This window comes from Rhinolophus hipposideros (assembly GCF_964194185.1).
Source record: "Rhinolophus hipposideros genome assembly, chromosome: 19".
NCBI lineage: Eukaryota > Metazoa > Chordata > Mammalia > Chiroptera > Rhinolophidae > Rhinolophus > Rhinolophus hipposideros.
In genome coordinates, this window is record NC_138065.1 from 36996624 (window position 1) to 37068712 (window position 72089).

The 72089-nt window shown below is 45.2% G+C and overlaps 2 protein-coding genes and 1 pseudogene across 3 annotated transcripts; 2 read left to right on the plus strand and 1 right to left on the minus strand.

Annotated features, from left to right (window-relative positions):
• Nucleotides 1-2721: 2721 nt before the first annotated feature.
• Nucleotides 2722-4440, plus strand: GARIN4 (golgi associated RAB2 interactor family member 4; the record flags this gene model as incomplete). Its single annotated transcript, XM_081026199.1, has 1 exon — nucleotides 2722-4440. One exon carries the CDS (start codon nucleotides 2722-2724, stop codon nucleotides 4438-4440), a length of 1719 nt encoding a protein of 572 aa, XP_080882325.1.
• A 29166-nt stretch (nucleotides 4441-33606) lies between these two features.
• On the plus strand, nucleotides 33607-34030 carry LOC308487448 (proteasome maturation protein-like; annotated as a pseudogene). The gene has a single exon. The product of its transcript is annotated as a proteasome maturation protein-like (transcript).
• Nucleotides 34031-41783: 7753 nt separating this feature from the next.
• On the minus strand, nucleotides 41784-53682 carry BATF3 (basic leucine zipper ATF-like transcription factor 3). The gene is made up of 3 exons (XM_081025932.1): nucleotides 53561-53682; nucleotides 50839-50943; nucleotides 41784-42250 (listed from the first exon to the last, which is right to left on the minus strand). The coding sequence occupies exons 1-3, from the start codon at nucleotides 53636-53638 to the stop codon at nucleotides 42065-42067; spliced, it is 369 nt and encodes a 122-aa protein (XP_080882058.1). The 5' UTR covers nucleotides 53639-53682; the 3' UTR covers nucleotides 41784-42064.
• Between the last annotated feature and the right edge of the window lie 18407 nt (nucleotides 53683-72089).

Consider the following 72089-nt stretch of genomic DNA (forward strand, 5'->3'; position numbering starts at 1 on the left):
TATGTCACACTGATGGGATGGGAAGCTGTCCTCCCTGCTGTCCTCATCCTGTCCCCATTGCCTTTCCCTGAGACCTGGCCTGATACCTGTTTCAGAGTAAAGAGCTTCAAAGGGTTCTGGCCCAGGACAGGGGTTCTGGAACTGAAACCTTTCTGCCAAAAGCTAAAATGCTATTTTCCATTAAATCCTAATTTCTCCCTATGGGCTTTGAACAAACCCAAAACCAAACCAAGCTTTCTCCTCTCTTCCCCATCCCATGCCATACTGTGTTTCCCCGAAAATAAGACCTAACCGGAAAATAAACCCTAGCATGATTTTTCAGGATGACATCTCCTGACAATAAGCCCTAATGTGTCTTTGGGAGCAAAAATTAATAAAAACCCAGTCTTATTTTCAGGGAAACAGTACTATTTGGTTGTATTCAAGCAGTTTCTTGAATACAACCGAACAGTGTTTTCGTGGATCTGCCAGAGGGGAAAGCTTAGAAGAGGCCAGATGTGCCCATTGATAATCCTTCTGTCTTCTCTAACCCCAGAAGATTCTCTCTGTCTTATCAAAAACTGCTCTCAGGAAGGAATTCACATCACAACTTAAAGGGCCAGTTGAGGACTTATGCTTATAAGAGGAACATTTACCGAGACAATATGCTCAACACTTTATATGCATTATCTTATTTAATCTAGCAACTGTTATTATCCCCATTTTACAGATGACGAAGTAGAGAGCTGAGTAGCTTGCTCGAGGTCACAAAACTGACTTTTCTAAAGACGAAACCAATGATTTTTAACTAAAAGAGTTCTGAGCAGGAGTATGTGTGGGGGGGAGGGGTGATTAATATATGCATAACATAATATTTGCCATTGTAACCATTTTAGACAATTTGGTGGCATTCAGTACATTCACAATACTATGTAATCGTCACCACTAGTTCCAGAATTTTTCATTACCCCAAAAGGAAATCCTGTACCTAATAAACAATCACAACCCGTTCTCCCCTCTCTCCAGTCCTAGGCATCCAATAATCTGTCTGTCTCTGTGGATTTGCCTCTTCTGGATATTTTATATAAATGGATCGTGCAATACGTGGTCTTTCATATCTGGCTTCTTTCACTTAGCATGTTGTCAAGGTTCATTCGTGTTATAGTATGTAGTCCTCATTCCTTTTCATGGCTGAATAATATTCCACTGTATGGATAAACCAAATTTTGTTTATCCGTTCATTTACTGATAGACAGATGTGTGTATTTTAACTGAAAGATAGCCTTTATCCTCAAGGAACAAATTTCCAAGGTTGGATTTCAGGTATAACTTCAAAGTTGCAGATTAGAGGGTTGGAAACAGGGGGTCTTCCTCCGAACTTTCAAGTGATCATTTAGAAATCACTTATCCTGTGGCCTGGCCCTGTGGGAGAGGTAGCAAGGCAGGAGGTACAATGGTACATGCTCCCCACAGGGGTCGGTGCTTCCAACCACTTCTGCATGGCAGGGAATTTCCACAGCAAGGCCTTGGGCGGATGCCTGGCATTGAAGCTTACGTCTCAGGTTACCCACCACCACCTCACGGGGTCTTAAGAGAGAGGACTAGGTTTCCACACACAAACTGTTTGCACAAGCATAACGGGGGAGGAGAACTGAGGTCAGCCCCTAGGTAAGTTAATTCCCAACTCAGGCCAGCCACTCTCTTGGGTTCTCTGCATAACATACACACTCGTAGAATGCATGATGCTACTTCTAATAATGCACAGAATGGATCTTCTTCAGGAAGGTCGTTAAATCCATCCCACTTGAAAACAGTCGGTTGGCCCGAGCATTCTTTGTGAGGCCAAGCACTGCAGTGGTTCAGAACAAAGCCTTTAGAATCAGAGAGATCTGCCTTCAGATACTGCCTGCACTGCCGCTGCTTGTGTGAGTTTAGGAAAATGAAGTTTTACTGTACCAAACTCAATGGAGTCTTACGGTCCTGTGTGAAGAACATAGCACAGTGCCTAGAGGAAGCGATTTTTAATGTTATTATCAAAGGTCACCATGCCAACATTTACTGAGATTTTATACAAGGACGGGCTAGGGAGCAAGACTGCCAACTCTGGATTATTCAATAAACGTAAACCATAAGCTCAAATGGTTCAAATGTACCTTATCATCTTCTGTTCCTATCGATTTTGTCCAGTTTTTACTGTGGTACCCACCTGAGCCCCTGGCAGGATGGGTCTGTCCTCTGTGGAGGCAATGGGGGTGTTTCAGGGGATGATGGTGGCCCTACACTGCGGGGGCAGCTGGGGGGTGAGAAACAAAGGAGTGTGTGACAGTAACAGGTCACAAAGGGCAGCAGAGGATAAATATGGCTGCGCAGGGGGTTTAGGCTGAGTGAGAGGAGTTCACAGCCTCTCAGGGAAATAAAAAATCAGAGGCGGAGGTGAGGTGAGGCCGAAGGGGAGCCCACTCTACAATCTCTACATCCTTGAAGAGGTTCAGTCTGAGGCCCAGGCTCCCTCCAGCACCCCTACAACAATCATCTGTGCCCCCACCTCCACCCCTGCTTCTGGGACACTGTGAGGCAAAGGGGTTGCTGGCGGGCTGGGGTGGGGTGGAGGGACCTGCCACAGAGTCAGCCCATCAGTGTGACACAGGAGCACCGCTGCTCCCTCTTCTGACAACGAGACCAAGAAAGAGAAGACCCAGGGACCCGCCTTGCCAGCCCAGCTTGTCATGAGAAAACGCAGCCATGAACAAGAAAGAGTCTCTGTTACCGTATTACACGTCCCAGAGTAGCTCTGGTGGGGGCATGTTCAACACCACCATGGGGAAACTACAGCGACAGCTGTACAAGGGAGAGTACGACATCTTCAAGTACGCACCGATATTTGAGAGCGACTTTATCCAGATCACCAGAAGGGGAGAGGTGATCGATGTGCACAACCGTGCCGGCATGGTGACCGTGGGCGTCGCCTCCACCAGTCCCATCCTCCCGCTACCAGACGTCATGCTGCTGGCCCGACAGTTGACCAGCGGTGAAAAGCAAGCTGGGCGCAGCCAGGTCACCAAGAGGAAAAGCCGCAAGGCTGCAAAAACCTTAGAACTCACCAGGCTCCTTCCCTTGAAGTTTGTACGGATCTCCATTCACGACCGTGAGAAGCAACAGCTACGTCTGAAGTTTGCCACGGGCCGTTCCTGCTACCTACAGCTGTGTCCCCTTCTGGATACCCAGGAAGACCTCTTTGCCTATTGGGAAAAGGTCATTTACCTTCTGCGACCACCACGGGACATTAACAGTGGCACCCCTGCCACTCCTGCCGAGGACACAACATGCATGCCTGTGTTTGAGGAAGGTGACAGGAGTTGCCCAGCAGCGGTCACTTTCCAGGGGGAAGGGGAGCAGGACCAGGTCAGCACCAAAAGCCTCCACGTGACCTTGGAGGTGGCTGGGGCCACCTCTGCAGCTTTTGCTGGGGGAGAGGAGACCCTATATGACTTCCACAAACCCACTGCCATGCCCAATGCAGCCACCCCACACACAAAACCTACAGAGCTGGACCAAGTGTCAGCAGCAGGGCTGACAGCAGGCGCTTTGAGCATGGCAGTAACCGAGTCTGCTGCCCCTGAACAGCTAAGCATGGCCATAGCAGGGGCAGCTACCAAGGGTCCCGGAGGAAGTAAAACCAGCGTAGCCATTGCGGGCGCCGCCAACATGCCCTCGAAGAGCATTAAAATGGCCTTGGCAGGTGCTGCAAACAAGTCCTCAGAGTGTCCTTCCAACACTAGCCTCTCTCCAGAAGCCAGCACGATCACTGCAATTGCAAAAGCAGAACCTACCAGCAAGACTGTTGGAGAAACAGCTGATGATGCAGCCACAGGACCTCTCATCTCAACCTTGCCCAGGGAAGGTCGCCTGAGTGAACAGGTTAGAAGGCTGCAGCGAGTGTCCCCGGGCAGGGCTGAAATCCGCAAGAGCAGAAGGGAGAGGAGGGAGCGAAAGGAAAAGGAGAGAGCTCTCAGGGGTTCCCATCACCGCAGGACTACTGAAAGGCAACACAAGGCCGAGGGGGACAAGATATTCCAAAAACCATCTGGCCGGTCCTTAGCCAGACAGAGAGATGACAAAATGGAGAAAGACCACAGCAGCCCAGGGGGCGGCAGGCATGCCCCCATCACCAAGGAGTCGAGGACCTCTCACAAACTGGGGAGGAGCTCTACAACAAGTTCATGTTCCACAACCAAGAAACTCAACAGGATCAGCTTTTTCTTGAGGAACATCAGAGCCAATCTTACTACAAAGACAGTATCCTCACCACGCGGTAAGGATGTGGACATCTTGACTGAGACGTCAGAGAAGAACCGCATGGACGTCATCGAAGAGACAGCACTGGGTGGCCAGGGGCTGAAAATGGCTGATAGTGTGACATCTGAGACCACGGAGATGGTGACCTCTGAAGCCCATTACTAGGACCCAGAGCTGGAAGCTGCAAAAGGGACCAGGGCTCAGGGAAGCATCTCTGGAGAGCCTATTCCAGCTTTCCTTCCTGCAGTTTAAATAAAGAACGGTACCACCTGAGAATGTCATGCTGCATTCTGTCTGAATTTCTATGCCCTGGAGCCCAGTAGTGACCTCACAGTGGATTCTGTGATGTTAATTGTGCTGCAGCCTGAGACTCCAATGTCCAGGCACGGGCAGCCCAACCTCCCCGTGCCCAGCAGAGCCAAAAGGAGGGATCCATCTTGCCTCAACTCCTGACTTTGTTCCCCAGGTCCAAAGCTGAAAGTCAGACTGACCTGGGAAGCTCCACCTCCACCATCTCCCCGTCCTTTATAAACAATTCTTCTCCCTGATGTTCCATAGACAAAGCAAAAACAGGACTCACATCCCCTCAGGCTATTCAGGGAAGGGCGGGGGTGTGGCAGCATTTGTTGGCAATCAGAAGGGAGGACTTTCTTTTAGCCCTAGCAGTTCCATGCTTAAGTATACCCAAGTTTCCTTGGGGAAACAAGTCTAGGAGTCGGCTATGAGAGTGTTTCTAGCAAAAATAACTGAATAGCAAAACACTAGAAACAGCCCAAATTTCTAACAACAGAATTGATAATACAGTAGGATATGAATAGAGTGGGATATTCAATTGTGAAAAATGAATGGCAGCTACACACATTAGCACAGATACACTTCTCATAACATCTTTAAAAACGAGTCAGAATAGGGGACCATTCCACCCAGAGAACAGCTCAAAAACAAGATCAAACAATTCGCTGCATAGGATACATGTTTGCTAAATGTAGACAAAAACAGCACAGTAAACACACAAAATTCAACACAAGAGTTTTCTCTAGGGTGGAAAGTTAAGAGATCAAGTTGGTGAGTACAAGCTTTTCCCTGCTGTTGGTAATTGTTCTATTTCGTAAGCAAGGTGGTGGGTATTTTTTCCCCACATTTTGATATCTCTGAAATCAGAGGTACAATCACCATGGCAGTTGTAATGAAGTTATTGCCTCAGAGATATCTTAGCCAATGTCTTCCCCTATATATTCACTCTGATGTATGCACATTCCAAAACTCTACAGAGATGAGCACCAAATTTACTGGATTGAGGGGAGGGAGAGGTGTGGTTGCTGGGGAGCCACTGTGAGTTCGTTTGTGAACTCCAGCGAGCTCACAGCCCTTAGCTGGCCTTATCTCAAGAGCGTCCAGACCACCCTTGAGCTGTGTCTGGCTCCCAGGCTTCCGTCCCCAGCTCTGAGATGACCTACCCTGCAGTCGTAAACAGACCTCCAGCCTGGAATTCCAGGGCCCACTCCTGACTGGGGCTGCTTCTCTCCGCAGCCCAATTCTCCTCCCCCAGCCACTAATTAAACTTTTGAAAGCCAGGCTCAGAATGGTTTTTCTATACCAAATCTTCAAGAACTTCCTTCTTCTGGAGTTCCAAAAACAAATCCTTAAACCTCACATGAAGGAGGTTATGAATTAGGTCACAGCATCCTCGTTGCTTGGACCTTCACAGTTGGTGACTTTCACAGACCCTGGGGGTGGGGAGAGGTCTCTCCCGTTGGTAAAGGGCATGGTGGGCACGGGGAGGGGCACTGCTGAGGCCAACACACGTCCACTGTTTCCTCTGGCAAAGCAAGTTCCTGACCCCAGGGTAGGGGATTATTGGAGTGAGTCAAGTTATTCTTAAGAAAGAAGGGAACATGCCAGAGATTAGATACGAATGGGCCCTGCGAAGAAAACAACCCCGGAATCATTAACCCAGAGCTTCAGAGAAGACTGGGGACCGCAGGGAGACAGAACTAATGGTTTACTCTTGACCAGCTTTTCCCTGGACTCAAGGTGGGGAAATTACAAAAAGATCACATCACATTCCTTTCATCTTATGATTTCCACAGAGGCAAGTGCAGGTAAACACTAGGCTGGAAGGAAAACATGCAATAAAAACATGTGCGTAGCACTTAGCCGTTTGAACAACTTAATGCCTGTGACCCTTCTGATTCACATCTCTCTCCATTTTGCAGATCAGCAAACGGGAGTTCAGAGAGTTTAAAGGACTTGCTTAAGGCAGGAGGTGATGGTGCAGAGAGAGAACAACCCCACTACAACCCCTTTCACGCAGCATCTGCTGCGTGCCGGCCCAGGTCCTGCTTGGAGGGACAGAGCCAGTGGAAGAAACAGGACAGGCGAGAGTAATTATCACAACTCTGAGTGACAGATATGAGGAGAGACTCATGTTCGGGGAACAGGATCCTTTCAGAGGAAGGGCTCTGGGGCAAGGGAAGCAGTTGTGGGTGAGGGAAGGCTTCACAGAGGAATTGGCAGCATTAAGGATGAATAGGGCTCTGCCAGGTGGAGGAAGTATGGGGACCAAGGAGAAAGGTGGGGGTGGTGGCAGGAGGGGCGGGGAGAGCATTTGGCCATGGAAAAGAATGTGTGCAAAGTACAAAGGCTTGAAACATCACAGTGTGTTGAGCAACTGCAAGTATTTCAGTGTTGTTGGTTGGAGGACAAGGGGAGACGAGGCCCATGAGGCTGGAATCAGGCAGCTGGATGCTGAGGTTCCTGGGTGCTGTGTGAATGTCCAGGACCCTGAAGGGCCAGCACCTAATGGGAGGACGATCGCTCTAGTTGCGGGGTGGGGAATTGATGGGCAGGGGGCTGTCTGGAGATAGGGGACCCCCCAGGAAGCCATTGCATTAATCCTGGCCAGTGAAAGGGAGCCACAAACCTGGACGGCAGTGGGGGCAGAGTCAGCAGAGGTTGAGGCTTATGGTTTAGGCTCAGCACTCATCTAAAGAAGGAGGAATTGACAAAAGTACAGGTGTCTTCTCCCTGTGGTGACTTGGTCAGTAATGGGAGTGGTCAGAAGAGAGGCTCATGGGAAAGCAAGGATGAATGTGTTAAGATATAAAACAGTATTTTCTAGATGGATAAGGCGTAAAACATCAGGAGAAGCCCCCAACGGGTGCTGTCAGGCTTCAGCACTTGGAGATCTCTGAAAGGAGAGACCCCTTGAGCCATTCCTTATTCATTCAGGCAGGCCTGTTCCCACACATCCCTCCTCCGCTGGGCAGTCGCCAGGTGGAGCCCCTTGTGGTCAAGTGCTGGTCCTGCAGGTTGGTGCTTGAATAAGGGAAGCCAGAACTGAGGCCAGGGGGCAGCCACATTTTCCCTTCGTCCCACCACAGTTAGTCTAATGCTAATCCCAGCGGTGTGAACTGGGCATCTGGGTGAGGAGAACATGTCTCATCCGGGCCGAATGGCCCACAAGACAGGTCCCCTAGGAGCTGGAAAATTCAGACTCAAAGACATAATGAGTGACCAGCAAGAATCGGGCTGGGGGTGGAGTCAGTGTCAGGGTCCCTCTGTGGTCTAGAAGTCATTCGAGAAACAATTGTTGAGCACCTACTACGAGCAAGATAGGAAATCAGGGATGAGGAAATGTACACACACACACACACACACACACACACACACACACACACACACACACCAGTAATACAAATCTAAACGTGATGGTGGCCTCAGGCAGTGCTCAAAGGGGAAGGGAGGTCTGAGCAGAGCGATAGCAGGCCAAGTATGCCTGGCAGAGGGAACAGCCTGACGGAGAGAAAAAGGGCTTGGGGGGTTTGGGGCTTGGGAGGTGTTCATGGACAGCAGACAAGTGCAGTGTGCCCAGTGTGTCACCTGGGGGAGAGAGCGGGGTATGGGAAGTGGGGAGGGGGGCAGGGAAAGGCGGGAAGAGGAGGGGAAGCCACAACATAGAGGAGAGACCTGGAATGCTGCATCCCTCCGCTGAACCCCACAATCTTCATTACTGCAAGGGGGCCAGTAATCCAAGACTGGCTGAGGGGTGTTCAGAGCTCAGCTCTCCAGGAGCAGAAGGGCAAGTTGAGAGAACCTGAAATGTATAGTAGAGGCCCAGCTTCCCACACACTCGCCGAGTAGATGTGTTCCCACAGGTGTGCCAAAATATTGCTACCCCTCATCCTGGGGGGCACACAGAGGACGGGGCTTGTCGGCTTTGGCTGTCAGGAGCCCATCTGGTACCCAGTGTGCCATCCCAATGTTGTCATTTTCTATGAGTGCCACGGTCTGCAAAAGGTCGGGAAGCATCTTCCTAGACGCACACATGCATGCACACGACAGTTTGTGTGGGAACTATGAGTGCAGCAGCATCCAGGAGCTGCTGAGAACCGGCTCCACACGGCTCCGAGTTGATGCTGACCATGTCACCCCGAATGTCCCAATTCTTCTGCTCCTCGTCGTAGCTTTTCCCACTGACATTTTCACAGTCCCAGGATCCTGCCATTATGCAATTTACATTGGTCCAAGGAGAAATGAGAGAACTAAAAACAGATGTAGATTTTTCATAAGACTAGATCAGTTTTTATAGACCTCTCCTTTGCTTTGAGATCATGTCCTGCCTCTGCTTTTTTTAACGTTTTTGTTTTGAAGTAGTACATACATACAGAAAAGTGCACAAGTCGTTAATATACAGCTCGATGCCATTTCACAAAATGAGCAATCCCATATAACTCGCATCCGGGAAAGAATCGGAACTTCACCCTACCCCCAAAAGGCCCCCTCCCATTCTCTTTCAGTCACTACCCCCAAAGTAACCACTATCCTAACTTCTAACACCAGAGATTCATTTTTCAACTTTATATGAATGGATTCACATAGTATGTACTCTTTGACTCTGGTTTCTTTTCCTTGACATATTTATGAGATTTGTCCATGATTTTTCTGGCAATAATTTGCTACAGTTACAATAATTCAATGTGGCGATAATTCAATACATTATACAGTATTCCATTGTGTGAATATACTACAATTTATTTATTCATTCTGCTGTTGATGGACATTTGGGTTATTTCCAATTTGGGCCTCTTAGGAAGATGTTCATACCATGAAAATGTTCATACCATGTTTTCCCGAAAATAAGACCTAGCCCACTGGACAATCAGCTCTAATCGTCTTTTGGAGTAAAAATTAATATAGTAAAATAGTAAAGTACGTAAAATAAGACTGGGTCTTATATAACATAATATAAGATTGGGTCTAATATAATGTAATATAATACCAGGTCTTATATTAATTTTTGCTCCAAAAGATGCATTAGAGCTCATTGTCGGGCTAGGTCTTCTTTTTGGGGAAATATGGTATGAACATTTTTCCCCCCTTTCTTCCGCCCCCCGCCCCCACACTCGGGTTTAAGCCATTGTTTCTCAGTCTAGTTGTGTAGGACACAGCTCCCTGGCCCACGCTGGTGTTATGAGCCTTGCGCTGCCCCCCCCCCCCAAGGCAGTCGGCCACCAGTCATCGGTCAGCTGCTCACAGCAGCTCATGGCAGCTCACACTGGCTGCTGGCCGCTCCTGGCAACACAGCCTGCGGCAGCACATGCCGACCTCTGGCTGCTCACCGCAGCCCAGCTCCAGGAAGAGCCATTTTTCACAATCTTAGCTGTAGAGGGTGCAGCTCACTGGCCCATATGGGAATCGAACCGGAGAACTTAGCGTTAGGAGTATGGTGCTCCAACCACCTGAGTCACCCGGCCGGCTCCCGCTATGAGTATTTATATAGAGATCTTTCGGTAAAAATATACATAAACTTCTGTTGGACATATACTCAGGAATGGAATTGAATATGTGCATGTGCTAAGCTTTAGTTGATACTGCCTAGCTATTTTCCAAAATAGCTGTGCTGTGTCACACTCCCACCCAGAATCTGCAAGTGTTCTGGTGTTCCACACCCTTGCCAACATTTGATATTGTTCATCTCTTTCATTTTAGCCATTCTAATAGGATGGACTGCCTTTTCACCCCCTTTTCGTGACAAAATATGGTTTTAAAAAATATAACATGGTGACCTACAGAAAATGATGGTTTTCTAGTAATGTCCTTAATAGGCAAAATTAAAAGTTGGCTTTCAAATTAGTTTTGAAATCTCAAACATCTTTGAAATTTCAAAAGTCTTATTTATACTTTGTAAAGGGTTTTTCATTGCTAGGGGGCTTATATTTTTAAACCTCTCATACCATCTTGTTCCAGGACCTTTTGCTTTATAACAAAGGAATTTTAAAAATTCAATGTCTATCAAAGGAGGTTGTTTCCATGTCTTGGCCACTGTAAATAAAGCTGCGGTGAACATCAGAGACTGGATAAAGAAGATGTGGATGGAAAATGGAATTCTCCTCTGCCATAAGGAAAGATGAAATAGTGCCATTTGTGACAACATGGATGGATCTTGAGATTATTATGCTGAGCGAAATAAATCAGACAGAAAATGTTGAGAACCATATGACCTCACTGATATGTGGGATATAAAACTGAAAGCAACAAAGGAACAAGACAAACAAATATAGAAACAAAAACTCATAGACACAGACAATAATTCAGTGGTTCCCAGAGGGTAACGGGGGAGAGGCAATAGTAGAAGAGGGTAAAGGGGTCAAATATATGGTGATGGAAGGAGAACTGACTCTGGGAAGTGAACACACAATGTGACATATAGATGATGTATTACAGAATTGTACACTTGAAACCTATGTAACTTTATTAACCGTTGTCACCCCAATAAACTTTAATTAAAAAAAAAACAACTTTGTGACTTAACACAATGATCATTTTCATTATAGCTCAAATACTTCTGTGTCAGGAATTTGGGCAGGGCTCAGCTGGGCAGTTCTCCTGCTCTTTGTGGTATCAAGTGAGGTTGATGAGTACTCTGGTCTGGAGAGTGAAAGTCAGTGTCATTCACATGCCCGGTGTCCTGAGAGAAGTGGCCCGAAAATGAGGCTCAGCTGGGAGTATCAACAGAAACACCTATCTATGTATGACATCTCCAGCATGAAGGTCTTAGGTAGTCAGATTGGCTCCCCTCAGAGCAAGTGTCCCAAGATAACCAAGTGGAAAATGCTTCTGACTGAGCCTTAGAAGTCACCCAGCATAACTTCTCCCACATCCTATTGATTACAAGCAAGTCATAAGGCCAGCCCAGATTTAAAGGAAGAGGAACTAGACTCCACCTTTTTGCAGGAAAATGGCAAGATCTTATTGTCAAATAGCATGGGGGTTGGTGGCAATAATATCGTGGCCCTCTTTGGGAAATGCAATTTGCCACCTCCAGTCCCCCTCCCACCCTAACAAGGTAAACCTGACCAGGGTGCACCTGAGGAGCCCTGAGGTATTTGTGGTGGCCACCTCTGTCTTTCATATTTTCCCTCTTTTATCTCACTCTCTTACGCTCTTCCCTCTTTTCACTTTATTTTTGTACTCCCTTCTCTCCTCCCCACTTTCAGTCAACTAAACTCACAAGGATTCCCATTAGACACGTCTTAGTTCCTTCCTTCCCATCTCTCCCCACATATCTTCAAGCTCTTTGACCCCTGTGTGATAGATGACTAGGACACCTAGAACCCTAGCACGTCAGGCCCGGAAGGGTCTTGACTAATCCCAGAAGCACTTTACATATGAGGAAGTTGAGGCCTGGAGAGGAGAGGGACTTTCCCAAGGTCCTACTTCAAGTAAGTAGCCAAGTTCTGGCTAGTACAGCACAAAACATAGCCTACCGTGGGTCTCAAAGAATGAAACACTTGCTTTCCATTTCTGATTTCCTGAAACTAAAGCCACTTGTTTCTGTTTCACGTTCATTGCTTCAATATTACAATGTCCTTTTGGCCCCTTGGTCAAGGAGTAAAACCAATACTGGTGCCCAGAAGCCTGTCCCAGCCCTGGCCCAGGTCCCAGCCTTCAGAGATGGATGGAGCAATTTGAGATCAGTGCACCCAGCTCCCCTCCAATCATTTCATTGCACCCCAGACACAAATATGTCCTTTCTGATCCTAAAGTCCAAGAATTCTCTGAACTCAAGCATTAGCTAGCAGCCAGTTTTGAGATTTTCTGGACATCCAGGGATGGTGAATTTAATTTAGGCTGATAATGACTAATGTCAGGCTGAGGATAAATCGGAGGTGATGTGGGGCAAGAAGAGAACTCTATGGCCAGGCCCACGAGACAACAACTCTGTTATATTGAAGTCTGTTTCAATATAAGACTTTGAAGTCTGTTTCAATATAAGTTTTGATAACTCCAGACAGGAGGAGGTGAGGGCCCACAGTGGGGATCCCAGGCTGGACCAGCAGACATCCCGTAGCATCAGGGGTTGGATATTGAGGGAGGAGCGAGGGCTGGAGAATACACAGGGGGATGGCACATTGCTCTGGGACCTGAATAGTAATGAGGTGGACCCTCAATAGCCTGCTAAGAAGTCTCTCAGAACTTTTTGTAATCCACCATCTCAGTGCTTTTGGCCATCATATATTCAGTGCTCCAAATCGGTGATAAACTGAGAGTTCAACAATGTGGCTGTGCTGTCAGAGAAGTCACCTTGGGACAACAGTGAGAGTCCCCAAGGCTGTCCGTGTGCTTGACAGCAGAGGACAGAAGGGGTAGTGGGGAGAAATAGCATCTGTGGAGGATTCTGTCGACAAGAAGGGATTGAAATCATTATTTTAATTCGTACAGCCTATAACCTCCTTTAGGGGAGTGGCCATGTCTTACTGTTTCTGGGTCCCCAGGTCTTGCACAGACCTGGCACATATTAGGGGCTCCACTAAAGACAGTGGTCCACTAGTCATTCCCCTTGCAGCCAGGGTATCCCATCTTTCCATGTATCCCCTCCTCCTCACCTTCCAGTGGCCTCTGCCAGCTCTCCCTGATAGGCCCAGGACATGGAGAAACACCACTAATGAGGTTTAGTCCCTCCTTGTCCACAGATGGCAGACTAGCAGACCCTCCTCAGGGGTCCTCTCTTGGGACTGGTAGAAATATGTCAGGAGAGCCTCACACCTTTTTTCTTGCTGGTGTCCCTCCCTCTAGCCCATGTGCTCCTTTCTGACAAACAAATAAACCGTGCCATTTCTTTTCCTTCATACTCCGCTCCTGGAGAGAGGGGAAAAAAGAAACATCATCAGCTAACAGTGTCATTTCCCAGCCTGTGGTTGGGCAGAGCCAATGCCTGGCCCTCATTCACACAGTTTGTTGCTGTGGCTGTATCAACTTGAGCTGAAAGGGTAAGAGCAGCTGCCACACTGGGCACAGAGCCAAGAAACTAGGCACCCACCCGGTGTTTCTCTCCCAAGTTATGCAATCTTTTCATTGCACATTATTTGGGACTGCTGCATGTAGTAACAGAAGTATCTATTGAGTGCTTTCTGTCTGAGACCACTGTTCTAAGAACTATATAAGGTTTATTATGTTTAACTCTTTCTCCAAAACTTATTATTCCCATTTTACAGGTGAAGAAACTGAGCCACAGACAAGCTCAAATAACTTATCAAAGGCCCCCAGGAGTGGAGCCAGGATTAAACCGCAAGGGGTCTGACACTAGAGCCCATACCCCTGACCCCACCTTGGGCCGCCTGGCCTTCAAACTTGTCTGACCCTACATCTGGCGAGTGGCCAGCCTACTGCCAGCAGTCAAGAAATTCCATGGCTTAGAACACTGCACACCGAATTGGATACCACCTTTCCCCCTGGCTGTGGGACCACTCCATTTCCCTCCACTCCTCTGCAGCACCTTTCACTCAGGCTCAGCGGTGTCTTGGCCGCTGGGGAAATGAGCTGCGGGTGGAGTGGTCTATTCCTTCTTCTGGAAAAACAACCCAAAGTCCCATCTTGCTGTCATGTCTCACCTGAAACCACTGTAAAATCTGTCATCTGCACTCTCAGGTCAGTCCCTGGACAAACCCAAGGGATGACTTTCTAGGCCCCCCAAGAAACCCCAGTCTAACACCTGCCTGGCAAAGGAGGAAAGGAATGTTCCCTGAGGAACCTCCTGGCCACATTCTCTTTTTGATCACTAACTTCCTAGACAATAAAAGTCCACTCTCCATTCTAACTAGCCATGCAACGCTTGCCTATCAACTTGCCTCTACTTACCACCTACTCTTGCTCCTTATCTCTACTTTCTCTCATTTTTCTACCCCCGGGCTCCCTCCCCCTAGGCTGTGTCATTTCCAGTGAGACTCTCTGTCCCCTTCTTTCCACTCCTGTCCCCAGCTTTGCTCCCTTCCAACCTTTCCTCAGATCTGAGGATCCCTCCTCACCCAGCTCAAGTCCCACCGAACTTAACCTCCACACCCACCACACGACTCCAATCCCCTCCCATAGGCTCCAACACATTGAGGATAAAGCTTCAGCATCCAAAAAAAAGAGGACCCTTTGATAGAGTTCTCAGTGAGCCCAGGGTGAGAATCTGCAGGCCAAGGGGATGACAAGACCGCCTGCTTCCAAGTCAGAGTTGCTGTTCTCTGGCTCTCTCTGGCTCTCTCTCTGGCTGAGGCCTTCCTCTGCCACCTCCCAGGGGCACAAAACAGCTGGAGCTCATTTGCATTAATTTCCTGGATTGCTTTGACTCCTAGTTGAGGACTCTCGTGACAAGCTAATTTATGCAAACTGAATGCAAATGAATATAGAAAAGTATGTGACCCTGGATTTACTGGAAATCAGAGACGCTTCTGATGGGAAGACTTAGGGAAATTTTGGAATCGACTTCCCAAGAGAAATTTAAAAATAGAGTGACCTCCAGTTGGGGATTGGGGAGGGATATGGCTGGAAGTCAGTCAGAGGAAGGAGCACAGACTGGGTTCCATGTGGTTTCTAAGTGACCCAGCAAAAGTGGAGGAAGAGAACTCCTCTGGCCACCAACCCTTTCCCCCTTCTCCTCTCTTGGCTCTGAGATCTGCTTCAACTCCATGCTCTGCCAAAACTGCCCTACAGCGTACATGCTGGAGGGCAGAGAGCCCAGGGAGTCACTGCATTTTTGGAAACGGGAATTTTATGTATATCGCACTTCTCATCACAACATTCTGCTAGTCTCCTTTCCGTTTATACTGCCTACTGACCCTCTTCTAATTGTCCTTCACTGAGTATGGCTGGTAAAGTGAACATAATGTTCAGGAACTGGGCTAGAGGGGCAAGGTAGTCTGGATGTTCAGATAAAGAAAACCTCAGAGGATAGACTCGAGTAGGTGAACTCAGGCACAAAGACTTAGGCATCTCATTTCCAGGCAGAGAGAGAAAAGGAACACTTCAAAAAAGGACAGGAGAGAGGAAGGTGGCCCAGAAGCCACAGCCCATCCTTCGGACCCTAAAGTAAAATGGGCTGACTAACTCTAAAAGGTAGAAATGGGGGGCCCGGTGGCTCAGGCAGTTGGAGCTTCATGCTCCTAACTCCGAAGGCTGCCGGTTCGATTCCCACATGGGCCAGTGGGCTCTCAACCACAAGGTTGCCAGTTCAATTCCTCGAGTCTGGCAAGGGATGGTGGGCTGTGCCCCCTGCAACTAGCAGCAGCTACTGGACCTGGAGCTGAGCTGCGCCCTCCACAACTACGATTGAAAGGACAACAATTTGACTTGGAAAAAGTCCTGGAAGTACACACTGTTCGCCAATAAAGTCCCCCTTCCCCAATAAAATCTTTAAAAAAAAGAAAGAGAGAAAGGTAGAAACGGGACTTGTCTTAAAGATTTCAAGAGAAGAAAATATTTCTTCCAAAATATTTCCAAGAGTCCACTAAGTTTCCTCAGAACGGTTTTTACCTATAGTAACATAAATGCTACGTGCTACCATGGAAATCATTTGCTTTCTCTGGCCTTTCTTCTAACCAGAGAACACTTGTTCCTGGCTGTTAAGGTAATACTCCAGCAAACCCGTAATACATGCTGTGAAAAGACCTTAAGATAAACTCCCCTAAGATTCAGGGACGACCTCCCCTCTTCCCTGAGAGGAGAATACCCAAACTGAACCCTCCACCCCAGGCGATAGGGAGCAGTGTGTATTGATCCTTGTTCCCCTAACTAGATAGACAACTTGGCTGAGGGCCAACTTTCATCTCGTCAGTATTTGGGGTTACCCAAAGGAAGGAAAAACTGCTCATTTGTGCACCCTGTATACCAAGCATGTTATGTATATATTATATCCTTTAAGTCTTATAATAGTCCCACTGGACTTGTATCATTCCCATTGTATAAATGAGGAAACTAAGGCTAAGAGACTTAAAGTCATTTGCCTAAGGTTACACAGCTGATGAATGATTGTGACAAAACCTTCTATCACTCATTAGTATCCATTTTCTCCTTTTCTTTCTAGGCATACGTCAAATTATATTTCCCAACCCTCTTTTGTTATAGGCCAGCTATGTGACTGAGTTCTGGTCAATGAAATGGGGACAGAGGTGATTTATGCCAATTCCAGACCTGGCCCATAAAAATCTTGCAGGCGGTCCCTCATTCCCCTCCCCATCACTATCTGGATGACCCAGGGCACCATGACACCGTGTGATTAAGATGGGAGGAGCTTAGTCCCTGAATCACTGCATGGAGCAGAGCACCCTTCTGCACTGGACCAAAGGCACTGGACTATGACTTAGATGAAATAAACCTTCACTGTGTTAAAGCATTGAGATTTTAGCTTATCCTGACTAACAGCATGGTGAAGACAAGATCTGAAACGAAATCTATCAAAGTCCAAAGACCATCCTCTCTCGTTAAGCCATACTGTCACACTATGCAGCAGAAATATAAAAGTTGAACTATAAAATACTACTTAATCCCACAGTTCACTTCTCCCCCTCCATGTTGCTACCACAACCAAGAATTCGATTCCTAAAGATTTTAGAGAAAATTGTGTACACAAAAACATAAAATCAAGTGAACAATTAGCCATCATACCACCTGCTGAACATATACACAACTGCTTTTGTTGTTACTTCATGTATGGAGAAACCCTTTCATTATTCATGGCAATCAGGGTTCTCCCTGCCACTTCCCCCTGAGACCCACCTCCCCCTGAGGCTTCATCCCATGGGTGTGGGATTATAAATTTGAAGGACATGGAGTACAGCCATGGTCATCATGAAAGCATGCCAAAGCCATTAGCAATGCTTTGCAGCTCACCACTACATCCTATCATCCCTACCCCAAGCCAATGAGATTTGAGTCAATATCATATAAAGTCCACACTAGGAGCATAGCATATATACATAGCAATCAACCTAATATACATTAAGATGACCTAACATATTCTATCAAATATAAGTTGAGATTAACCAGTAGTTTGCCCATGATAGAATCAGCCCAATCTGATTTTTAAAAGAGAGGGAGGCAAAGGATCATTGACAAGGGAGAAAGAAGAAGTAAACGGTTTTAAATTTTCTATTGCGATAGGAAAGCCTGCAAGTATAATTGGCAGGGGCTAGAAGACCTATCCTGTTCCCCACTTCCCAAAATATTTTCAAGATTCTATACTGGAAAATTTACTTTTGGCCTTAACACCATCTCTCCCCTTTAAAATGATGATCTCTCTGGAAGAGTAATCGGCAGTTGTCTTATTAGTTAATAATATCTTACGATAGTGCAGGACTGGGTGGGAACAGATATTTATTGTGTGCAGTTATGGTTCCAAGGCTCTTAATGAACGTGAGTACCTGGTACAATATGGGCACGGTCCCACAGCAGTGAGCCAAGGTACAATAGGTACCTGCCATGCCCAGTCATTCCTGGCACAGCAGAAGCTGGCCACCAACACTCAAGCCGAGCAACACTCCTGGGACACCTGGAATCTCTGAACCTGTGTCCCAGTGACAAGTACTGACAACCCCCTGGTTGTGGCAGGCACTATGAGTAACCCACCCAACAGTTGCTCTACCGCTTTCTTACTAAAAGAGCCCCAAGTTTTCATTTGTTCATACAACCACCTGCCTAAGTAGAGGGGTCATGATCGGTCAGCCCCAACTCCTTGTCCCCTTATTGGTTTAGTGCTAGACCGATTACCCAGTTCTGGCCAAAGAGACTCAAGAGGAAACTGCTAAGAACTTCTGGGAAAGATTTTCCTCACTGATTTCACCCCGACCGCGTGTCTTCCTGCTTAAGAAGCCGTTACATGAGAAAGAAAGCTTGGAGCAACTGCAGCCATGTTGCCACCATGAGAGGAGACAGTGGCAGCCGTAAAGAAGGCAGAGAGAGAAGGTAGAAGAGCCTGAGTCCTCCGTGATCTCTCAGAGACACCACACCAATCCTGTAATCACCTCCCTCTGATCTGCAGGTTTCCTGTGATGAAAGCCTCTATCATTTAGTTCTTTATTCCAAGCATTTTGTTACTTGTACCTGAAACATCCCGATACACAGACTCACTGAGTTTCACTGTTTTCCGAAATAATTCATCCCACATTGTTGGAGCTGGAAGAGACCTGGTTGGTGCACCAGCTTTGAGTCACTTTGTAATAGAGGACTCTAAGGCACATGCAGAGGCCAAACCCGACGGAGAACCTGTGTCTCCTGAGTCTTACCTCAGCGCAGATTCCCCAACACCCTGAAGACTGATGGGCATCCACGGGGACAGAGACTGGATCCTGGCAGCTGAGAGTCGTGGGCAAGGGGGCAAACAAGAAGGGGCTGGGTTTGGGCAGGGTTGTGGCCAGAGACCTCTGAAACGCCAGAGCCTGAGGAAGGTAAAACATGTCTGCAGCTCTTTCTGTCAGGACACACACACACACACACACACACACACACACACACACATTCACTCTGGGCTCCACTCCCTGCGTCGCCGGGACCTCCTGATTCCCCACTGGCCTGGCAGCGAGGTCCTCTTCCTCTCACAAAGGAGGGCATTTGCATTGTTTTCTTGCCCTGTACTTCACAGTTTTTCTTGCAGCTGTTCTTGGGCCAAAGAGAACCTGAGAGGGAGGCTAGAAAGGAACTTTTGTACTCCGCAAAGCTGAAAGCAATGAACCAAACTGAGTGGGAATATGGGTCAAGGAAAGTAGCTAGCTGGCAGAAATACCAATGTGCTGTGATTTCTTCAGGGCCTTCAGGTAGGACCCCCCCCCCCCAAATCCCATCCCACCAGCTGTGGCCCCAATCATACTTCCTTTGCCTGGGAAATTAGTTCTGAAATCCCACCATTAAAGATACAATGTAAATATTCCTGAGACACAAAATGCCTCCTAATATTCCAAGGTGGATGAGTTTTGTGATGTTTTCAAGAGGGTAGATATGAGAGGAACAGGAATGGTGTGATGGTTAATTTTATGTGTCAACTTAGCTGGGCCACAGGCTACCTAGACGTTTGGTCAAATATATTCTGGGTGCTTCTGTGAAGGTGTTTTGCCCTCTCTCGATCCTCAGTTTTATCCTCCAATATCCCCACCCTGGGCATCTTGACTCCCTTTTCATCTCCTAAAAGAAAAGAAACTCAAGAGAATGCTTAAATTGAGACCACACTGATCCCTTTCCCCTCCAAGCCAACTCCGTGGCTCTGGCCGTCAGTGCTACCTGTTCTCTTAGTCATCAACTTTGACGACTCCTCCTTCCTCATCCCACATCCTTGCCAGAGCCACTTCCAGATCAATTAACCTCAGAAACTTCTCCTTCATCAGGCCTTCTCTGTGACCCCACGACAAAGGGAGGTGAGCCTTGGGAACCTGGAGGGAAGCTCCTACTCCTCTACCCCCATCCTCACTCAGGGTCTGGCAAGGAGAGGTGGGGATGAGTGGGAGGCAACCCATCTTTAGTCCTTCCCCCTTCAAATCTGTCTTCGTCACCCAGGCCTGTGTTCCCAGGGCCCAGCATACCTGGGCTTCCTGACAAGTATTTGTGGAATGAATGAATAAATGAACATAAAACAAAAGGTGCTGAAAGCAGAGACTGCTGGATGGAGAAGCCTCCAGACTCCCTGGCTGGCACAGGAGTGAGTCACACTGCTCTTCACACCTCCAAGTCAAAGCTCTGAAAACCATTAGCAAGCGATTAGCTCTGACTCAAGCCCAGCTGGCACGGAGTGGACTTTAGTCACAGTGCTACAGAGTTCACACACTGGGTGCCCATCCCTTGGACCAGCAGGCTTGCCTCCATACCCAGTATCCCCAGCAGATCTAGTAACAGACCTCCCCCATTGCCCTATTTGGGCAAGGGCATGGGGTGGAAGCTCCCAGCAGGCTGGCTCTTGGCCTGTGCCCCCCAGGGACCGGCTCACCATAGGCGGATAAATGTCAAAGGAAGGAAAGTGGGGTTATTAACTGCTCATTAGCTGCCAGCATCTTGAACACACAGATGTCATTCAGGCCACACAGCAGTTCTGGGAGCTGGGTCCTACTCAGCCCATGTTTGCAGATGAGGAAACAATCACAGGCAAAGACAGTAAGAGACTTCTTTAAGTCCGCATAGCTAGTTTGGTAGCAGAGATCGGAGGTTGCTTCATATCAGGTCTTTTTGCTCTAAAGGCCATGTTTCTTCCACCACTCATAAAAACTAAGGCAGATATGGGGACTGGCGGGGGGGAAGCCTGGCATCCCGGAGTCCACGCAGTTAATGCTTCTCCTCTGTCCCCCTCTCCCAGGCTGAGTGGGGGAGGGCAGCAACTCCTTCCAGGCCTGAAAGAGGCTCACCACTGAGGCTTTGCTCAGGCTCATTCTCTGTGTCCTCTCAGACGCCCAGCACGGGAAGGGAGTTACTCCTTCTGAGATCAGGGCCTGGGTAGGGTCTGGTTGCCAAGAATGAGCTTCCTGGTTCTACCACAAACCCCGAGGGGTCCTTGGGGCCCACAAGAGCCAGAGGTCAGGACACAAGCTGTACTCTGGAAGGACCAAGTGTCCTGTGAGTGAGAAGACAAGCAGAACCAATGAGCCTGGTAAGGGAAGACCATTCGGCACTTGACCCCAGAACAGGGTGAGCTGGTTAAGAGCGTGTGCTTGGGCCGAGAATTCAGACAAGATGGAAGCCATCAGAGGGCAGGGCCCAAGGCAGGTGTTACATGGGCCCACACAGCCTCCACAAGCATGCTCAGGTGCTTGACAGGCAGCTTGAAGGTCCCAATCACAGTCAGCCGACTCCAACCAAGTCTGTGCTCTGCCTCCCAGAGCTCTGTGCCTTGAGCAAGTCACTCAGCCTTTCTGAGAACCCCGGCCTCAGGACCATCATATACTTCAGAAGCATCACAGGAGATGGTGCATGTGAGTGAAGCACTGCCCAACAAAGCACATGAAAGTACCGTAGAGAAGACATTCAATTAACACTTGTTAAATGGACCTGTCCTTATTTCTAGCTAGATGTTGGGTTTGCAGCTTTTATTTTATTAGATTTGGGTGAACATTCCTCCATATCCCCTCAATCTCCCTTTTGATTTATACTTGGGTGGTTGGGGAATGACAATGAACACTGAGGGTATAGTATGTGCTTGATTAGTCCTTCTCAAAGTTTGGTTCCTGGACAGAGTATACCAACATCTCCTGAGATGCAAATTAGAAATGCAAATTCATGAGCCTCGGACATACTGATTTAGTGGGGCCCAAGGACTAGTATTTTAATAAGTTCGCTGGTGGTGCTGATACATGCTAAATCCACTTAGCTAAGTGCTTTACATGGATGTCTCATTTAATTCCATAAAAGCCTAAGGAAGTGGGTATTAATATCTCTGACTTACAGGTGAGAAACGTGGGGGTTGGAGACGTTAGTGACTTATCCCAGGTCCTGACCTGGCAAGTGAACCCCAGGTCTGTGCGGTCTGTTCACTACTGTCCTTCCCCTCACTGTTATAATGCCTCTCAGAAGCAGGGTGGTTTTGTTCCAAGAGCGCTTCCTACAGCAGATATGGAAGGCAGGAGAAATTGGAGACGATGGGGTATCCCCCTGCGCTGATGAACAAAAGAGCCAGCTATTTTTACACGGTTTTCAAGGCCAACTGGACCGTTATATTTGATGAAACTAGGCAAATATTTAGTGCTAGGCCTGTCCCAGTATTAAGCTGGACTAAGAAGGCATCACTACCGGTTTGCAATGCACCTCATGCCATCTGCCAGCATGAGTTTCGGCAGCACTGAGACCTACTGTGGTGGCCCAGGATGATGGGTGACCCAGGATGATGGTACCATCAGTAATGTATTGATCTCCGACTGCTTGAGGCTAGTGTTCTACAGGCTACGCGATTTATTCTGTACCCAGTGTTATCACCCCCTTTAACAGATGAGAAAATTGAGGCCTGGAGAGGCCAGAAACAAAAGCTCATAAGGAGCAGGGTTCTAGCCTGCCCGGCTCTAAGGATCATTCCTTCCATTATGCTACCCGCTGCGGAGACAGTTCTCAGAGTCCGGCAAATCTGGTCCTGGCCTCAGCACGCAGGTCAACTTCCCCTCTGGGCTTCCTGCCCCCAGGAGAAAGCCATCTGGAGCCCACCGGCACTGACCGGGAGGGGGCCAGGTCTGGAGCCAGAGTCCGACAGAAACCTGTCAGTGGCCACGAGATGGCGCTGTGGTTCAGGAGACTCGGGGTCCAGCCTGACACCATCTCAGAGGACAAGACCCAACACCCTTGGGGGATGGGATCCACCAGGTCAGGGCCGCCCCAAGAAGGACCCCCACCCGAGGGCACGGAAAGCGGTTGTGGAGTTCTCTCTTCCACCCGCCACCGGAATCCCCCTCCCCTCCCTCCTGCTCCCGGGCCCCAGCGTGGGGGCCGCACCAGGGCACACGAGACGTGCAGTGGGCTGGGACTCCACAGCGACTCCCTGGCAGCGCTCAGGAGAGCTGCTTCTCCCCTCCCCTGCACTGCCTTCCTCTTCCCCCCTCAGCTCCTCCCCTCCCAGCCAGCCAGTCCCAGCCCACTGCTCTCCTACATTATCGTTTCAGCATGCTCACAATTTGAGGATCTTAAATATTGCAAAACAAAATATCAACAATGATCTCTTCGCTATTAAGACATGCTCCTACTTCAACACTCAGCCATCGAAGTTCCTTCTTTATATCAAAAATAAGTTACAAACAGGAGTCAGTCTGTGCCTGCCTTTGCCTCTTTCCCAAAGTCCTTTCCGATCATTTACAAAAAAAAAAAAAAAAACCCAAAAAACAAAACAAAAAAACACGTACAGGTATGTTTGTGCACACGCACTTGGTGAGGTAGAGTGCTGAGTTCAAATTATGAGCCACCATTAAAACTTACGACACTGAGCCAGTTCTTTAATCTCCTTGACCTTCATTTTTTCTCATCAATAAGAAGAGAATAATACTGGCACCCACCTCATGGGTTGTTGGAAAAATTAAATACATGTGAACCATTTAGAATAGTGCTTTGACACACAGTAAATGCACAATAAATGTTACCATTATTATTTCTTTTCCTCTGGCACTTACTGTATGCACCAGGCATTTGGCATTCAACACAGGCTGTTTGGGGCTGACCTTTCATCTCGGGTGTCTCATGGCCAGAAGGCTATGTTATATATGTCTATGCTCAGAAGCCCCCAGCACCGGCCCTCACCAGATGCACAGTAATTAGAAAGGGTCATAGTGATCGCCACGAAGCACAGCCTCTGGCTACAATTCTGCCCCCATCTGTCTTCCTCAGGTGGTAGGTAGGGTCTTACATAGACCTGCTAGGCAATTACGGACCCCCTCCCCTTCCCTGCTGTGGGGCGGGGGCCCAGTTCTGAGTGACCAGAGCTATCGCCTTATATAGCAGCCCCCCCTTATCGGTAAGGGATGTGTGTCAAGACCCCCAGGAGACAGACGCTTGAATCCACGGAGTACCGAGCTCTGTATACACTGTGTTTTTTCCTATGCATACATACCTATGATAAAGTTTAATTTACAAATTAGGCATACATAGAAAGAGATGAACAACAGTGACAAATAATAAAATAGCACAATGATAACAATGTACTGTAATAAAAAGTATGTGACTGTGGTCTCTCATTCTCTCAAAATACCTTACAGCACTGCACTCACCTTTTCACGTAAAGAAAGCACTTCGCGGCTTCTCTTGGGCATTTCCGAATTGCCGCCATCGCTCCTCTTGAGCTTTGGGCCCATCATGAAGTAAAATAAGAGTTACTTGAACACAAGCACAGTGATAACACGACAGTCCATCCGATAACCAAGATGGCTACTAAGTGACTAATGGGCCGGGAGTGTACAGAGCACGGATGCGCTGGACAAAGGGACGGTTCACGTACCCACACGTCAAAGCGAGCTCTCGGGAGATTTCATCACGCTACTCAGAGCGGTGCCCAATTTAAAACTATGAATTGTTTATTTCTGGAATGTGCCGTTTAATATTTTCAGACCATGGTTGGCCACAGGTGTCTGAAACCTTGGAAAACACAACGGCAAATAAAGGGGGGCTACTGAAGCCTCCGTTAGGCCGGGGAGCCCCTTCTGCTCCCCGGGGTTGGGGGGATGTCTAGAGTGGGTGGGTGGTGGTGCCAAGGTTATTTTGTTTCCACTCAGCGTTGGAGAGGTGTGCTCCGTATGAAGGCCTGCTTGTGCGGAGGGGGAAGAACCTCGGCCTGTAGACCCTTGGAGTAAGACAGCGTGGAACTCTCGCCACACAGGTGAACACGTCAGTTTGTAGATGTTTGTGTCTGGCGCTCTTAGGGTTTCTATTTATGTTTTTCCTGACTGTTTCATCTCTAAGAGTCAGGTCTTTCCTCATCATTACTCACCACCTTGCACTAACCAGTGCCTGGCCAAAGGCCTTGCTGGTTGTGCCCAATTACTCCACGTGTGTTGGAGTAATTGGCTGACAAATTGGCTCTGGGGGCTCAACACAGCTGGATCTCCAAGCAGATCTTTAAAGAAGCTGTGATCCAACTCATTCGAGTCCATCAGAGAGCCCACTGAAGCTGTTCACGGGTCACTCAGGTGTCAATAAAAAGCTAACCACATATGCAAATGAGGGTGTTAGAGGTGTGAGGGTGACTTGGGGTGGAAGGGCCTTCTGGTTCACCTTGGAGAGCTTTCTGATTTGGGAGGTGGAGGGGCTGAAGCTCTAATTAAACCGGATGCAGTCTGACAACGTTAGAGGAGGGTGTGGCTTTAGGACCTAACCCACCCTTTCCTGGTTCAGGTCCTCTCTTGAGTCATTCCAGAGTTCCCCTACCAGCCACTGGGAACGTTCCAGTACATGACATCTCTCAGGAAGCGAGCTGAGTTTCCTGGAAAACATCATCCACACAGAGTAAATCTACCACCTCCACCCCCAAATCTTTCTTAGAAATCCTACTTGTCTGCAGCTAGGGAATTAATGAAATGGAGGTCAAGGATTAAGCAATAAACAAATCTTGGGTTTGGGGTGCTCTGGTTACTCTTTGGTTTCTAGTCAGGGCCACTTGATGGCATCTATTCTCTGAAGGAGGACACATTCAAATGAGAAATGTGAGTAGAGCGCCGAGAAAGAAGGTGTCTGAGGGGCTCTGGGACATGCTGATCTGCTCAGTGGGCAGAGTAAGGCTGGTATCGCCAGCTGCTCTGTGAAGTCCACACCTTCCTGTTTCCTTCTCTGGACTTTGAGACGGAAATCTAAACCATGAGTCTCTGATTCATTTACTGTGAACTCATCAAGTTGGTGTTTAGCAAGAGTCCCTGGATGACTCGGAAAGCTTTTGATTTGGTTTTGTCTGTTTTCTTGTTGTGCTTTTCCCTTGAAATAGGAAGTCCGTCTTTGCCAAGAATGAAATAAAAAACTAGATTTGAGGTTGAATGGAAGCACAAGAAGAAATTAAAATTTGTGTCCCTTGTGTACCCGATTTTTAACTTCTAATATAATATAACTTCTAATTTTTTTAATTTTTTTTTTAGAAACAGGCACTGTGTTAGTTACCAGGCAGAATTAGGGAATTTCAGTAGCAGTTAGCAGGTGCCCACTGCCCTAATGAAAGCTGACCACTGGGTGCAAAGCGACTCAGACAGCACACCACCTCCTCAGTGAGGAAGCCAGACCTCCATCCTACTACAGAGCAGCCTGTGTGTGACAAAGTGCTATGGGGTTTGGACTACTAGGTAGCTCACAAGAGGCTTCACAAAGGAACTGAAATTTGAGGAGAGAGAGAGTTAAACATAAGAGGAGAGAGATGGGAAGTACAGACATTTTAAGGAATGGGAAATTCACTGGTGTGGGGGCAACTGAAGTAGCTGATATACAGCTTGTGTTGGTTGATGAAAAACTACTTTTGAATTTTTCCTTATACTTGTCACATCGACAACCCACGTTTAACTATTAAATTCCATCAGTGGTACTTAAGGCCTCATTGTTACTTAACCTCACAATGGTTATCTTATCTAATAGGAGGGAAAACAGGACTTTTGATTTTGTTCCTATTTCTTTCTTGTTAGATATTAACTAGTATTCATTCTTCAGCACCAATAATTGTGCACCAATAATTAGGAAATTGTCCCAAAGGTCACAAGAAACCATCTCACTTCCTTATTTTTGTATCAAAATGACATACTAAGCTTTGAAGTAGGGTTTCCATGGAGTGGATTGGTGGTTTACAAACAGGGGTCCTCAGAGCTAGGGTTTGGAAAGGACGCCACAGGTGGTAAGGGGGTGGCCAGGCACTGGGATCTTGAAGTTCTTTTTCCTGCTTTAACCTCATATGTGTAACACATATGTAAGGCTTCTGTGAAATATTTCATTTTTAGAAAGAGATTCCTCTGAAAAAATATATTTGAAAATTGCTGCTATATAAAGCTCAAGAAAGGTAAATAAGAACTCCAGGAACTAGTTTATTTATTTATTCTCTGCCTATTCCAAGAACAACCTAAATTGACTTACAAAAATAGATATGACACAGCAAGTTTTCTTTGTTGTTGTTGGCTTTTTTTTTTTTTTTTTGTAAGTAAAGAAGGAAATGGTAAGGAGGAAAAATCATGGTAGGAAAAGCCAGATGTCGCCATGGTAAGGTTTATTCACCAATGCACGTGCCGAGGGGCCGGCCAGCTGGTTGGGAAGCACAGGCTGCCTCTGGCAGGCTTGGTCCCCACAAGGGTCACAGCCGTTCTCCATCTGTAGGAGGGGATAGCATCCCGAGTTCCCTGTGGATGCTTCTAGAAAATTAGTAAGAGTCCTTTAGAGGAATTGTGTGAACTCGGACAGGCATGTCCTCCTCCCTCCTGGCCGCCATATTTATCCTCCTCTTCCCTGAAGACCCCTGGACTAGGGAGGAAGGTTCTGCCTGCCCCACTGGCTGTCCTCAGTCCTTTAGCCACAACCCCCTCCTCACACTACCATTGTTGTCCCCTCAAAACTTATCAGAGAGTGACAAAACTCAGAATTTGATCTCTACTAAATAAGAATGACTACCACTTCCATGGTGATTACTCTGTGCCAGACATCGTTCCAAGCATCTTACATGTGTTAACTCCTGTGATTCTCACAACAACCCTACAAGGTAGGTATTATTATTATCCCCATAGACAGATCAAGAAACGGAGGCACAAAAAGGTTAAATAACTTGCCCTCGGTCAGACAACTGGTGACTGCTGAGATTGGAACCCCGTTTGGCTCTGTGCTTTTACCTACACGCCACGCAGCCTCTCATTCTGCCAACACGTTACAGCCAGCTGGCTGGGGATGAAAGTTAGTGATGCTGTCCCTGAGGCTGAAGTCCCAAGTTTTCCCCTCAAGTGGACCCTGCAGCCTCATTCTGGTCTGTCTTGTTTGGTGGCTGCAGGTGGTACCTTGAACTCCGTCCAGCCATTCGCTGGTATTGTAGACCCCAAAGCAAAAACCTAAAGGTTGAGGGCATGAGGGAGCTCAGGGCAGGCCTTCCTCACAGGAAATCTCAGTGGGCAAGAATATGCAGGACAGCATCCTGGTTGGTGCAGTTTCATCTTATTTACAATAATAATAATTGTGACAGATGCCATTTTAGAGGCAGATGCTATTCTAGGAGAAACTGAAACCTAGAGAAGTTAAGTAACTCCTTAGAGGACACAGCTAATTCCCCTCTGCTTTACCCCAGGCCATAGCACCCTCTGTTCTCTACATGGTCACCACCCTGTGCCCTTATGCACCCTAGGCCTTTGCACAGAAGTTCCTTCATGAGTGTTCTCAGATCTTTCTTTGCTTCTGTTCCTGCCTGAGACAGTCAGTTCCTCAAAAGCCAGGGCTGTGTTTACTAGTTGTTTTTAGGTCCTCTCCTCTCCAACGCCAAAGGCTCCATATGAAGTTCTTTATAAGGTGGACCCTAGGTAGATATTCCAGCTTCGTGGCTATGACTGCGTTAGCAGTAGAAATACAGAAATGAGGAAACAGCCCAAAATCAAGTTCCCTGACCGTCATCACTTCAAACAACTCTTCACCTAAATACCCCAGGAAAATGCCTCCCCATTGAGTGTCCAGGACCCAGACTTATAAATCATCATGCAAATGGGGCAGCAGCTGTGAGTCTGGTTACCAGAGCCATTCATGTCTGCTCACACCCAGAGAGAACACAGATACTGGCAGGAAAACCCTGCTCCTGCAAGCTCGTCCCTGTCTTGATGACTCAGGGAGAAGCCATACAGCAATTTACTGGGAAGCCGCGAAAATCAGCCTCTGAACTTCCCTGTCAATCCTCCTGCAACCCCCACCCCAACCCCACCCCCACATGACAAGGGTAGGTGATAATAAATGGGCAACAAAAATGATTGCTCAGCCTTACTCAGGAACACACGTTCCCCCAGCCTTGAGTAATGCATGGGCTGCAGGGCCACAAGAAGGAAACTGATGTCAGAATTGGCTTAGGTCTTAGGAAAGTGTCATCAATGTGGGCAGAACATAGACTTTGCAACAACATAGTAGTGGGACCAAAGTGTACTTTTGCACAATCAATGAGGAAACTAATTTCTAAGGGAATGAATTCAACAATTTGTTCATTTATTCAATGCATATGAGAATGCATTCAAGGGGGGCAAGAGGAAATCGTAAAAATGGCCCTCATTGTCAAGTAAAAAATAAGTGAGATAACCCGTCATAGCCCCCTAATCTGTGGAAAAGCACTGGGCATTTTCAAGCTGTTTTGAGATTCTTCATGTCTAACAGGAAAACAGACCAGTGGTTCTCAAATCATGCTTCCTTCATGTGACTTGGGGCAGATTCATGGGACTCTCCTGTTTAACCTTCTGTCACTCCACTCAATGATAATACACATCCTTGAAAGAAATAAAAGCCCTTGTGCTTTACAATATTTAAATAATTTAGTTTTTAAAAATTCAGACTGCCCTCTCTACCTCAATTATTCTGAATTAATGAGATGACCACAAAGAATGACTTTTTAAAAATCACTTTTGCTTCAGAACGCCCTCACAAATCCCTTCACAATCTCTTCTCTCTCCAGCCTTTTATATCCTCAGTGTAGCTGAAAGCTTTCAATAGTCATGTAACCAGCTTTCAGCTACTTTTGTGGCAAATTTTGCATACAGTTGAGCACTTTCCTTGGAATGTAGCATCTCCTGTAACTTGATAGCTGAGTCAAAACTTCAGCATTACACCTTGTGGTATAAGTAATAGAAAGGAAAAAAAAACTGGGAAAACTGTTTATCAATACTGGTTCAGTAAATTATAGAATATCCATTCATGGAATATTATTCTGTGGTTAAAAAGAATGAGGTCTGTCTCAATGTGTGAACTTGAGATGGTATCAAAGATATGCTGTGTGAAAAAGCAAGTATCTAATATTGTCGTATTTGTGACTAAAAGGACAGGGAAATATGTTCACATATATGACCTTATGTGCATAGAATATTTCTGAACGTACGTACTAGAACTGGATTGTCCACTGCTTCTAAGCAAGGGAACTTGAAGATCAGATTTGGGGCGGGGGAGACTTTGCTCTTACTGTGTGCTATTTGGTATTTCTGAATTTTGTTTTTGCTATAAGTATATATTACATTTTTAATTTTCAAAGCATGGTAGAGTCATTTAAAATGGTGATTATGAAAATTAATGTAGCAACATGGAAAATTTTTATGATGTAATATTAAGTGAAAAAAGCAAGATCCATAGTCATTATGTGCCTTCTGATTTCAATCATGTAAAGATCAGCAAATAAAAGGCAACTTGATGGAAAAGAACAAAATTAAGAGTACTTTGTTATAATACTACATTTTTGTAAGTAGAGGGATTTTCCATACTTACAGAAATTAACTTTATTGTGGTTTAGTTTATACACAAAAATGCACCCATTTTAAGTGTACATTTGGATTAATGTTGACAAATTTATATGCCTATATAGTCATCATCACAATCAAGTTACAGAACATTCCTATCATCCCCAAAAGTTTCCCTGTACCCCATCCCATTCAGTCCTGGCCTGCCATCAATAATGTATTTCCTGTCACTATAAATTAGACTTGGATAGAGTTTCATATAAGCAGAATTATACAACATGTACTCTTTTTGTTTCCTGGCCTTTTTGACTCAGCATAAAGTTTGCATCTTCTTTAGTAAATCCTGGGCAATATACCTGGCTGAAAAATTGTACCTCCCTTGCAACTAGGTGTGGCCATATGATAAAATGATGACCAAAGAAACATAATTAGAAGGGTCCTGTGGGACTTTTGGAAAGGTTCTATAAAAGTGAGAGGCAGACACCCTTTTCCTTTTCTTCCCCTTTCTCTTGATGATGGCCTGGAACATGGACCCGATGAATGGAGCTCCAGCAGCCATCTTGGAATATGAAGTGACCTTAAGGATAAGCAGAAAAAGAAAATGAGTCTGGGTCTCTGAAGACAAAATGGAGTGGCCATCCTAGCGTGACACAAATGGTTTGGTTTTTTCCGTTATTTATAGTTGAAACTAATTCTAATTGCTACATAGGCCTTCTAGCACTACTTGATTTTTTTTAATTATGCATATGTTTGATTAAAATTAAATGTTAATTTTTAAAAAAAACCTCCATACCAAAATCTGACAAAAACAGTTCAAGGAAAACATTGCAGTCCGATCGATATCTGTCATGAACATAGATGCAAAAATTCTTTTAAAATTTTAGCAAATTGGAACCAGCAATATGTAAAAAGAATAACGTGCCGTGACCAAATGGAGTTTCCCCCAGAAATGAAAGGTTGATTCAGCATTCAACAATCAATTAATGTAACTGACCACATTAACAGAATACAGGGTTAAAAAATCAAATAACCATCTCAATATTGCTGAAAGAGCATTTGAAAAAAAATGTTTAATTTCTTCATGAAAAAAACTTTCAGCAAACTAAGAATAGAAGTGAACTTCTTCAACTTGATAAAGAGAAATTCTGCAAAAAAAATTACAGCTAACAATATACTTAATGGTAAAAAACTAAATGCTTTTCCCTAAGATGGGGAATAAACAGCGAAATGATGACTGCTTTTAACACATCTATTAAATATTATGCTGAAGCCCTTAGTGCATGTATAAAACAAGAATAAGAAATAAAAGGCACAAAGTTTGGAAAGGAAAAAGTAAAACCTTCTCTATTTACAGGCAACCTAATCATCCACATAGAAAATCCCAAGGAATCAAGAATAAACCCAACCTGACTAGAACTGATAAGTAAATTTAGCAAGGTTAAAGGATATAAGAACAATACAAAACAAACAAACAAAACAACAACAACAACAATAAAATAAAAACTCACACCATATACCAGCAACAAATAATTGGAAAATTATAATCTGATAAATGTTATTTACAATAACGTCAGAAAGCATAAGATACTTAGGAATAAATTTAATGAAAGTTGTGTGAGACATCTACACTATTATAAAGTACTAAATATATATAAAACATTATATTAGCTGAGAGAAATGAAAGAATATTTAAATAAATAAATACATATGTCACATTAATTAATGCACATTAATGGAAGACTCAATATTATCAAGATGTTAGTTCTCCCCAAGTTGATCTATAGATTCAGTGCAATTCTATTTGGAAACAGCTGTGGTTTTTAGACTTTGGCAAGGTGATTCTAAATTTATATGGAATTTAAAAAATAATACAGCGAATCTCAAATAGAATAAAATAAGACCAGTGCCGTGACAGAGACAAGTACGAAGCTCTACGACAGCACAGAAGAAGGAAGCGTAGCTCTCACTAGGTAACTCAGGGGAGGCTCCTCAAAGGAGATGCCATTTGAACTGGGAGTTGAAAGATGATTAAGTACTTAAGGTAAAGACATTCACAAAGGGCATTGATTTCCTTAGATTTTGCTTAGATTTACTTAGATCACAAGGAACTAAAACTCTTTCTGTTTAATCACATGGTGGGGTTGCATGTGGAACTGTTCAGGAGATAAAGTCTCATGGAAATCCTTGGTGAGACCCTGTGCACTCTGAGCTTGGAGGGAAGTCATGGATCTGAGGCTCCTCTACTCGCCTCAGCAGCCGAAGCCCCTAATGTCTCTCGTCTGTGTCCAGCCTCTCACCTCCCCCTACTCTCTATACTTTCCCATATGAAGCTGAAAAGGTACGTTAGAAGCAGATGGTGGAAGGCCTTGTTTGGCAAGGCAGGTTGACTTTTATCATTGTAGCCACTGACGATTCTTAAGCAAGAGCAAGAAATGATCAGATTTGACTTTGAGGCAGATAATTCTGATGGTGTATGGAGAAACCAGAGACAGGCAGACCAGGGGAGAATGTATTCCAAGTAAGAGATAACGAAGGTCAAAACCAGTGGAGCTGCGTGAACATGGGGATTGGTTTGTAGCAAAATACATTCTTAGCCTGCTCAAAAAATTTTGTCTCCCCTTGTAAAGTACAGCATAGGGAATACAGTCAATTATATGGTAATAACTAGATCTAGTGCCTGGTGTGTACTAGACGAGTCAAGGGAATCACTTCCTAAATTATATAGATGTCTAACCACTATGCTGTACACCTGAAACTAATATAAAATAAGATTGTCAACCGTAATTTTAAAATCGGGGGCAAAGGTGAAGAGCAATAAGTGGTTCAAATTTCCAGGTATAAAACAAATAAGTCATGGGGATGTAATGTACAGCATGGGAAATATAGTCAATAATATTGTGACAGCGTGGTACGGTGTCATGGTTGCTGGATGTATCACGGTGATCACTTCTTTAGGTCTATAAATCTTGAATAACTATGGTGTACACCTGAAACTAATATAATATTGCATGTTAGCTGTATTTTTAATTGAAAAAACTTAAAAATACATAGTCCCATCACCTAGAAATAACCATTAACATTTTTCATTAATTTTCTTCCAGTGTTTCCCCCCCATAAATTAGATTAACACACACACACACACACACGCACACACACACACAAAGGGACTGCCGTAACGGGGCTGAGAGGCTGTTCGCAGAGCGAGTTGCAGATGAATGCTAGAGGAGTTGGATCTCAGCTAAAGGATAGTATCCCAGTTACTGAACTTTCAGAAAGTGGACCTTTTGAAAGTCAGTCTTCTTTGACAAGGTATTTCTTGTGTGACAAAAGAACTATTGCCCAGTCCTCCTCTTGAATTATCAGAAAAATATTTCCAGCTCAACCAAGATAAAATGCATTTTTCCACACTGAGAAATATCCAGGGTCTATTGGCTCCACTGAAATTGCAAATGGAATTCAAGGTGGTGCTGCAGGTTAAGTATCTTCCATTTCTTCTGAGCTCAGACCTTTCACTGGATATTTTGAGGGGTACTGATGAGACTATTGGATTTGAAAATATTTTTAATAACTCGTCAGAAAATGAACTAATGGGAGAACCACACTTGATGGTGGAATGTAAACTCAGTTTACTGTAATGCAGTGTGCTATTCATGAAAATAGAGGGACTACATCTTGTTAAAACACACACACACACACACACACACACACACACACACACACACTTATAATCCCTCAGAAAATGGGGAAGGAGAATTAGAGCATCTGCATTTTGAAAAAACTCCCCCATTGATCCTAGCTGAGAACTACTAGTCCAGACAAAGTGACACCTATGGAAATAGAAAAGTGAGAACAGATGGAAGACAGGGTGGATTTGGGGAGCAGTTGGAATCGGTGTAAGAACTTCAGGTAACTGCAATTTCTAGCTTGGGAAGCGGTGGGGGTGATGGTTTCATTTTCCAGGACTTGGGAAATAAAGGGCAAAGTAGGTTTATATATGGGAGTGGGAATGAGAGGTTGAGAGAAGAATTACGTCTACAAAGAGTGCTCAGGAATTCAGTTCCATGGAGTATGTCTAGCAGGCAGAGAGCTAGAGATGGACTGAGTCCAGCCAGCCGCTTGGTTTTTGCCTCCTTGGGGCAGACCCTGCTGGTGAGCAAGGTATTCTCTGGGCATTAATTAGTTGGGCAGATGCTGCATCCTAGGGCTCTGAGCAAGTATAAAGCAATTTTCTCCCTGGTTTTTTTGGTGGTGGTGATATTGTTTAACGTGGACTTTGTTAGCCCCTCGCCAACTGGCCCTTGGTTTAGAAGCTGGAACAAATTTGACCAGCATATCGATCAGGTGCTAGGATTCCGCTCTGATGGTTCTACTGTGGAGATTTTAATGAAGGGACCATTTACAGGGATATGAGCAGGATTAGAGGAACCAACAAAAGATGTTGGAGCACCCAAGGGATGTCAACAGTGGGGTGCTGTTATCATCTAGGCTTGAAGGGGCGGAGGGAGAGGGTGGTGCTCCTGGGGCCCAACGGAAATGAGCTGGGGAGGAGTGGCTGCCATAATCACTGAGGAATACAGCCATTGCCAGAACCAAGACTGCAAATCAGGAAGGGATTGGGCTGACCTCTCCCTCCTTTCACCTTCCAGTCGCTTCTGGGGGCTCCCATTAGCTAATGCCAGTTGGAAACCAGTCATCAGGGGAGCAAGGGATGGAGTACCTAGGGGTCAGCTCAGCAACACAGACGAGGCAGGTAATGGATGAGGTGAGTGGGTTTAGAGGGCAAGTGAGACACACCAGCAGAACCTCCATAGCCTGTGTGAGACAGCGACACGGGTCACTGTGGAATGGCAGAAGAGCCAACCACAGGAAGTCAACACACTTGGATTCCTGACAGACCTACCCTGCTGCACACCAACCACCTTAGGGGCTCGTCGCTGGCATCTTGTACCTTGCTTGCTTCAGCTGTAAAAGGAGTGGGCTGGATGGGCCAAGTGACTGTCTAAGCCTTCCAGTGGGAGGTCCCTTGACTATGCTGTCAGTCAGCTTGCTCTCCCACTCAGCACAGATGGGGCTGGGCGCTGTGCTCACTGCTCCAGAATCCCCCGACACCCACCATAGGGTGCTGTGCCCAACAAAGGGCAGTGCTGGGGAATCCTGGACCGGCCAGCCTCTGGGCCTAGACCTGGAGCGCCTCTCTTCCAGTGAACCCTAGGACATGCAGTGTTGACCGGGGACTTTCTTAAACGTATTTTTCACTGTGCTGAGGTGCATTCAAAAGGAAAGAAGAGCACATTCATTTCCAGAAAGCAGCAGCTCACAGACCTGCACTGCTGCAACTCCAAGTCCTGTACCCCCTGCTCAGTTCCTGATAACTGAAGATGAAACTTGAACAGCAAAAGGGAAGTCTTGTGTCTCCTACAAGGTATCAAATCCTGTTTCTAGACAGTTTCAGTTCTTAAAGACACAGGATTCCATATTTTCTCACCCAATAAACTAAAAGACAAAGAACCTTCAGTGACCACCAACCACATTTGCAGGGCCTTAGGGTGAAATGGAAGTATACCGCAGAACCTTTCTGAAATCCAGGTTTGAAGGGGGGTCTGGATATTTCTGAAATGCATCATCATCTTTCTCCTTATTAATGTAAAGAATTGGTCTGGGTAAGTGCACAGATTTGCTCAGTCTGATCTGGGCCCAGAGTACTTCTCACGCTTTTACTTTTCTAGCTTTCTACTGGGGTCAGGTGACTCAGAGATGGGAGCGTCATCATTTTCTTTCGGACGTGGGACGATCTGTGCGTGCTGGCTTCAGGGTCACTCCAAGGGTGTCCTCAGGAAGATGCCCACTCCTTTGCTGTGCCCATGAAGTGTTTTAGGCTGCCGGAGAACAACCCCAAGCTGAAATGTAGCAGGATCTCTCTCGCTGCCTTCAAAGCATTTATTGGCAAACATAGATTCAGTTATGCATAATTCGTTTTGTGGGTTCTGTCGTTTATTAAAAAAGATAAAGGAGGAGAAAAGGAAAGACAAAGAGGAAAATGTGGAAAGAGGTGGAACAGGTGTTAGTAAGGGTTTCCAAGCACGTGAAAACACACAACAAAGAAAAAAAGGTGCTATGACTACCGAAAAAGAAGAAAGGGAAATGTTTCCACAAAGATTCTGTTTAGGCCCAAGAAGTTTTCTCACTGAAGTCAGACACCAGAACAGGTGGATAAAAGGTGCTATGGAATCTTTCACCTCAGGAGCCAGTCATTTATGTATTTATTTATTTAAATGAGCAATAACAATAGAATGAGATGTTACGTTACAACTCAACTACAGAATCAAGGGAAGCACACAGAAAGAGCACCTAATCAAAGTCAGGGATCACAGAAGACTGTAGGAGAAAGTAACATCTGGCTTGTGACATAAAGGATGTTTTGGAGTTGGAGAAAAAAGGAGGAGGAGGAACAGCAAATCCGAGGCCCTGACTCAGGATAACACAGCCCAGGATGGAACAGGATAAATGGCTCCAGAGACTCTGCTCCTTAGAGGTGACACTCAGTGACACTGCCTGGCTTTCTCCGTATTCATATGGGTGGGTGAACGTCTGCCAAAAACAGTAGGATCATTTAACCCTGTTTAAAGTAAATTTCAAAAAAGAGCCAAATCATGACTGTTATTCAAACATGAAATGAACAGGTGTTAAATTTTTTACTTATTAAAGATTAAATAAGGTCATGAAGTTTAAAGATCATTAATCAATAGGAGAGCGGAGTAGTTATAACCAGTTCAAAAGAGAAGTCAAACAAGAGGCCTTTTTATAGATTTGGAATGTTGAAATGAATGTGCAGATGGAGGCAAACTGGTTTTGCCAGGGAGACGGAGGGTGGAAAGTAAATTGACCTTCAATAGACAGGACATAATCTGCATGTCTATAGCTACAAATTATTTTGCATTGTTATCAATTAGCTATAATTTACAGAGTTGTAAAATGGCTCAAAGACACTAAAAGACTACAATTGGAATACCTGAGCGTGTCCTCTAGACAATGCATCCTTTTCCCTTAAACTTTGTTCCTACAAGACCAACCTATTAAATGTCATTCTTTTTTCCCTCTAGGCTAGGGTCACTGGTGGTTTGTGTATGACCTCCTCTGTGCACACATGATAAGTTAAGTAACCCTAAGCAAACACTGAAGACTTAAAGAAGAATGGTTGTAGAACAAATAAAAATATAATAACTACATTTACAACCTTTAAATAAAATTGAAGAGAATGACTGAAAAGATGTGTTTCCTGTGTGTTTTCTGGCCCCTGCCTCCACCTTCATTATCATCAAACTATTATCACTTTCAACAGGGCCTTTACAAGCAACTTCACGACTGACTTAATGGAAATCTGACCCAGACGAAGAATTATAGGAACAAAGGAAGTATGTTAGGTCCATGCTCTGAAATGGGGAAACAACAATGAAAAATTCACATCACAAATAGAGAAATATTAAGTGATGTTTAGGGGGTTGGAATGGTGGTGAGACACTTAACTTAGGAAAGGAGTAGCCATTGATTCCATCAATCATTCAAACAGATATGTTTAGTGCTAGCACATGGGCTGGGCATCCATGTTAAACAAACAGGGATATATGGATAAATAAAACAGGATCCCTGTCCTGTGGCTGTTTAGAATTGAGGTAAGGGTGTTGGCTAATCTGACCAGATAGAGAAAATCATGAGAGTTCCTCTGCTCAAACTGAGACCAGTCTGGAGGTGAGATTTCGGAAGTTGGATGTCAAGGTGGCCCTTTAAAGGGTGTGTGTTGGTGGTGGTGGTGGGGTGAGGGGTGTCTTCCTTTGCTAGTCCTGTTCCCTGCCACACACACAATGGGTATATAAGTACTAATTGTTTGAACAATAGCTGATTAGTGAGTTAGTAATACTAACAAATTATTAAGCAATTATTTTATTATTTTTAAATCCATATTTATTTTTACAAATAAATGTATTGGTTTACTGCAGTAATAAACAAATAATTAAATAACTGATTAAAATAAGTGAATTACGAATGAGTTCAGTACTAGTTAACTAATACTTAGCCAATTCCCTGCCACCGTTCAAGAACTGCTGTGAGGTCCTTTCCATTCTTTAAACTCTGGACGCTGGCCACCACTGGTGCTTCTCAAAAACTCTCTTACTTTCTCAATTTCAAAAAGTACTGCCTGCTGAACCGAGCCTTCTGTGGGTTTGTGACATTTTGGAAGGTGCTGTTTTGCCTTGCCTCTGGTCTGGAGGAAAGATTGCAAGGACGCTCGGGGAAGGCCAGCCTGCTGGGTAAACACCCTCCTTGCCATACCTGGGGCGAGTGGCCCTGGGTTCAGACGGCGCAGGGAGCGGACTCAGAGAGCGAGCAAGAGGGCCCTGCGCGACCGGTGGAGATCTTAAACTACTTCAAGAAGAGTCTCTATTAATGGATGGATGGATAAAGTAGTGGGTTATTAAGGGAAATCAGGGAAGTTCCAAGAACACGTCTGGCCTTTCAGGACAGTGTCTTAGAATGCAAATACCGGACTCTCCCTCACTTTCCCTCACTGTTGTGGCCGGAATTCTGGGCTAGTGGCCTTTGTTCTGATCTGCGATGACATTTCTGATCTTCTTAAGAATATCATACGAGAAAAGGTCATGCTAGAGCACCCAAAAGAGCAGGTGAGCTCTCTCCAGGGGCAGAGTCTGCCCTGAACACAGCCCCAGATCTAGGACACAAGTTCTTCAAGCATGGCATACTGGCACCAGCTAAATACAGACTTTCAGCGCAGGTCATGCTAATGCTGATGATGTCCAGTGGCGACTGTAGTGACCACACTGATCTCCTTTGTCCCAAATAGGTGTGGGGGGGAGGGGACAATTTCATCAAGGTGGTCAATTTCCAAAAGGGGGAATCCAGGAATGTTCCCTTGACTCCAAGCACCGAGCAGTTTCCAGACATTCTGGCCTTGGCTAGTTCCTCTCTCACACCCCAAGATAATGCAGTATTCTTAGGGGGGCTTTCAACAGCATTTCCTGCTGGGGATTCAGCATAACTTCCCCCGGAGCAGGATACCTCGAGGATCCCTATCACCCTCTTCTCTTCCTCTTTCTCTCTTCCTTCTTCCCCCTCTTTCTCATCTCTACTTCCTTTCTCTCTCCTTCCTCCTCTTCATTCTTCTTTCTGCTCCCTGACTTTCTGTTATGAGCCTTCTTGCTGTCGCATGAATGACTCTGCCGGGTCTTCCTGGATATCATGGGAGGGAAGACGCATCAGTGAGATGTGGGGCTGCCCCGTTTGTTCTAGCTCATGCTAAGTCAGGGCCCTCAGCCCTGGTAAGTCCACCGGCCTGTGGAAACCCTAGTGTTGATGGGAAAGAAGAGAGGGGCTTTTGGGTCTCTTGCTTTCTGTTTGTTAAGAGTCATCACTCTCAATCAAGGTTTGGGGTGAAAACTGGGGACTGACTCAGTGATGGAAATCCCAGGCTTCAGGGCTGGCTGCTGCAAGGCCAGGGCGGATTGCGGACAGGAAGTGGTGTGGCTGCGTGGGTGTGAAGGAAGGGCTTCCTCCCTCTGACACTTTCTCAGCCTACCTCCCTTCCCCCAGCCCAACAAACAGCCAGCCTGAGACTGAACTCAGAAACCGTGCACAGGGCCTGACACACAGCAGCGTTGTGAATAGAACCAAGCAAATCCAATCCCCGGCAACTTGTCGACTTCCCTTGTCTCTCCTGGAATAATACCATAGTTCCTCAGATTTATACGGAATTTCTCCCTTTTCAGAATGAGAGTTGGGGAGCTGAGACAGCCTGTAACGTTAATAGGAGCTTGATAAGGATGTTCTCAGCATCCATCTCAGTGATCCAAAACTCTTGTCACATCTCCAGTTATTTTGGAGGGGACTTGGCCCCAGCACCATGACTCACATCCTGGTCTACCCTAGTTTTGGTTCCCTGACTCCCGTATTTACTGCTTTGACATCAAAAGCGGAGGCCTACCCAACCCTAAATGCAAGCTCAACCTCAATGAGTATGCAGCTTCGGGAGGCAGGCCCCTGTGTGCAGCAGCTGATTTGAATAAAGTTCTTGATAACAGATCAGGCGATTGGCACATTGGAGCAAAGTGGCTGGATCTGGGGGCATTACGGAGACACCACAGAAGGACTTGGAGAAATCACATGTGAAGTTTTCTGACCAAGTGGATGGTGGAGCAGTTCATAAAACAGGTAAAAACAGATGGAGAAGCACGTTTGAAGGGAAGATGATGAGATCATGAGTACAGCTTAGAACATGTTGAGTGGGATATGCACTAGAGACACACGATGGGCAGCTGCATATAAGGTCTGCCCTCCGGAGAGACATGGATTCTGGGTACAGATGGGGAGTTAGTACAGGGAGAGATGGCCCCAAGAAAAGCAGCCCCTTTATACTGCAAAGCAAGTAGAGAGAGAGGAAGAAACAGAGAAGCCATTGTCCTAGGCTGCTGGGCAGTAAAGGAAGATAAAGCTTGAGACATGTGCATTAGGTTTGGCAACCAGAGCTTGCTGCAGACCTCCAAATAGGCAGTTTCAGTGATGAGGTGGGAGCAAAGGCTAGTCTTCTATGACAAAGACTGGTAAGATAGTCACAAAATCCAGTTTCTCCACTCTGAGCATGAGGCTAAATTTCATTTCCTCACCTCCCTTGTAGCTGGGTGAAGCCACGTGACTGAGGTCTGGTGCACAAACTGTGGGCAGAAAACGATGCATTATCACCTCCAAGATAGAGTCCCTTCCCACCCACCCCTCCACAGACCCCTCCTCCTGAGTCTCCTAGTCCGAGTAGAGGATCCAAAGGGACTCCAGTGCCTTGGGTGTACAGAGCAACTAAATGGAAGGAGATTGATCCCTGCTTATAATGTGGAGCCAAGGGGCTCAGGCCAGTGGGGCCCGCAGGCATAAACACCCTGGGGCCAGCAGTAGGGTGGGTGAGCAGCCCGCTGCACAGCAGTAACAGCAGGGGTCAGAGCAGGTGAGCAGTCCAGACAGCTAGAGGAGTCTGCAAGCCCCTTCATGACCCGCTGGGGTGGCAGCGAAGTCCCACTGGCCTTTGCTCTGCAGGCCCCCCCGAAGGTACCTCCCCATCCCGCATGGGTGATGTGGCTGCGGGGGGAGATGACCAGGAGGGGAAGCAGGACCCATGCATGAGCTGCAAAACTACCTGAGGAGACAGAAGACGGCCTCTTCAGGAAGAGAAAACGTATGGTCTCTCGAAATTCCAAGAACTTGGCGAAAGGAGAGACAATAGCCATCTTTATTATCCAAATTCTTGAGGAAACGATTCTGCGCAACAGTGGAACCTACTAGCTGCCAAAGTGAAGTGACTTCTGGATCCGCGCAAGGTGGTGAGAATCAGGCACGTACAGGGCATGGCCCAGAGCTCCGAGGAGGAGACCTGGCAAGGCGCCTCCCCATCCAGCATGATGTGGTTGGCGGGGAGATGGCCAGTATGGGGAAGCAAGACCCATGAGCCGCAAAACAACCCGAGGATCAGAGGATGACCTCTTCGGGAAGAGGAAACAGTGGAGGAGGCCTGGCCATAGGTCCTCTTGCACACAGATGAGGAGGGAACCCTCCTCCCAGGTGTGAAAAAGACCAAAGCTCCTTGCTGGGCAGAGGAGGATGGTCCTTGGGCTTCACCGGGGCAGGCAGCTGGCCACGGGGTCCGGCCGTGGCACCGGCACAAAGTTCATGGGGCACAGCAGCAGCGGGCACATTTTCTCGTGCTCCTTCAGGGCCTCGCTCAGGTGCTTCAGCTCCTCCGTCAGCTTCCCAATCTCTTTCCGCAGCACTGTGTTTTCCTGCTCCAGGCACTCATATTCCTGGCGAAGACAGGGAATGGGCAAAAGCATTTCTAATAATACACGTTCCTCCTCGGTCCTCCGGGCAGATCTAACCCGCATGGTGATGCTTACCTTCTTCCCACGAAAGCTTTCTCATTAACGACGCCCCCACCCCCCCCCACCACTCATATGTGTTCATTCATGTGCTTAATGTGTCTTTCCTCCCACCAGGATGAAAGGTTCGTGAGGGCAGGGCTGTGTTTGTCAAATCAACTTTAGTGAGGTAGAATTTACAGAACATAAAATACGCTTATTTTACGTGTATAATTCAGCGAGTTTTGACAAATGTAAACAACTATGTCCATCAAGACAGAATGTTTCAATCACTCTGAAAAGTTCCCGTGTGCCCCTCTGCAGTCAGCCTCCCCTTCCCCCAGCTGCTGATCTGCTTTTTAAAGGTCTTTGTTGTGTTCACTGCTAGCGTCCCAGCACCTGGAACAGTGCCTGGAACATAACAAATGTTTGGTGAGTGCTGAGCAAATGAATGAAAATACCCCGTGCCTTGGCTTTGCTCCAACACTCATCTGTTAAATTTCCTCTACATCAGAGTTTACAGAGGCTAGGAACTGGAGGGCTTCATAGAAATCCCTTAGCCCAACCCACACAATGCAGAAACCTTCCCTATGTAAGTCCAACTCAGACATTCAGCTGGTGCTGAGCACTGTCCCCTGCAAAGGACAGCCCCTGCCATTTCTGAGCTGCTCTATTAGAACCAATCCAAACTATCTCTCTCCTTCAAACCCACCTATTGGGTTTGGTTCCACCCTATGGAACCACACAGAGTAAATTCAATACTTTTTCAGCATCACAGTTCTTGAAACGTTGGGAGACATCCCCATACCACTTCCTTTTAGGTATTCTCTAAGCTCAACTGTCTCAGGTCCTCTGAGTTCCTTGGGTTTTTGGGACTCCTGGACCCTTCACTCTCCTTGGAGTCCACCTGACACATGTTCCAATTTGCTAGCACCTCTGAATAAATATCCTTCCCAAAATGAAGTGCGTGATTCCAGGGATGCCCTGACCACGCAGTGAGCAGACGCATACTGGTGATCTGTTCTGGGCTGGACCCCAGCCCACAGCCACCTCGCTCCGGGGAGTCTCCCTAAGCTTGCAGAGAAGGGCAAGCTTCGTCTGCATCTGCTGCTTCTCTGTTTGTACTTGGAAGACAATGGACGTTTTGGAATTTGAGGGTGGCCTTTACACCCACCTCTACAGAATTTCACCCTGTTCCCTTGGGTATCTTCCAGCCTAGCGAATCTTTCTGAATCTTGATTGTCAGCCCATGGATTGTCATGCCATACAGCTGTAGGCTATCCATGAACTTCATAAGCAAGTCTTCCTTTGCTATATCCAAGTCATTTATAAATTCTACAAGATTTGGCCACTGGCAGAGCCCTATGGCATGCCAATAGAGACCCTCTTTCCGCTGACAGCCTTATTTAAATCCTGCTGAAATGCTGTTTTCCATCATTTCTAGATAGATTCCTACAGTAAGGTTTTGTTGCACCAAAAACACCACGCATTTCCTGAGCAGGGGACCCAACCTTATTATTCAATACATCTTTTCTCTTACTAGTAATTTTTAAGAAATATCACTACAGAAAGTCTGATCTTCTCATAGGCCCAGGGTGCGCAGGCAAATTCTCAATTCTGCCCCTTTGCTGATGCTGTTCTCGGCTGGAATGCCTTCCTCCTCTTCTGTGTGGGCCCAGCTCAAGCCCACCCCCTGCAGGGAGGTTTCTCTGATCATAGCACCCAATGGAAGCACATCTCTTATTCTGTGTCTTGTTCAGTTTTGTATCATATTCAATCTTACTCAAATAAGACCTCTCTCCAAAGATCAGAAATATATAGCAGCTGGGGCCTCTGCTACGCTCTCCTGTACCCGCTCCTGACAGACCGCAGTGCCAGCCTCTACGTTCTCAGTGACCCTTCAGGCCTCTGTCCTCGTCTCTCACCCGTTTCATGTCCTCCATTCCCCTCTAGGCACGTTTCCCGCTCTCAGAACAAGGGGCTGCTTGCAGAGATGATCGGAGGCATTCTTCTCCTCCCGCCTTTCCCAGGCAGGCTCTCAGGGTCTGGAACACTCTCCAAGGCAGCAGCCCTCACCCCTTCTCCCCGCAGGCTGTGCTGGGTCAGTGTGGCATCACTCCTGCATTGGCCCCATTCTGCCTCCAGCCCTCGTCCATGCCTACTTCCCCCAACTCCTCACGCTCTCCTCTGGCCTCTGAAAGCTCTAGTCCTAGAGTCAGAAGTTAGTCTACAACCAAGCCCTCAGTGGGTAAGGGGCGGGTATGGGTGGGAGGATGGGGATGGAAGCCTGCCTGCAGCAGAGGGGTAAGAGCCTGTGAAATGCCTGTGAAGAGCCTGTGAAATGGGTACACACACACACACACACACACACACACACACTCAAACTTGCAACTGGAAATTCTCTTCACCTCCAAGTAAAATGGAGACTAGATTTGAATGGTTCCAATGAGCTAATGTTTAAACTAAATTCCAAAGAATAGGACACTTGCTCTCTTCCTATAGTAGAATATTCCAAACTGACTTTCCATATTTACTGAATTTTATGGCAAGATGTTGTGAGCTTCTGAGATTTATTTCTGGAAGCCAGGAAGAGTGATGCTACCTAAAGCCTTTCTGAGGACCACTGCTGTCCCCAACCCCAGCTCAGAAAGGCTTCAGAATTTTCCGGAGCAGCCCGCCCAAGCAGGCCTCTTGCCTGCCTTTTCCGCAGGGACTTTCTCTTCTGGGATTTAAGTTTACTCATAAATATGCTGAGGGACTTTTATGAGCTGAGGGAATAAAAAAATAGAGAAGAAGTCAAAGTCTTTTTCAGGTAAGACCAGTTCTACAAAAATAAAAGGAGACACTGGGAGGGGAGGAGGGGAGAGAACCCCGAGTGGGAACAAAGGGAAAAGAGTAAGACTAACTTCACACCAGGGAGAAATTACGTGGACTTCACGTACATGAAAAAGAAGCAAAGAACATTGGACCCTTTGTTATTGTCAGAGATGATTGGTGTAGCTCAATGGTTGGTGAGTTTTGAATCCTTTGCCCTCTCAGGGTTTGAGGTAATTGTGCTGCCTTCCGAGGTATTTGCCAGGACACTGTCACAAAGCAGAGACCTAACAACTAGAGGTGGTGAAGTCATTGCAAATCCCAGCTGTGCCTCAGAAATGAAGCTGTCTAGAGCGGTGGTTCTCAACTGGGGCGCTTTGGGCAGCCCCCACGGGACATTTGGAGTGTCGAGACAGTCTGGGTCGTCACAACTGGGGAAGGAGGTGCTACTGCATTTAATGGGCAGAGGCCAGGGATGTTACGTAATGTCTGACAGTGCACAGGACAGCCCCCCAAACAAGGAATTATCTGGCCCCGAATGTCAATAGTGCCAAGGTGGAGAAACCTTGGTTGGGGGTGGGGGTGGGGAACGCAAGGCTCATAATACCAGCATGGGTCAGGGAGTTGTGTCCTACACAACTAGACTGAGAAACAACGGCTTGAAGTGGAGTGGGGGGGAGGTGGAAGAAGGAAGAAAAAAGATAATATGGGACCAGGGACCAGCGATGATAACTAAGGCAGGAAAGGAGACGAGGGGGAGCAAAAGGCCAGCAGGAGGACTCAGACCCCGTTTCACAACCTAAAAAACTGAAACTCACTCACAGAGGCACAATGACTTTCCCAAGGTCATGCAGACTTGGGATCTGATCCCTGATTTCAAGGTCAATTGCAACTCTCATGAAATGACAGCAATTCTGCTTTTGCTTGGCAATGCCTGGACCCAGATTTCCCCATAGTGGTTACCAGCAGTAAAGGGCTGTAAGAGCTCAGGATTTTACAATAAGTCTATTCCCAAACCTTAAGCTGATAACCTTCCCAGCAGAAAGATGTGTCACCAGCAAGGGCTATAAAAATTAGTGTCATCATCAGTTTCTAAACCAAGTGGGGAGACTGACATGGAGCATTCTCTTCAGAGTATGCAAGATCTGAGAAAACCATGGCAACACATACCACAACCATATTACTCAATAAATGTGTCTGTTATTGATATTTGGGGCTCCTAAAGATGGCATCACTGCCTTCCTTTTCTGACTCAAAATTTTGTCTCAGTCTTACACCTTTGTGTGCCAGGCTCCAACCAGTTTGACCCACTTTTGAGAGATGTGCCTTTTAGCTTGTGTTAGGGAGCTGGGCTGTTCACTGGGGTTCCTATTTGTGAATGTGGACTCAGGCGCGTGCCTAATGTTCAGAGATGAATAGGGGTCGAAATCCCCACAAGAAGTGTAAGTGCCTTGAAGGGATGATTTGAAAAGCCACAAAGAACACTGAGGTACACAGTTACACATGAGGAACTGTTTCTCATCACTGCAGTCCAACTTCCAGCAACCACTACCCTGAGGGAAAAACTCACCTGGGGGAGTGACCCCAGCCTTTCCTTGGTTTGGCCTGCTCAGGCTCTCCCACTCCTCTGCCCTCCGAGGAGGTCCTGCCTTGATGGACAATCCTCTGGCTTTGAGATAGAGAACTGGGAGGGGAGGGAGGTGGCCAAGAGACTTACATGAGCTGGGACTGAAGGAGTTTTTTCAGGGTGTTGGAGATGAGAGAGGTTCAAGAATAGTTGGGGTGAATGAGCGAGATGGACAGGAAAGAAAGTGGGAATTTTAAACAAGTCTTGTTCTAAATATTCCCCTTCATGGTATTTAAGAAAGGCAACTAAAGATTTTGAGTTACTTTAAGATATTCAGCAATGCTACCCCACAGTCTAGAGGAGAGGGATTTATGGGATAGAAACTTGACTCAAATCTCCTCAGGGAGGAGCAAGCAGTTGTGGATATCAGGTGATGTGGTCTGCCCCTCAGTGTCTCCCCATTCAGGTTTGAGAAGAAGGTTTCCACGCACTATGTCCCCTCTCTTTCCCTCATCCTAGATGTGGCTTGAGAGTCCCAGGGGGCCTGAGGAGCTTCCTACCCTGACCCAAAGCAGTGTGCTAGGTGCTCTGTCACATTTCTTCACCACATTTTTTTTGACCAGACACCCCACTCCCAATATGCAGATTTTTTCAAAGTTTAAAAGATAGTCTTTTTTTTTTTTTTACTGTGTTTACTTTTTTTTTTTTACCCTGTTGGCCATATGGAGCACATAGATCCTCATAACTGTGATGTCCTCCCTGGAGGGAGGCAAGGCATTAACAGGGGAGGGGTTATTCCTGGGGTGCCCTTCGGTCCAGAGATGACATTCCTCTTGTACAGAAGGACTTGATTTTTCCATTTCCTGAGCCAGCCACCTGTTCCCTCACACCTGTGACCGGTCACACTGGTCTGTGGCTAGTGATGGTAAAGGTGAGGACTCCAGCTTTGGGGTCTGTATACGAATGGAGTCACGGTCCTGGCCTTCTCGACAGTGTTTCTCAACAAAAACTGGCCTTGCTGAGATGATCTGCTAATGGTGCATAGTCCTGATCCATTCTGCTCGCACTACAGAGAAAGAGGAGAAGAGAGTGTTCTTCCATGGAAGGACTGGGTTTCAGGTCAATCAGCCCCATTTCTGGAAGGGGCACCTGGCAGAATCAGTCATGTCTGTGGACAGCAGAACAGGCTGGGAACCCAGTCGAAGGGCCCTCCACCCTTAGAAGGGCTCTAAGAGGGATCAAGCAGGAGCAAAGGTGGCACCACCCCTAAGTGAACCAGGCACCCTGCACTTGTTATCAAATCCAACAAATCCAACAATGACAGAAATTGAAAGAGACCTGTCTTGACTCTGCAGTAAATGATTTGTTACCTTCTGGGACAGGCAGAATAAATGCTGTCCCCCTCCCCCAAAGGTGTTTACATCCAATCCAGAACGTGTGACTGTCACTTTACATAGCAAAAGGGACTCTGCAGATGCGATTAAGTTAAGAATCTTAAAATGGGGAGATTATCCTGGATTATGCAGGCAGACCCAATGTAATCACAAGGGTCCTTATAACTGAAAGAAGCAAGGAATCAGAGAAGGACATGTGACTACCAACAAAGTGTCAGAATAATGCAGCATGAGAAAGACTCTGCCTGCCAGAGCTGGCTTTGAAGAAGGAAGGGGACCACAAGCCAAGGAACACAGAAGCCTCTAGAAGCTGGAAAAGGCAAGGAAAAGAATTCTTCTCCAGAGCCTCCAGAAGGAACACAGCCCTGTCGACACCTTCATTTCAGCCCAGTGAGGCCCATTTCAGATGCCTGGCCTCCAAAACTGTAAGATAACAAATTTGTGTTGTTTCAAACAACCAAATGTGTCATAATTTGTTACAGCAGCCATAGGAAACTAACATACTTTTCTTGGGAACGCCTTCACAAAGAATGCTTCACAAAGACAGGAAAGAGATCTTTTTCTTCTCTTTGTGACTCAGTGGCAATGCCTTGCTCACGGTGTGCTTCACAAACATTTGTGGAATTAATCTACTTGACCTTGCTCCATGACAGATTTTGTTCAAGTCATTTCATTGCCTCCATACATATAATTACTTGGGCCTTACAACCGAGTGTCCTCCTGTGTTTTCTTATATTAATGCACCTGGCTTAGACTAGAAGTTTCTTCAGGGGAAGGGCCCTGCTACACGTGTCCAGCTGGCACGTGTAGTCTGAATCCAGGACCATGTAAGCTGCAGGTCCCCACTGGGGGTTATTCGGTAACATGAAGGTAGAACCAGGGTTGCTTCAGGAGCAAGGGGGAAGGAAGAAAAGAGGCATAGGGCATTGCAGTTCTTCTGTGGACATTTTACAGAACTAATAAAAGCTGGGAAGGACCTCCCCCGACTCTCTTCTGAAGATCTTAGTCTCTTTTTAGGGCTCAGCCTTCCTACTTCCAGGAGAGAATCTGACATTTATCTCTTATGCCATGCTGTAAATTTATATCAGTGGGTCACCTCTCCTGGGAGTGTGTGCTTTCTAAATCTGTTCTCTGTTATTGTTAAAGGCTTTCAGAAATTGTCATTTCCCCTCAAAAAACCTCAGCATCACCTCTGCTGTCAATGCCCCTAGACTGGCCTTACTGAGATAATCTGTGGCCAAAAAAGCATAGCAGGTGAGAGTTAAACTAATTTTCGTAATTGTTCACACCAATGCTGTACAACGGCAAGAGCTCAGAACTGTCACCAATCCTTGGACAGACCCTCGCATGCCTCTGAGGCCAGTTCCTGATATGGAGTGGTCCCCATGTCCTAGCTGTGAGATGATGTGGAGTTATGCAAAAGGGTCAAGGAACACGTAGGAGTTTAGGATAGGGCCGGCCGGGTGGCTCAGGCGGTTGGAGCTCCGTATTCCTAACTCCCAAGGCTGCCGGTTCGATTTCCACATGGGCCAGTGGGCTTTCAACCACAAGGTTACCGGTTTGACTCCTGCAAGGGGTGGTGGGCTCCACACCCTGCAACTAAGACTGAAAGGACAGCAACTTGACTTGGAAAAAAGTCCTGGAAGTACACACTGTTCCCCAATAAAGTCCTGTTCCTCTTCCCCAAAAAATCTTTAAAAAAAAAAAAGTGTTGCTAACATTAATAGCAGTTAACATTAAAAAAAAAAAAAAGGATAAATCCCAGATTCCTAATTTGGGTGATGAGAAAGATGGGTAGCACCATTAAGAACAAATAGAAGACTGTAGGAAGAGAAAGTCTCAGGGGTAACAATCCTCTATTATGACTATGTTGCATCTGAGGAGCCTGCAACAATCAGACCCATTTGGAAACACCAGAGGTATGGTGTGAGGGCTAGAACAGCGGTCCTGCCTGACATAATTGATGTTGGGAGAACAGACTTATAGATTAAATTTTCCATGGTGAGAAGGATAAAGGGAAGAGTCTGAAACCCTGGTCAACAACATTTTATGAAACAGAGGTAGAAAAATCTAACAAAGAAACTGAGAGAAAAAGTAACTGCTATTTAAGAGGGCCAGGAGAAGTAAGACATGTGGTCTTTTAGAAGCTAAAGACCTTGAAAGAAGGTTTCAAGAAGGGAAGGTCAATGGCATCAAATGTTCCAGTGAGGTGAAGGATGATGAGACTAGAACAAGTTCCCTGATTCGGGCAATGCCAGGGCACGAGCAGTCTCAGTGGGAGCAGCTTCTGTAGGAGTGTGTGTGTGTGTGTGTGTGTGTGTGTGTGTGTGTGTGTGTGTGTGTGTGTGTTGGTGGGGAAAGGGCAGAAACAAAATCACAGAGGACTGAAGAATACACGGGAACGGAGGCCATGGAGAAAGCAAGTCCCTCTATAAGGAGCAGGGAACTGACGGAAGGAAAGAAAAGAAATGGGCACTAGCTTGATAGGGAATCGGATCAAGAGCAGGTTTGGTTTGGTTTGTTTTATAATGAAAGAAATGTGAGTGTGAGATGCAACCAGTGGGTGAGGGAGAAATCAAGAGGCCAGTCAGCAAAGAACCAGAACACTGGGCTGGAAGGATGCAGCAGAATTAGACGTGTACATGACCAAATTGGTGATGACCAGGATGTGACCGCAGGGCCACTATCAAAGTGCAAGGACGGAGGGCGGGCCCCTCGCCGGGGGCCCTCATGTGGCTCTGCCCTGACCTCAGTCTCACCTCATGGAGTTTGTCAGCCTTCTGGGTCTGCTTCTTCCGACTTCTCTGGGCAGCAACTCGGTTTTTTTCTCTCCTTCGGACCTTCCTGTCATCATCGTCCGGGCTCTGGGGGGAAATGTGCGGTCAGGAGTGAATGGAGGCCCCTCGCCTCACCCGTTTGCCTGGTCTCTTCACTCAGCATTGCTCATAGTCTTCACCCTTTTATTTGCAGTCACAGCAGCGCTTGGGGCTACGTCAGCGAGGTAGCTAACAGTAGCCCTTGTTAAGGAGCACTCCCCATGAGTTCACTTAGCTGTTATTCCCTACCACCACCCTGAGAAATGTGTAGAGTGGCTGCCATTTCAAAGATGAGGAATAAGAAACTCAGAGAGGTTAAGGGACTTGCTCCAGGTACTACAGCTAGTACGCGGGTGAATGGGAAGTGGAACTCAGGTCTGTTGGACTCCAAACCAACGTTCATAAACCCCTACCCCATAGGGTGTGTGCCTGGAGGAGCTGTGGTGTCAGTGCTTTTCATCTGAGAATGGAAAAGGCAGAAGGCATCTGCTATCTGGAACTCGCCATGTGCCAGGTCTTATGCCACTGCACACAAAACAGGTACTTTCGATATTGTGTATAGATCATGACGACACTTGTAACTCAGTGTTACCACATGACTCTACCGGCACAGCGAATGATTGAAAACCACTGATAATATGCTCATTTGAACCAGGATCGCTTGACATTTTGTTTCACAGGTCAGAGCAAATCAGAAAACAAATTCATGATGTATCTTGAAAGCCCTTAGCTATATATGAGATGTAGCCAAACCTAGTCACATCCTCCAAGAGTTATCTATCCTGAAACAGGCAGGCTGCAAAATGCACCTCCCATGGTAAAAACACTTCCTTCAGTTATAGAAAACATGGAGAGGAAAGCAGCATTTGCTTTCCAGAAACCTGTGAGAAGATACCAAGATGGGCATGTGGAGAATACTACCTTTAAAGCATTCAAAAGCCAAGAGGTTAGTAGAATGCAAACATAGGAAAGCTATTCAATTATTAATGTTAAAGCAAACACTGATAACATAAAATAATGGATATGTTCAGTTATCACTTTGTCTGGTCTTGTATTCCAAATAAGAGAGACACATACTATCTCCCCAAGGTACTGCAGGAAAAGAATTTTCAGCATACGCAAGGACTACAAGGCTATAAAAGGAGAAGAGTAAATGGCATGTACATAAATAGCATAATATATACAAGAGGCCTGGAGACAGTTAAGGGAACAGACACAAGGTGTTACAATGTAGTCTTTCAGAGGAAACGTAATTTTGATAAACAGAACCAGAACACCACAGGGGGGAAATGTGGTACAGAGGATGAAACTTTAGCTTTAGAAATACACAGCTCCTCCTTTTGTCTTCTGTCAATATGGCCTTGGGGACCACATTCTCTGAATTTTGTTTTCTCATTTATTGTAAGTGTGATTCATTATTCTTTCAATAGTGTTAACTGAGTACCTGCCATTTGCCAGGCACTGGTGATAGTGCCTGGAACAAACTGGTAAGTACTCTCCACAGCATAAAGTTTGGGGCTTGGCATGAGATAAAACAAGACTTTATCTTAAAGCTCCCAGTATACATATGCCATCAATGACCTCTGTTCAGGTTGCTGTTCTTTTGTATTGAGTCCTGCCCACCCCGTGCTTGTTTCCAAATCCTACCTCTTTGTTTTTCATAATTGGAAAGTCATAGGGCACAATGCAGCCTGCCTTCTGGGAGCCCACACTCTAAACTGGCTCATCATCTATCATATGGCCCCACCTGACAACCCAGCAGAAACGTTTATCAAGAGAGAAATAGGGGAGCAAAGTGTTGAGATATTCATATATTGTTAACCATATCTCAACTACTCACAAAAATCATGACAAGCTGATATTATTATATGTACTCATTTCACATGTGGGGAAACGCAGGCTCCTAGAGGTTAAGCGAATTGCCCGAGGCTACTCAGCCTACGTGGTAAAACCGAGGTCCAAACTCAGATTTTTGGGGCTCTAGCATCACCTGAGGACGCTCTCTGCCAGGCACAGAACTGAGAAGGGGGACATAACGAGGAAAAAAGACTCAGTCCTGCGGCACCTGGGTGGGAAGTCTCCCACAGCACAACCTGCTGGCAACGTTGTCTCCAGTTCCCAGAGTACGCAGTTGTAAAGGTTGCCGGGGCAGCGCAAAGGACTGGCTGCAGGCGAGGGGTTTCCACCAGCGCTGGGGGTGGAGTCCACGCACTGCAGGCCCCCACCCCGCACCCCTAGGCTGACCGGTCCTGAGTTCCCCATTCAGGCAGCAGGAGGGTAGATACTGGGAGTGCCTGGGTTGAGTTGCCCCTTCGGGCTGAATTTCCCCTCCCCACGCCCTGGTCCTCACTCGGAGCTCCCAGGAAGGGTCACGCGCGCAGGCGGCAGCAAGCGGATGGTGTGGCACCTGGGGCAGCGCTGGCCACGCGTGCTGGGGAATGTGGACCGTGCGCGACCCAGCCAGGCGTCGGCGCCCTCGGGTCTGTCCTTCTGCCCAGATGCAGGAGCCCGGTCACCATCCCGGACGCCGCGGGCACCACGCTCTCGCGCCCCCACTCCCGCTCTCAGCGCTCAGCTCCCCGGGACCCCAGTGCCCACCTCCTCGCGCTCCCCGAGGCCGGGTCCCCGCATCCCTGCCGCCCTCCCTGAGCCTCCAGTTCACTACCTGCGGCTGAGGCTGGTTCCCGGGAGCCGCCACGCTCCTCTGCAGGACGCCGCCCGCAGCCGGGGGCCCTTGCGACATGCCGGGCGCTGCTCGGGTGCGGCCCCCCCGCCGCGCTGCCCGCCGCGCCCTGCACGCGGGGCGCTGCCTACCGGCGCTCTCCGGCCGCCGGCATCCCCGCGCCCGCACCTGCCGGCCGCCAGGCCCCCGCCCCGCCCCTCGGGCTTCCCGCTCTCCGCGCTCCGCTGCCGCCGCGCGTCTTCCCGGCCTCGCCGCCCCCGGTCCCAGCCCGCGGTCCCTCACGTCCCCAGTCTGCCCCGCCCCCTCCTTCTCCCAACCCGCCTCATTTCCTCCTCTTGCCGCACGTCGGGGTCCCAAATCCCACCCCTGTCGCGGCTTTCCGCTGGGGCCCCCAGCTCTGCGTGGAAGTCACGTGGTGGCTCCGAAACCTGGGGGAACTCGAAGCCCACCCACAGGAGGCGACGCTGGGGAGGTTGGGGGTCCGGGGGGCGCAGGGCAGCCTGTGGGGTCCTTTGGCTGCTCTCGGGGAACTCAGGGTGAGAAACACAAGTGGGTGGTTTGGGGTTGGTGGTTTCTTCCTGGTCCCATCACTACATCTTCCTGCTCATCGGCCCCGCCTCCCCCCAGCGCGGGGGTCACAGTCTCGGGGGACTTTCTCCGCAGCGGTCTGTCCCCCGGGCGCCACGCTCACTCCTCCCGCAGCCCTCGGGCCCCCGCCCTGGAGGCGCAGTCCAGGGCAGAGGACAACCGGCTTCACAGAGTCCACAGCGCGCGGGAGGGCCACCCGCGCCCCGGGGCCCTTCCGAGGGAGCACTGACTCCTCTTTTCTTGGGTCACGCTAGGCTGTGGGAGGGGGCGAGGCGGGTGGCCCCGAGTGTGAACTCCCTCAGTGGAGGGTGGGGAGGAGACGGTTGTCCTGCAGAGAAGCAGTAACCCGCCTTCCCCCAGAGCGAACCTGCCCAGGTGGACGCCACTATTGACAGATGTGAGGATTGGACCCTGCATCTTGTTTTCTTCTTCAAGATGAAGGTGGCATCTTGCCTGTGGGTTAATATCAGTGACTTCAGGCCAGACTGGGGACCGGGTAGAAGTACCGCTCGTTCCCCACCACCTACCTGCCTGTTTACATGCAGTCAAGCAGTATTGTACATGGTCCGTGGGGGGGGAGGGAAACGAGCGGTATTGGGTTTGTGGTCTGCACACTGTGAGCACCGGGAGAGAACGATAACCGCGAACCTGAGTGGGCGGGTGGGAACCAGGACCCGGGGTTCAGACGTTCCATCCCAGTGTGGTCACTTGAGTTTTCAGGCTCGTGGATAAGGGCGGGCACTTCTGATTCTCAGTCTCGTGCACGTGGCTCTCCGCCAGGATTTAAGACCCTTGCAAAAACTGTGAAACGCAGCTTGTGTGAACTTGGCTGCCTGGCCCAGCGTTGGAAAGCAAGTGGCGAATCTTGTCTGTGTGGGCAGGGGCTTCCACGAGCTCAGCGGAGGGTGGAGGTGAGAGGCAGGGGAGGACAGAGGGTGGGTATAACTCTTTATAGGGACAGTGCCCTCCCCCACACCATCAGCACGCACAGCGCAGCCATCTCTATACTTGGTTATCTGCCTAGATTTATCTTCTCATCTCCCTTTGATCCTTGGCATCACTCTACGTAACTGGTGGTCGCCCCAGAGCGATTACTTTGCGTCCCACACAGGCACACACAATGTGCCTAGCGCAGCGCTCCACACATGCGTGCTCGGTAAGTTTATTGCAGGTCAACTGAGAGCCCTAAGTCTTGGAAACTTAAAAGGACTCTAACAAGATAGGAAGACCTGTGGGTTAAGTGGTCTTTAATTTTCAGAAGTGCTTTCACTCCTCCAGTGTTTATGATTTATGAAAGGAAAAGACAAGGTAAGAACACAGCGGACATTTAGGTGCAGTCCCACACTTCATTCTGGTTATGGCCACTTTTCTGTTCTCAAGGAGCCAAACTGCGTTCTAAGTCCTTTGGGGGCTGTCCCTTCCACCTGGCTTCCCTCAGGGCCTGAAACCATGCCCCAGCACACAAAAACTCTTCATAACTACTGCCTTAGCTATGCAAGTGTTCCTTCAAATATAGTAAAAGAGGAGTCTTGGTTAACTAGTTAGCATTTAAGGAACAGATCAATTTGAGCTGCGTATCGTACATCAAAATGAATGGATTAAATAATTAGATATAGAAAATAAAATTAGGAAGGTGAAGCAGAATTAAATTCTTTATTGAAGCCCTGAGATACCATGGAGAGAGTTTTCTGAGACATCATGCGGTAGGAAAGATCTGAACCATATAAGAATGTTAAATTGCTTTAGATGACAGTATGACCCCAAATTAAAAACCCAATTGGGGGGGGGGGAGCATAGTAAATATGATAAAGGGTTAAAATCTCAAGTGTATCTATAGCCCATGAAAAGGAACAAGAAAAATATCGAAACAACATCCCAAAAGTAAACTGCACAAGTGACATGAACTGGCATTTCTCAACAGAAGAAATGATCAAGGAAAATAGATATAAGAAAAATAAAACCTTTAAAAATATTACATTAGCAAAATAAAAGATTGTAACAAATGCCAGTGAGAGTATGGTGAAATTGGTACTCTCATGTTTCACTTGCATCATTGTAAACTGATACACGCCTACTGGAAAGCAACTTTATTGTCATTTTTAAGAACCATGCAAGACTCATCATTCTAGACTTTGTTTTCCCTAGAAAACATCTAGAAAATTATCCTAGGAATATCATCAAAAATACTAAAGAGAAAACTACTATATGCACTAAAAGTTCATAATATTTTGAAAAGTGAAAAATTGTAAGCAGCATAAATGTCCAATTATAGGTGAACGGCTGAATAAAATATGGTATAGCCATGTGATAGGATATTATGCATCTTTAAAATTCCAAGTTTGCAGACAAATTTGCCACATGGAAGATTTATTTGATATGAGGTAAAGTGAGGGGGGAAAAAGCAGCATACAAAGAGTACACATATAACATGTATATAAAAATGTATGCAAAATACTACTGTAGTATACACTTAAAAACGGTTAAGATGGTAAATTTTATGTTGTGTATTTTTTACCACAGTGAGAAAGTGTATGCATGTGAGAAAAAAAAAATAGAAAGAATACATCAAAGTACTAACTTTTCTGTCATGGTGGAGGGATTATAATTGCTTTTACTTGTCTTTTTTAAACTTTCTGGAAAATGTATTACATTAGCATCTTAAAACATTTAATATTTACAGGTGATATTGCTTTCCCTGGCACTAAGCTCTTTTGTCACACCACAATGCCAACACCTCTCTGACCAAGTGGGATGCTCTAATAACAGCCTGTTTTTCTTGCTTTTCTGTAACATTTTCTGGTTCATTTTATTCTAAGTCAGAAGAAGAAAGAAAAATGAAAAGATAAACAACAACAAATATTTCAAATGTCTCCTTCTTCTGCCTTTTCTTTTGATTTGTATTTTTTCCTTTGAACTGGGAAGAGAAATTATATTACATGGTCTGGCAATTTCCTATGACTACCACACTGACCCTGGATTACATCTTCCAGGACAGGAGGAGGAGGTGCAGAAGGTCAGTGATCAAATCCTCTGCTGATTCACTTCACAAGAAGATGGTTCTTTATAAATGCCATTTGCTCAAATGCTAGAAAACCCTGCCACTACTTCACCTTTGCTCTTCTCTTTGAGGGAAAGTGGCCATCCAGTAAGTGTACTTTCACTGACCTTTCTCAGAAGGTGCTCCTGTGGACTTCTGGTAGGGCTAGAGAAAGGAAAGGTTAAGGCAGAGACCCCTGCATTTGCCAAAAATCAGTCATGTGTCAGGCACTGTTCTCGGCACTGGGACATGGCGGTGGACAGAACGAAGATCTGCACCTCATGGAGCTCACATTCTAGAGGAGGCAAACAATAGACAAAACACAGTACTCAGGTGGTGGTATATTCTTTGGAGAAATATAAAGCAGGGACAAGAAACAGGGAGTAGTGAGGGGAGGTCAACAAGGAGGTAAAAGAGGGAGCCATGCCACTATCTGGGAGGAGAAGTCCAGGCCTCACGAACAGTAAAGGCAAGACCCCCTTGGGGGCGTGCCTGGCTATTCCAGAAGCTGTAGGACGCTGGAGGAGAGTGAGGGAGCACTGGATACCAAGACGTGAGGTCAGACAGGCAATGGGCCGGGTCCTGCAGGGCCACCAGGCGATGGCAATAATTCAGGAGAGAGGTGCTGAGTGCTGAGATGATGGTGAGAGCTTTGGAGGCTGAGGCAAATTTGTCAGGAAGTCACTGAGCAAAGCTTTAAGACCCCTCACATCCAGGCCCCTTTCAAGGCCCAGAAGAGGCCCGAGCAGTGTTCACATGGGGAAAGATTGAAATAAAATTTGCAAACGTGGAACATTTTAACCAAAATGGTTAAGACCACTGTCTCTTTTTACCCCAACTTCTTTATGCCAACTGGGAATTTGGGAAGAGCTTGCAAAGGAAAGTTAATCAGATATATACATATATGTGTGTGTGTATATGTATACACACACACACACACACACACACACACATATGGCTCGCAGTCACTTCCATCTAGAACCATTTATTGCTAGTTGCGTGGCAGGATATTCCTACTTCCCCCCATGCTAACTCACCTGACAAGGGACATTGTCCTGAGACCTGGTGTTGCCTGGCACCAAACCTATTAGGACGTCAGAGGAGAAAGAAGGTTTGAAATATACAGCCCCAGAAGCTAATCTCTGCAAATTGTTCAGATCATCACACATGTAAAATTGTAAGCAGAGGATTTAGTTGTTTACGTCTCGTCAAAACAGCATTCTCACCTGCCAGGAATGAAATAAAAAATTCAGCGTATGCAATTATAAATGTACCGTAAGGGGTATTTTCTTTGTTAGTGGGAGTGGCATATTTCATAAAGCTTGAATATGACATTTTAGCTGCTCTTTGGAAATCTGTTCTGGAACATTTTCAATATAAGCTAGAAAGTACAGACTCCCGATTTGTTCGTAGATGAAGGGCACCATCCTTTGTCATCTCTAATTTCATGTATATATTTAAAAACAGAGAAAAAATATGTAAAATTATGAAATGTTAAAAAAAGAGATAAAGATAAGAAATTAAAATCGGTAGAAAATGTTCTGACATCAATCAGCAAACTGTAAAAACAAATTTCAGATTATGCTAGAAGCAATAATTCATTCAGTCAGAAGAGATCAATGTCATATAAAAGCAGTGGACAGGCTCTTGTATTGTCTGATTATCCAATAATGAGACGGAGCTGATCATACAAACACAATGGAAAAACATTTGCAATTCTTGCTTCTCCTATCTCAAATGTTGGTGTTGATGACGACAAGATACCACTACAGTGAGAACATCCATAAGAAATTGGTTAACAAATTGGTTAATGCGGGTCATAGATTCTCAGAACACTTAAGATGAATCACTGGCAAAAAAAACCACATGAACTTCCCTGAAATACTACATCTCACACGTGAAAAGACTTGGAGGTTTTTCCAAATCTGACAATTCTGAAAAATTATATGACATTACCAATAACGTGTTGTGAGGCTGAAAAAAAATATCTCAATATTTTTAAATCAAATTTTCAACCACCGCATGGAAAGACTGAATTATCTTTCTGGTCTGTGGAAATTTTCTGTGGAAAAATTATATTACAGAATCATTGTCTTATGAAGAGGAAAACAAAGAATATGCAGCTTAAAAGTGTAAGAAGAATGTCAGAAAAGTGTAAGAGGTATGTCAGAAAGATAGTTAATTAAAATATGCTACTTTCTTGATTTTTCTGATGTTTTTGGTATTTTTGTCCCGTTTTGTTTTTTGGGTTTTTTTTCTTTAGTTTTTTTTTTTTAATTGGGGAATATTGGGGAACAGTGTGTTTCTCCAGGGCCCATCAGCTCCAAGTAGTCCCTCAATCTAGTTGTGGAGGGTAAGCTCAGCTCCAAGTGCAGTCGTAGTTTTCAATCTTAGTTGCAGGGGGTGCAGCCCACCATCCCATGCTGGAATTGAACTTGCAACCTTGTGATTAAGAGTTCACGCTCTAACCAACTGAGCCATTTTTTTAGAATGAAAACGTTATTTTTCTAATTCCAGTGCTGTTCAACAGTCAGTGACATTGGGTCACGGGGAGCATCTGGCCGGCAGCTATTAGTCAGCCAGCTAACTTTATAACCTTTAATATTTTTATGACTCTTGGTCATACATGATAGTAAAATCTAGAGTTGATTGAAAAGTATATAGAAGAAAAAGACTTTTCATTATCTAACCACCCACACAGAGATAACTGTTAATATTTTGCCATATTGTGATGGTTAATTTTATGTGTCAACTTCTCTGGGAGAAGGAACAGCCAGATAGCTGGTAAAACATTATTTCTGGGTGTATCTTTGAGGTTGTTCCTGGAGGATATTAACATTTGGTTTGGCAGACTGAGTAAAGAAGATCCCCCTCACCCATATGGGTGGGCATCATCCAATCCATTGAGGCTCCAATGGAACAAAGGGGCGATGGAAGGGTGAATTCCCTCTCTTGAGCTTCGACATTCATCTCCTCCTGCCCTTGGACATCAGAGCTCCTGCTTTTCAGTTCTTAGGACTCTGTGACTAACACTAGCAGCTCCTGGGTTCTCAGGCCTCTGGACTCAGACTGAATTATACCACCAGCTTTCCTGGTTCATCAGCTTGCAGATGGCAGAGTGTGGGTTCTCGGCTTCCATAACCATGTGAGCCAATTCCTATTTTATATATATATATAACTTATTGGTTCTGTTTCTCTGGAGAGCATTGACTTATACACATATGTTGCTTTCCTACATTTTTTTTTAAAGATTTTATTGGGGCAGGGATACAGGACTTTATTGAGGAACAGTGTGTACTTCCAGGACTTTTTTCCAAGTCAAGTTGTTGTCCTTTCAATCTTAGTTGTGGAGGGTGCCGTTCAGTTTCAAGATGTTGTCCTTTCAGTCTTAGTTATGGAGGGCTCAGCTCAGCTTCAGGACCAGTTTCCCTTGCTAGTTGCAGGGGGCAGAGCCCACCATCCCTTGCGGGAGTCGAGAGTCGAGAGTCGAGTTGAACCGGCAACCTTGTGGTTGAGAGACCACTGGCACATGTGGGAATCAAACCGGCAGTCTTCCAGTCTTCGGAGTTAGGAGCACGGAGCTCCACCCACCTGAGCCTCTGGGCCGGTCCTCCCACATTTTTTAATGTAAGCATATACACATATATGTATTTATATGCATGAAATCATACTCTAATCTGCTTTTCATTTAAGAACATCATAAACCTCTTTCCATGACAATACATATATATCTACATTATTATTTTAAATATGCATAGTATTCCATTGTAATGCTATACCATAGCTGATCTAAGTATCTGTTACTCTGTTGTTTCCAATTTTTCCATACATATAGGCAACATTGTTATAAATCATTGTATTAGTCAGCATAGGCTGTCATAACAAAATACCACAGACTGGGTGGTAATTTATTTATGTGAGAAATTTATTTCTTACAGTTCAGAATCTGGGAAAGTCCAAGATCAAGGTGCCCACCAATTTGGTTTGTGGTGAAGTCTCTCTTCCTGGCCACCTTCTCACTCAGTCCTCACATGGTGGGAGACAGAAAAATGTCTCTCTCTTCCTCTTCTTATAAGGTCACAGTTCTATTAGACTAGGGCCCCACCCTTACGATCTCATGTAACCTTAATTACCTCTTAAAGACCCTATCTCCAGATACAGTCATATTAAGGGTTAGGCCTTCAATGCATAATTTAGGGAATGGACACAATTCAATCCATATTGCAATCATTGTACCCATAAAGGTCTGCACTTGTCTGGATATGGCCTTAAGTTTAATTCCTAAGAATAGAATTGCTAATCAAAAGGACTATACATGATTTCAAGGTATTTGACACGTATTGCAAAATGGCCTGGCAATTAATACTCCTGTCAGCAGTGTGTGAAAATACTACTAGCTAATTAGGGAACAGTCTTAGGACTATAGTTCAGGGTCAGAAGGATTGAACTTATTTCTTGGGTCACTTATTGGACTCCTAATAAAAAAAGAAAAAGAAACAAAACAGGAACATATAAATATATGAGGACCTGGCCAAACAACATGTCAAATGTTGTTTTCAGCATCTTCCCTTCTGTAGTCCCTTTTAGGAACTTTCACTCCCCAAAGCTGTCTCCCTGGGCCCAGGGTTCCCCAAGGGGCAGGCAACCCAGTGGGGAGCTCAGGGCTCTGTTGGCTAATTCAAAACACATCACCACATTTCCTCCATCCAAACTTCCCACCCCTCAGGCTTTTCTCTCCCCCAGCTCTCAGAGAGGAAAGACAAAGACAGCAAGTCAAAGTAGGTGTTCACATTATTCCATATTAAAGGTATTTGCATTTTTAAAGAGAAAGTATTAACGATGTATGTATGAAAAGGACAAATAATGAATTGTGGGATTTTAGGTTCTGGCTCTAAGAGTGGGAAGAGATTTGGGAAGAAGCCTGAATCACATTATGTTAGTTTATTATCCTCTTGCTCCTCTGTATGGAATTGGCCTTGAAAAAGGAGAGAGGAAAAAACAAGAAGGCCAAAGGAGAAAAAGAGAAAGAAGGAGACAGAAAAGAAAAGAAGGTACTCATGATAGAATGTCAGTGAGTGACTTTATCTGGGCCACAGAAGGTTCTGGAATAGAGGCTGGGAAGTTTAAGTGACTGGTTCATCTTCCGGGTTCTGTGTCTCTGTCTCTCATCTCTGCTTGCCTCCTAGTTGTTGCTGCCCAAGCTCCATCCTCCATCCTTGGCCCTGCTCTTCTCATTCTGAGTCTTGTCATCCAGTCTTTCTCTACTGAGATCTCTCTCCTGGTCGTCTCTTCTGGAATATCTCACAGATTCCTCACCTTCCACATGAGCAGCACTAAATTTATCATCCACTCAGACACATTTCTCTGTGGTCTCTGTCGCACAGTCTGGTGCCAATAGCTGCCCAGACACCCCAGCAGAGGGCATGGAGCACCTTCTGTGGGGCCCACACCCAACCGATCTTTAAGGCTATATATTAGGTTGGTGCAAAAGTAATTGTGGTTTAAAAGGCTAAAAATAATTACAAAAACCACAATTATTTTTGCACCAACTTAATAGTTCCTATGCCTGGGCTGATCCAGGTTTTGAGGGGACTGAAACCATTTGGGACACCCTCTTCCAGAAAAAATAATTCAAATGTAGTCATTAACATTAAAATGTAATTATAATGAGAAAATAAATCTTATCGAAATACCACAAATATGACAAAAATCAAAAAAATAGCATACTTTTTTTTTCATTAATGGCTAACGTACTCCATATGCTTTTATTTCATATATTTTGTATTTATTTCATACATTACTCTTTGACCACCTCTTCATATAACAATGCTTTGGAGAGTTATTTTTATAGAGAGAATAGAAAGATCGTTCAGTCTTTCATGGAAGGTATTTTATTTCTGATGGTTGAGATTCACAAGTCACGGGATTCTACACAGAAATATATTTGATGCTTACTCCCTAAAAATTCTATTCTGGTCAATTCTATTTCCAATGATTCCCATCAAAAAGTATTTGTATGTATAATTGTATTGGCTGCATTGTCAGATATACTCCAGACAGTGAGAACTTCCTTTTCAACCAGGTTTCCATGAGCACTGAATCCTCCATTTTTCCGTAGTTAATGATTAGAATAATCATGCCAGTAGCTTTGATTCCATATATTTCAGACTGCCAGACTGCTTACTTCTGGTGCTGGCATGGGAGGGCACATTCATATCACAATACTCTCTGCCCTGCCCCTTTGCATGCCCATGCCAGGTGAGCTGGCACAGGGGGTGTTAAGGGTATCCTGGAAGCCATTCCTACACCAGGTTCGCAGCACTAACAACTCTACTCCCAAACCAAATGTATAGCAACTCAACTCCCCTTCACTCTGTCTCTCTCAAAAATGCCCAGGATCACCCCAGTGTCACCTCACAGGAAAAAAAAAAATTTTTTTTAATTCATGTAAGAAAAAGATGAATGTAGTCCCATCGTATAAAAGGGGGAGGGTGGGTTAACCATTACAGATAGAGGGAAAGTAGTCATCACTCCCAATTCTAGTTGCCCTACTAGCATAGAAACCCCATGCGGATAAAGGCAATGTCTCATTCATTACTTTGTCCCCATCCCCTAACCCAGTGCCTCACTGTAGGAATAACCTGCACTAGAAACGAGGGCACTGAAGCACAGAGAGCTTACGGAACTTGCCCAGGTTACCCAGAAAAAAGGCAGGGTTAGCACTCAAACTCAGGCAGAGCATGCACTCCCTCTAATCCATGGTTTAAATGGTAAATATATAATGAACATTCCCACTGGGGCAAGTAGCACTTGGATTAGAAGAGTTGCCCCCAAAAAGGATCCAGCACATACCATCAAAGCAGAAGTGAGTGCACTTAATAACCTACAGAACAGGGCGGCCGGTTGGGTCAGTTGGTTAGAGCGCAGTGCTCATAACATCATCGTGGTGGGTTCAATTCCCACATGGGCCAGTGAGCTGCGCCTTCTGCAACTAGAGTGAGAACAATGACTTGACTTGGAGCTGATGGGTCCTGGAAAAACACACTGATCCCCAATATTCCCCAATAAGAATTTTTTTAAAAAACCCAACAACCTATAGAAGCATCACGGTAGCATACTTCACACAAAAATTAAGGAATTAATTTTTCTTTGCCCCCCCCCCCAATTTTATTTTCTGTGGAAAGACATCTAGTATAGTAATAGTGTTTGAACTAGTTGTGCAATGCTAGTCTCTAGTGCAGCCCTAAATTGTGGTATTCTCTGGGAATTATAACAGCCTCGTATCTGAAGAGATTGCTCATCATTCTCTTTAAAACAAGAAATAAGATATTTGTCATTTGTGACTCACTTTAAAAAATATTTCACTCATTTCCTATAAGACTTATCACCACCTACAGCTCATTTATAATTTACTTGGAGATATCTCCAACTTCTCGTTGTGTCTAGCATAGAGCCGGGCTCACATCTGCTGAATGAATAAACTATAAGTGACTTCCACTGGCGTGGCCGTAGATTTCATTAGAAGGAGAATAATAGCTTCGGTATTCCCCTACACATTCAAGATGATGCAGGGGCTGTTTCAAGAAATCTGTTTTCTCCTACCAGTTGCCAGTGCTCTTCGCTTGGTTAGGGCAGAAAGAGCCATAGGTTCGAGTAAAAAAGCAGCCCAAAGTGCTTCTCAATAGGACCTTATCTAGTTTGTTACTTCCCTGCAGTAGACCCGAGGTACACAAAATTGGATGGACCTTTATTCTTGGTTCCTTATACTCTGTCATCATTGGGTCATGAGTGGACTTTTTGTAATTGTTTATTACGTATTTACTCACGTGTAATATAACAAACATCTCTAAACCCTGTACCTAATCTAAGAACCAGAACACTGACAATCCCTTCCGTTTACTTCTATGCTCCTCTCCATGTCACCCTCACCTGTCCCACCCCCAGTATCCTATATTTTGTGTCTATAACTGTATTGCTCTTTTTAATTAAACTTTTTTTATGTTGAGATATTTGTAGATTCCCTCGCAATGCTATTCCACGTGCCCTCTACTCAGTTTCCCACAGTGGTAAAATCTTGCAAAAATTATAGTGCAATATCGCAACCAGATAGTGGCATTGACACAGTCACAATACAGAACATTTTCTCACCACCAGGATCATTGCGTTGTCAATACCTCTTCTAATCACAACCACTGTTCGCCCATGCTTGTCCCTCCCCCTTAAACCCTGGCAACCACCACTCTGTTCTCCATTTCTACAATATTATCATTTCAAAGATGTCATATAAATGTCCTCATACAGTATATAATCTCTTGGGAGTGACTTTTTTTCACTCAGCATAAGTCTCTGGAAATTCATCCAGATTGTTGCCTGTATCAATAGTTCACTTTTATTGTCGTTTGTTGAGTCGTATGCCGTGGTAGGGATATACCAATTTGTTTAATCATTTATCCACTGAAGGTTATCTGGGTTGTTTCCAGTTCTTGGCTGTTATAAATAAAGCTGTTATAAACATTCGTGTATAGGATTGTGTGAACATAAGTCTTCATTTCTTTGGGGAAATGCCCAGGAGTGCAATTGCTGGGTCATAAAGTAGTTGAATGTTTAGTTTTGAAAATGTTTCATTTTTTTAAAAACTGCCAAAGGGTTTTCCAGAGTGGCTGAACCATTTTAAATTCCCACGAGCAATGGATGAGTGGTACTATTTCTTGGCATGCTCCTCAGCATTTGGTGTTGTCACTATTTTTTATTTTAGCCATTCTGACAGGTGTGTAGTAACATCTCATTGTGATTTTAATTAGCATTTCCCTAATGCCTAATGATGTTGAACATCTTTTCATGTGTTGATTTTCCATCCGCATATGCTCATCAATGAAATGTCTCTTTATGTTTTTTATTTTATAATTGGTTTTTTTGTGGTTCTGCTGTTGAGTTTTGAGAGCTCTTTATATATTCTAGATACTAGTCCTTTGTCAGTTAATCTGGTTAGCAAATATTTCCTGCCACTCTGCAGCTTGTCTTTTCATCCTTTGAACAGGGTCTTTACAGAACAAACATTTTTAATTTTGATGAAATCCAATTTACCAATTTTTCCTTTTATGGATCATGATTTTGAAGTCTAAAAACTCTTTGACTAGCCCTACATCCTGAAGATTCTCTCCTATTTTTTCTAAATCTTTCATAGTTTCATATTTTAGATTTAAGTGCGTGATTTATGTTAATTTTTCTGTAAGGTGTGAATCTTAGGTTGATGTTCATTTAAAAAAAAAAAATCTATGGATGTCCAATTGCTCCGGCACTATTTGTTGAAAAGACTATCTTTCCTCCACTGAATTGCTTTTACATCACCATCAAAAATCAGCTGGGCATATTTGTGTGGGTCTATTTCTAGGTTCTCTAGTCTGTTCTGTTTATATATGTGTCTATCTCTTTGCCAATGCCACATTTTTTATTATTATAGCTATATAATAAGTCTTGAAATTTGATAGATTTTTCCTCCCACTTTCTTCTGCTTTTCCAAGACAGTTGTAGCCATTCTAGTTCCTTCATCTTTCCATATAAATTTTAGGATAATCTTGTGTATATCTACCAAAAAATCTTGCTTGGATTTTGATACGAATTGCATGAAACCTATATGAAAATCTGGGGAGAATTGATATCTTTACTAGGATGAGTCTTCACATCCATGAGCACAGTATGTCTCTCCATTTAGAATTTTATTTCTCTCATCAGCATTTTGTAGCTGTTAGCATACAAGTCCTATACATGTTTCGTTAGATTAACACCTGTTTCTTTTTTAGTGACTGTAAATTGTATTGTATTTTAAATGTTAGTGTCCACGTGTTCATTTGATTTACTGGTTTATCTTGTGTTCTGTGAACTTGCTGAACTCGCTTACTAGTTTTAGGAATTTTTTGTAGATTCCTTGGGATTTTCTATAGAGACAATCATGTCATCTGCAAATAAGAACAGTTTCATTTCTTCCTTTCTGATCTGTATATTTATTTTAATGTTTTCCTGCCTTTTCTGAACTGACTAGAATTTCCAGCACTATATTGGAAAAGATCTGTGAGAACAAACCTTCTTGCCTTGTTTAAGGTCTTTGAGGGGAAAGCATTTGGTCTTTCACCATTAAATATAATGCTAGCTGTAGTTTTTTGTAGATGCTCTTTATCAAACAGTGGAAGTTCCCCTTTATTCCTATTTCTCTGGGAGTTTTTAATCATGAATCACTGTTGAATTTTGTCAAATACTTTCTCTGCATCAATTAATATAACTGTGTGCTTTTTCTTCTTTGGTCTACTAACGTGGCGGGTTATATTGATTGATTTTCAAATATTGAACCTATCTTGTACCCTTGGAATACACTCTATTTGGTCATTATGTATAATTCATTTTATATGCTGCTGAATTCTACTTGCTAATACTTTGCTTAATTTTTTTCTGTATTCATAAAGGATGTTGATTTGTATTTTTCTTTACTTTGCACTGATTTTGTCTGGTTTTGGTGTCAGGGTAATAGTACTAGCTTCATAAAATGAAATGGGAAATTTTTCTGGGAGAAATTTACAGAATTGGTGCTAATTCTGCTGTCGTGAGGGAGACCCAGCTCGCTGCTCCATTTGTCGTGCGAGGTGGCCTGCGGGCTCTCTGGTCCCGCTCCCCACATAAGAACGCAGGATATGGCTAAGCCAAAAAGGAACACCCACGGAGCCATAGGTAGGGGAGTCACACCACTATATTCTCTCTGGCTGCGGATGGAGACACACGTAGTAGTAGCCACATGATCTGCAGTCCACCATTTACTTCTCTGCCTGCCAACCAACCAACCAATCAACACAACCCTGCGGTTACATCAGTAGCCAATTGGCTAACCGGTTACAGCTGATGGTCAACCAATCACAGTTGATGGTCATTCACCACCGGAGTCAGCAACTCCCCACGTGAGGCCGAGAGCCTGGAAACTGCTCTCTGGGACTCTGTCCCCACAGCTGCTTTAAACATTGAGTAGAATTCTCCAGTAAAACCATTCTGGATCTGGAGATTTCTTTTGGGGGAGTTTTAAAATTCTGAAGTCAATGCCATTAGTAGTTATAAAGCTATGAAAATGATCTATTTTGTGATGGGTGAGTTGTAGTAGTTCATGTTCTTTGAGGAATAGGTCCATTTTGTCTAGTTGACACATCTATGTGTTTATAATTGCTTATGGTATTCCTTTATCATTCTTCTGATGTCTGGAGCTTCTCTAGTCATATTCCTCATACGGATCACCTGTGCCTTCTCTCTTTTTTCTTGGTCAGTCTTGCTAGAGGTTTATCAATTTTTCTTGATCTTTTCAAAGAATCGGCTCTTTGTTTCAGGGTTTGTTTTTAATTTTTATTAATATTTATTATTCCTTTTTTTTTCTTCCTTGCTTTGAACTTATTGTGCTGTTTTCTAGATTCTTGAGATGAATGCTCAAAACATTTAGTGCCATAAATTTCCCTCTTGGCACTGCTTTAGTCGTGTCACCCAAAATTTTCTATGTTGTCTTTTTATTTCCATTCATGTCAAAGTATTTTAAAAATTTCTCTTGAAATTTCCTATGTGGCCAATGAATTATTTATTAGAGTGTTCAGTCCAAGTGTTTGAAGATTTTCCTGTTATCTTTCTGTTACTGATTTCTAGTTTGATTCCACTATGGTCAGAGAATACACTCTGTATAATTCTAATTATTTTTAATTTGTTAAGGTTTGTTTTATGGCCCAATTATAGTCTATCTTGGTATATGTTTCATGGGTACTTGAAATGAATGTGTACTCTGCTGTTGTTGGATGGAGTTTTGTATAAATATCTACCTGATCATGGTTGATGGTAGTGTTGAATTTCTATAACCTTGCTGATACTTGTCTAGTTGTTCCACCAATCATTGTCAGATATCTTAATTTTTGCCTCTCTGGTTAGTAGAAAACACTATCTTATTGTGGTCTTGAGTTGCATTTCCCTGAGTTCTAGTAAGACTGAGGATGAAATTAAATGTCTTCCTTCCTTCTTAAATTGCACTTTTTAAAGCACGTAGTTGAGACTTTACCAATTACTCAAACCTATTGCCTTTTTCTCTTATTTCTAGGTTTTGGGTTTACATATGTAGTGACCCGTGCTGATGCATCTGAATAGAGAAGCCAGGACTGTGTCTGTGGATAATTCTCCTTGTGTATCTCCACCTGGCACAATGCCACATGCAATTAGACACATACTGAGATCAAAAACCTCCAATGATTCCCCATTTTCTGACAAATACAGTCCTAAACCATAGCCTATCATTTAAAGCTTCGATGATGTACTTCTGATTTAACTAATACAGCTATGTCAATGTCTCACTATTCCTTAGCTAAGTAGGTCCTGCTTCCACATTATTGCCCATCCCTCTGCTAGAACGTTCTTTGTTAACCAAAATCCTACTTAGCATTTAGAGTCAATGATATTTCCATGTCACTAATGTGGCATTGGACTTTACTCCATGAGCTCCATGTTCCTGAAAGGAAGTTTAGGAAAACAGATGTACATTTTTCTATATTTTTGTGTTTTTCAAAAATGAATAATAATAGAAAATTTTTATACTTTAAAATAATCATTTATTTTAATAAAATGTAGCACCTTAACTGTATTTACTTAAAAAATAAATACTGTTTTTAATTGTTTTCTGTGGATTTTGATACATTATGGAGAACAAACTTGAAATCTATTAACGCAGTGAAAAGGTTAAACTTTAAATGTGGTTCACACTCTCCCTCTATGGAGACTTGATCATCCCAACTGGAAGCGATTGCCCATTTCTGTTGTCCTACAACATGTGTCATATGCTGGTACATAGCTTGGTAACAGAATGCACACATCTGGGAAACTATTGGGTGGTCTCATGTCAATAATTCAGACCAGGACTGTCTTATTTCTTGACATCCATTTCTTGGCTTGTCGGCAAAGTGCTTCTTTATTAATGTTCTAGCTCACATAATGAACATTATTAAAATTCCATCTCAAATGATCAAATCATCAAAATCGGGCAAACCCTCAATTTGTTGAGCAGAAATATCACCTAATGCAACAGATTAGAAGAATGAATTATTCAGAATACTGATAAACTCTTGCTTAAAGTGATTTCTATATACATGTCAGTTGAATGTGGGAGATGAACTAGTCTCTCAATTGCAAAACAATTGAAAAAAAAATGTATTTGAAAAATCTGATTAGTTTTATTGCGGGCGGAAGTGGACAGCACTCCTCTGAGTTCTGAACTTCTTTGTTTCTTCAAGCGAGGTGATTGTTGAGTAGACTGTATAATATAAAAGGACTTAAAAGAAAACAAGTCTAGACACTACCCTGTGTTATTTTTAAAGCAAGAAATTCCAAGCAATTCTCATACGACCTATCTATATAAAAGTAGCTGCAAATTTTTAATCTCATACGGGTGCAATTTCATACACCAGGCAATTCCACTCTGTATTAAAAATTGAACTACACCTTTTTAGGGCACAGAAGACTGAAAGAAATTTCTGCAAATAAGATTCTCATCTTCTTATAAAACTGAATCACATTTATTAAGAAAAATTAGAAAATAATTCTTATTGATAATTAATGATAAACTACTATGCACTTAATTAATAATTAAATTATCAGTACCATCCATGTTTGCTTTACCCAGCGACAACTGCTTACTATATAGAAGAACCTTGGATTGTTCTAGATCTATTTGGGTTCATGTGGAGGCTAGACTATTATTTATTTATTTATTTATTTACTTATTCTTCTTCTTATTTTTTTAATGAAGAGACTGTAGCCACACACTGTTCCAGGGCTTAATAATGCGGCTGGTCAGCAGTTCTGCATGTTTATTTTCAGTTCCACATGCTGTTCTTCAAATCCATTTCCTCTTGTTCTCTCCCCAGCAGAGGCAGAAAAGTGCTGGCCTCTCTCCTAAGAATCTTCCACAGAATTGAACCCACTGCACCTTCACCCTGCTCTTCTCTGGTGTGAATCAATCAAGTGTGTGTCTCCTTGGCATTTGAGTCTGATTTTCCAATCATTTTATCACTTTGAACCCTCTCAGAGGCTGAGAGCCAGGCATGGTTTTCCTAATAACTGGTCGACTTGGTTCCTGGCATCGTCCTTCCTGATAGCAGGCGGCTGAATCAGATCGTTTTTCACTTCTGACTTTATGTAGCTCTTCATGGGGCCTAGCTTAGGACTTTGCTTGTGGCAAATATTTAATAAGCTTTACTGGCTGTCTGACTCAAGAGGGTGGTTCCTACTAGGAGCCACAAAGGGAAAAAGCAGTTCCAGGAATCTGCTGGTGGTAGTAATAGTGGTGGATCAAGCTGGGAAAACAATGCACGCCTCCTGCCGATTTCCCAGTCACTTCTCCCACATTCATCACCAAGAATGTGACCATCTACGGGACCACACACTGCCCCTCGCAATGTGCTCCCTGGCAGGGGACCTGCCCTGGGGTTTGTGTTCTTCCAGGAGCTCAGGCTTCCTATGGGCTGCTTTATTCCACGTGGAATGGTGCTCTAGGTAATTGGGTCTCCTCCTGGTTTCCTTGTTTCTTTTCAAGGAAGACACTTTTAAACGTGGTATTGTTGAAGCTGGCATCACTGCACCCTGGTACCCATGAGAGATATAGCCAGCCATGTTCGTCCTGTGCCTCAATCTGAACCCCTCCAGAAGTAGCTGGGAAGATGCGGTGGGGGGAGCCTGAGCAGTGGAGTGACAGGGAGTCTCAGACTCAGTAAATGCTCAACGTTTGCAGAAGCATTCCCAGCACTGCCAAGCTTCTGCAGAAAGTGCCTGGACTATTCTGTCCAACACCATCCCAAATTGACCCTGCATTCTTTGCAAACAATTATT

What these genes read in the sequence shown, in the direction of transcription:
- BATF3 (XM_081025932.1), bottom strand. Translation starts at nt 53,638, where the DNA reads ATGTCGCAAGGGCCCCCGGCTGCGGGCGGCGTCCTGCAGAGGAGCGTG. An exon ending in GGAACCAGCCTCAGCCGCAG is followed by an intron (nt 50,944 to 53,560) that starts GTAGTGAACTGG and finishes ATTTCCCCCCAG; the next exon opens with AGCCCGGACGATGATGACAG. An exon ending in AGGCTGACAAACTCCATGAG is followed by an intron (nt 42,251 to 50,838) that starts GTGAGACTGAGG and finishes TGTCTTCGCCAG; the next exon opens with GAATATGAGTGCCTGGAGCA.